At 41.5% G+C, this 71678-nt stretch overlaps 4 protein-coding genes and 1 pseudogene across 4 annotated transcripts; 1 reads left to right on the top strand and 4 right to left on the bottom strand.

Moving 5' to 3' along the window:
- The first annotated feature begins 36353 nt into the window (after positions 1-36353).
- On the top strand, positions 36354-37810 carry LOC130435808 (putative nuclease HARBI1). The gene is made up of 5 exons (XM_056766658.1): positions 36354-36467; positions 36540-36835; positions 36905-37020; positions 37117-37228; positions 37321-37810. The coding sequence occupies exons 1-5, from the start codon at positions 36364-36366 to the stop codon at positions 37689-37691; spliced, it is 999 nt and encodes a 332-aa protein (XP_056622636.1). The 5' UTR covers positions 36354-36363; the 3' UTR covers positions 37692-37810.
- Positions 37811-39775: 1965 nt separating this feature from the next.
- On the bottom strand, positions 39776-47801 carry LOC130436003 (uncharacterized; annotated as a pseudogene).
- Positions 47802-50627: 2826 nt separating this feature from the next.
- Positions 50628-52272, bottom strand: LOC130436002 (uncharacterized). Its single transcript, XM_056766896.1, has 3 exons — positions 52001-52272; positions 51474-51756; positions 50628-51239 (listed from the first exon to the last, which is right to left on the bottom strand). Exons 1-3 carry the CDS (start codon positions 52270-52272, stop codon positions 50628-50630), a joined length of 1167 nt encoding a protein of 388 aa, XP_056622874.1.
- A 3618-nt stretch (positions 52273-55890) lies between these two features.
- LOC130436001 (uncharacterized) lies at positions 55891-57535 on the bottom strand. Its single transcript, XM_056766895.1, has 3 exons — positions 57264-57535; positions 56737-57019; positions 55891-56502 (listed from the first exon to the last, which is right to left on the bottom strand). The coding sequence occupies exons 1-3, from the start codon at positions 57533-57535 to the stop codon at positions 55891-55893; spliced, it is 1167 nt and encodes a 388-aa protein (XP_056622873.1).
- Positions 57536-61153: 3618 nt separating this feature from the next.
- Positions 61154-62798, bottom strand: LOC130435999 (uncharacterized). Its single transcript, XM_056766894.1, has 3 exons — positions 62527-62798; positions 62000-62282; positions 61154-61765 (listed from the first exon to the last, which is right to left on the bottom strand). The coding sequence occupies exons 1-3, from the start codon at positions 62796-62798 to the stop codon at positions 61154-61156; spliced, it is 1167 nt and encodes a 388-aa protein (XP_056622872.1).
- Positions 62799-71678: the final 8880 nt, after the last annotated feature.

Below are 71678 nucleotides of genomic sequence, written 5' to 3'. Positions count from 1 at the left end.
GTAATGACTTATCAAACATCATCGCTATAACAAAATCCTAAAACATATACAATGTTTAACATGTTTAAAGTCACATAGATGAACTTACGGCGTTACCTCTATGACGGATTTAAGTGGATGCGATCGATCTAAATGAAAACAATGTGGCTGTCTCACTGTTTACTTACAAACCCGCAAACGCTAACCGGAACAAACCGGAAGTAACTTAACAGGAAGTGATCTCATCGCATAACGTAATAACAATTTTACAAATGAGGTAAATTCACAGAAAATTACTAATAATGTTCTCATTTCACCTGAATATATGTCAATACAAAAACAAAGGACATATGAAAAAGTCAATTTTCTTAAAAGGCCTATGTGAGGTCACTAGAAATTTCTTAGAGTGTTGAACCTTAACTTCAAAGTCATTCTTTGGGTAGAATTAGGACAACTTCTGCAATTGGCCTTAAAAAGGTTTTTAAATTGCCTTGATCACTTGTAGTTACCTCTACCTTTCTGACATGTCCATCTTTTCCAGGGACTGTGGCAGAGATTCTGGCCATAGGCCAGCAGTTGCGGGCTATTTGCTTGTCTCTAAGCAGAACAAGATGTCCAACTTGAAGGTTTCTTCGAGTTCCTGTCCATTTCTGTCTGTGTTGCAAGCAAGGTAAGTATTCCCGTCTCCAGCACGTCCAGAACTGATTTGCAAGAGCCTGAACTTGTCTCCATTGCTTTGTGTACAGGTCTTTGTCTGAGAATTCTCCAGGAGGAGGTGGAGCTCCTGTTTTCTGTGTAAGGAGCATTGCTGGTGAAAGTATGAAAGGTTGTTCTGGGTCTGCAGAGACCGGTAAGAGGGGTCGTGGATTCATAACAGCAGTAACTTCTGCCATTAGTGTGCAAAGAACTTCATGGGTTAAGCGAGTGTTCTTCTGCATAAACATAGAATCTAGGATTCTTCTGGCAATGCCAATCATGCGCTCCCGCGAGCCTCCCATGTGAGAACTGTGTGGTGGATTGAATTCCCAGCTGCATCCTTGTTCACTGAGATACCGCTTCACCATCTTGTCCATTCCTAGCTCCTTGAATGCTCAATGAAGTTGGTCCCACAATCAGAACGGAGTTGTTTCACAGGTCCTCTGAGTGCAAAAAATCTCCTGAGCGCATTTATGCAGCTTGAGGTGTCCATAGACTCAATGACCTCCACATGTACAGCTCTCGAACTCATAAAGCAGAACATGATGGCCCACCGCTTGCTCTCTGCCTGTCCTCCTCTGGTACGTCTGGTTGTGACAGACCAGGGTCCAAATACATCTAGCCCCACATACGTAAAAGGAGGGCAGGTTTGAAGGCGTTCAGATGGCAGGTCTGCCAAGCCTTGTTCCTCCATCTTTCCACGCAGCTTGCCACAGGTTATACATTTGTGGAGTACTGAATTGATAAGCGCCTTGCCTCCCAAGATCCAAAATCCTGCTGCCCTGATCGCTCCTTCCGTCAAGTGACGGCCTTGATGTTTCACTTGCTCATGGTAGTGCCAAGTGATCAGAAGAGAGTTGTGAATATCCTTTGGCAGAATTATTGGGTTCTTTTCTGCAGCAGTTACCTGATAGTGCTTCAGTCATCCTCCAACACAAATTCAATCATTCTCCCTGATTGGACTAAGTTTCAGCAAACAACTATTTCTGGATACTGCTTGATTAGCTTGGAGGGCTGACAGTTCTTTTGCAAACTTAGCCTTTTGTGTTGCTTTGATGATAATGTTCCTTGCTTGGTCCATTTCATCTGGAGTACGAAGTAAGTCACATCTGTGCCAACCCTTGCATTTACTGTTTTGGGTTGTGCGCTTGCAGGATTTTGCCATGTGAACTAGAAAAGCTACTCCTCTTACCAGGGAGGTGAAGGACCGTTGGAATCGTTCAGAGAAATGCTCTGTTTTCTCCAGGTAAGTAGCACACGTTTGTACGTGTGGCCGGATATCGGAGTCCTTTTCAGGTTCAATTAGCTCGTATGAATCACTTGTTTGCGTTTTCTTTGCAGGTTGTTGCCGTAGAAAGGAGGGACCGGTAAACCAAGAAGTCTGCGTCAGGTAGGATGCAGGTAAGGATCTCAACGCATGGTCTGCAGGGTTTTCTTCCGTGCGCACGAAGTGCCACTGCTCAGGCCTTGAGGACTGACAGATACGTAGGACTCTATTCTGAACATAAACATAGAATCGTTTTGACTCATTATAAATGTACCCAAGCACCACTTTGCTGTCTGTAAAGAACTTTACATCTTTCAACTGTAGATCCAGCTCGTCCTGGATAAGATCTGCCATCTCTACTGCTAAAACAGCAGCACACAGCTCAAGCCTTGGGAAGTAGAAAGTAGGTTCGGACAGGGGTGCAAGCTTTGCGTTGCCCATAAGAAATCCTACTTCAACTTGCCCATCTTTCTGGAGTGCTTTTAGGTATGCCACGGCACATATCTTTCGAAGAGGCATCTGAGAACACACACAATTGTGTGTGTACTGTTTCAATGAGTGATGTTGCTGTGTATGTACGCCGAACATGAAGCTCTTAAGTCTTGCAGAGAATCTCGCCAGGCTTCCCATTTGCTTAATTTTTCCTTGGAGGGGTGTCCCCCAATCTGACAGTTCAGATGTAAGTTCTCTGAGAAGGGCTCTTCCCTGGATTGTGACAGGTGCCAGTAGACCTAGAGGATCAAAAAAACAGTTGACAGTGGAGAGGAATCCACGGCGGGTGAATGATTTGTTAACGGTTGATGCTGAGTAGGTGAAAGTGTCAGTCATTATCTCCCACAGCAGACCTAAACTCTGTTGTGTAGGTTAAGTCTCTTCACTCAGTTTAGGTCCTTGATCACTGGAGCACAATCTTCAGGTGGGAAAGCTTCCATAACGGTCTGAGAATTCGAAGCAAACTTGTGTAAGCGAAGATTTGACTGAGCTAGTGAGGCCTGTGTTCGTTGGAGCAAGTCACTTGCTTCCGCTTCAGATGGAACCGATACCAAACCATCATCAACATAGAAATGTTTTTCCACAAAGTTGACAGTATCAGCGCCATGCTCATGTGCCCCCTCTCTGGCGGCTCTCCGTAGCCCGTAAATGGCAACTGCAGGAGATGGCCCATTTCCAAAGAGATGGACCTTCTTACGATACTCAATAATTTCTTTCTTCACATCATTGTCCTGGTACCGTAGAAAATGTAGGAAGTTGCGATGGCCTTCACGTACCAAGAAACAGTGAAACATCTGCTGGATGTCTGCTAGAATTGCATCCTTCTCTTTCCGAAAGCGTAGAAGAACGCCCAAGAGGGAGTTATTGAGGTCGGGGCCTGTGAGTAGCACATCATTGAGAGAGACACCGAAGTATCGAGCGCTGGAGTCAAAGACCACCCTGATCTGATTGGGTTTTTGTGGATGATAGACCCCAAATGTTGGAAGATACCAGCATTCTTCATCTTCCTTCCTTTATCGAAGATCTTTTTCATGAATTCCAGATACTTTTGTTGCATCTCAGGTTTCCTCTTCAGAGTACGTTGCAGGGATGTAAACCGACCAACCACTTGATCTTTGTTGTTTGGCAAGGGCTGGCGTGGTTCTCTAAATGGTAAGTTCTTCTATCATGCCAGAGCAAGTTCTGAGATTATACGAGAAAGGTTTGCTCTTTACATTGAACAGCTCAAAGACCTCTGGTCTGGCCAATGATCTATTGCTCTGAACATCCAGAATTACGTAGGCTTTGATGGCCATGTCTTTAGAACCCTTGGGGTACATTTTCACAAGGGAGATTTTCCACGGAAGTATCGAGGTATGACAGACCTGTGAGATAACCATCTTCTTTAGCACCTTGAATTTCCATAAGCAAATCCCCAAGTTCACGTAGTTTGATGTGATCTTTAGCTGAAATCCTAGGAAAACCATCCAATCGTTGAAATAGTGACTTTTCGATGATTTCTGGAGCAGCATAGCACTTACTTAGTCTCTCCCATGCTTTGTGTAAAGCGAGATTGGGGTTGCTGACATACACTTAGCGGATGCGTTTCACTTGTTCGCCAGACTCCTTTCCCAGCCATTTAGTCATGAGGTCCAATTCCTGGGTTGCTGTGAGGTGAACTTCACGTGCTGCACTGGTGAATGAAGAATACCATGAAGGCTTATCATCAAAGGTATAAAGTCCTGAATTGACAAGGTCCCTTCGTGCTAAATACTGTGCCAAAGGCTCTGGTTGAGGTGGCGTACTAACTGGAGGAATGTATCGAGGAACATGTCGCTCAGAATGCTCGTTTATGATGGGCTTTCTGACTTCAAACTTCATTGCAGACAGATCAGGTAGGTTTGTACTATCAGCTCTCTCAGACTATGACTTTTTGAAAGACTGTGATGGTGAAATGTTTTTCACAGAAGTACTCCATGTACTGAAGCTGTTATGTGAGTCAGCATGGAATGGAGGGCCGAAAGGTAAGGCTGATAAGGATGGAGAGGGAGAATGACTCTGAAGATTGATTTGCGAATGTACATATTCACTGGTACCTTCAATCTTAACTTTCTCAGATTCAGCTCTTACTCTTTCAACTGCAGCATGCATTGATATTTCAGCATCTTCCAGAACTTGTGCCTCTACAACGGCTGCTTCAGCTTCTCTTTTTAGCGTTAACACTTCTAACTCTGTGTCTATTCTTACTTTTTCCATTTGATTGTGAGCTTCTCTCTTATCCTTTTCTATTTTCAGTTTAGCCTCTTGGCTGGCATATGACGCTCTCACTTTGGCAGCTTCTGCTCTAGCCCGTGCATGGGCTGCGCTTGCAGATGACGTTGCTGACTTGCCGCTTTTAGCGCTGCACACAGACGACTTTCTGCTTGATGCCATCTTAACCACTTCAAATATCAAACGGCGCCTTTTCACTATAGTGTTCTCGTGCAGTGTGTTGCAACTCTGACTAAACACCAAGTTAAACCGTAGCCAATTAAGACAGAGCCGTAGTAAGATTTATCATTTACTGTCACTCTTTATCACTAGCATGTTGCATGATGCATGGTGAAAACTGAAATAAAACAATACAACAATACTCAATGACTACAAATTTCTTAATCATCCAAATATAAATGAATGTAACATTCTCAGCTGTAATAGCTATAACGGAAATTAGCATCACTGTTAGCTCGTATGTAATGACTTATCAAACATCATCGCTATAACAAAATCCTAACACATATACAATGTTTAACATGTTTAAAGTCACATAGATGAACTTACGGCGTTACCTCTATGACAGATTGAAGTGGATGCGATCGATCTAAATGAAAACAATGTGGCTGTCTCACTGTTTACTTGCGAACCTGCAAGCGCTAACCGGAACTCACCGGAAGTAGCTTAACAGGAAGTGATCTCATCGCATGACGTAATAACAATTTTACAAATGAGGTAAATTCACAGAAAATTACTTATAATGTTCTCATTTCACCTGAGTGTATGTAAATACAAAAACAAAGCACATATGAGAAAGTCAATTTTCTTAAAGGGCAACACAGTGTTTCAATATAGTAGCACTTGCTAAACTCCGAATAGCTTTATAATTACATTTACAACACAATCATGTGCCATATACCTACCAACAAAAAGCTTTGATTCTCTATAAATGTATGATATTTCTATCCTCACAGGACAAACTTGATGAGGATGTAAAAATACATGGAATTCTCACAAAATCAGAGCACAATCTGGAAAGGATGCAGCATCATCATGCCCAATAGTGATGTACTCTCTTCCATGATTCCACAATGCTGAAGATAGACTAAAATCAATTGACATGGAAGAAGCAGCCTTGTGTCAGGAAGAGTGCACCCCCAAGGGTCAGTTCAATTGTGAAGGTACAGTTTTTGATCTGTGTCGTCTGTTAATGGAAGAAAATGGATGGGATGCTCCAAGAGATCCATTCAGTGCAGCTATTCTCTACATATTGTCAGAAATACAGAAACATTTTGATTATCCAAAACCAAGACATTTAAACTCCCAGCATTATGGATACTTTGGGAGCAGATTTTTGAAGTATACACATTTCATCTTTTTAAATATTTTGATTTGATACAAAACGTGACCAATAAACAGCACTGCTTACAGAGCAACAGTAAACATCTTGACCTTTCTAAACTGAAGATCACCTTGCCTTTAAACAGCAACTAAAACAACTCTCTGCACCGAAACAAACAATAAAACCTTTCAGCCTTAAAAAACATACACTGTAAGAAAAAAATCCGTAAAATAACGGATAAAGTCCTGGCAGAAAATTACCAGGAATTTATCCGTTAATGATACGGACACTTCTGTTAATCCTAAAACGGATAATTCTGTAGATTTACAGTCTATTCTCAGTTTATTCACAGACACTTCTGTTAATCCTAAAACGGATAATTCTGTAGATTTACAGTCTATTCTCAGTTTATTCACAGACACTTCTGTTAATCCTAAAACGTATAATTCTGTAGATTTACAGTCTATTCTCAGTTTATTCACAGACACTTCTGTTAATCCTAAAACGGATAATTCTGTAGATTTACAGTATATCAGCAGTTTATTCACAGACACTTCTGTAAATCCTAAAACGGATAATTTACATCATATGCTCAGTAGCAATTTCTACCAAGAAATGTCTTCACCACTGAAAAATCTGTACCATTGCTATGGACAGTCTCTTTAAATCTGAAACATAAAATTCTGAATAGTCAGTAGCAGCCTACATTTTCTGGTAAATAAACATGTATTTTCTTCCACTCTCATGCTTAAATACAATGACAAATGGTATACATCACCAGACCAATGTAATGCAGTAAAATAACTAAACGTATAATACAGCAAGATGCTCAAGTACAATCACCACAACATATATCAATTGAACATATTTATTTTTTATGCCATGAAGGATATGCATTAAAGTGCATTCGATGGCTACATTTTAAAATGACAAGTTTTAGGAATTATTTTAATAATGTTCAAAGCACCATGTTTTTGGATCAGATAGTTTGCTTTAAAACAGCAACAAACAGAATAAAAAAAAACATAAATATATAAATATTTTTTTGTAGGAGAATGGAGAGGAAGATTATATAATATCATAACAGAATAAAAACAATACATTGTACGACAATTCATTGAACTATGTGCAAAGCACCATTAAAAAGTGCTCATTTTGTAGAAGATTGTTTAAACAGCAACAAACAGATTAAACAACGATACATTCATAAATAACAAGACAATAATGGTGTTGCATAAAAAGGTGGTCACAAACAAGTCAAACAGCTTTTAAACTTTTTTATAAATATTTCCAAATTCATGGCAAAAATCATCATCAGTAAAACAGTTCAAATTACCATCCATGGATTTTCGAAGTTGTTTATTTCAACCAGGAACTTCAGCAGTCTTGGAGGAATGTGCTGGTGTTTGGTCCCCTTCTTCTCGGCCTTTGACCCTCGCTCAGGATTGATTCCCAGGAAAACTCTTAAAGAAATAGATTTTTTTAGCTAGTAATGAAATGAATGAAACTGACAGAGTAACATGCAGACCAAGTTGAGATGGAAAATCCTTGTAAATCCAATTAGTGTATTGTTCCATTACAGGACAACTACTAGAAAAGATTAACATTTGTAAATAATTTAATTCATTAATAATCTGGTTAAAAATCTGATATAAGAAACTGATCAGACAGTCACCGGTCGTGACCAATAAATTGAACATGAAATGATCAAATTGCCATACTTAATACTTTCGAATTCAGCTATTGCATTAATAATTATAAGACTTAGTAGTGGGTGGTGGTGGTATACTGGAGTACGAGAAAAAGCTTGCACACTGATCCGACAAAAGGAATGTCCACACTTTGATGGATGTCACAATTCCATTTTTTAATGGTCCGTCAAAAATATATAAACAGGTTTTATACAGCCGTTATATATTTTAGTATATAGTTTTGATCGACCATTACAATGTATAAAGTAAAAGGACAACATTCAATATAATGCACTCAAGTACACCACCAACATTCACTATGTCCTCAATAATAAACAGTATAATCATTACCTTTCTGACAATGTAAACAAAAACTGAAAATGGAAAAGCTTTGTAAAAGAAGAATGTATATTACATTGCACAGATGTGTGCAACTAATGAAGTGTCTAGTGAATGTATTAACATTGTCCAACTTAATAATCAGCAACACAACATGCTCTATACATAACATTTTAAAACATAAACAAAGAGTTGCTTACCTTTGTATGAATTCCAGGGTGATTGCCATCTCCTTTGGGTATTTTATATTTAATACATAAAACAAAGAGAAAGCGTAGCTCAGGGCCACAATGAGGGAGTTGATATGGTCATTGACAACTTCCTGATCGACAGCAATCTTGAATCCTCGATCACCTTAAACATAGATTAACTAAGATATTAGAAGATAGAAAATATAAAAAAAAAGAAAAACAATGCACATCCACTTCAGAAAAACCACTGCAAACATAATTATTTATAACTGGCTATACCTTATGTTATTCTTTTTACGAGTGGTGTGGCCTTTGTTCAACAAAGTGCTGCATTTCAATTTGTTTTTTAATTTTGACTGCTAAAAACAAAAAGTGTCCCAAATATTTAAGCTAAGTACAAGTACTTAGTTAAGTAGTTTATTGGAGGTTTTTATATTTATCTGGGCCGGTATGTATAAAGCATCCTTAAAAAAAAAGTTTACTTTTAAGTGTGTCAAAATTCTAAGAATGACATAATTTTACTCTTATTCTTACACTTTAGAATAATAGTTATTTATAAACGTTCATAAGTGTTAAGACTAGGTCTCAGCTCCTAAATTATTTAGGAGAGCTATTATTTAAAATGGTCTCCTAACCTAGTTAAGAATAACAAGATGGCAGAACAGAAGGAGATACCATGGACTTTACAACAAAGAAAAAATGTGTTGGAATGATTCAGGGAGTACATGAAATAATATAATAATATAAAAAAAGTTTACTTTTTTTTTTAAAGATCTGCGCCTTTGTTATTTTCTTTATATACTACAATACGGTGTGCCTCAGCAGTTTAATTATTTATATTAATTGTTAAAATTCAACTTAAAGTGTACGTCACCGAGCCATAATGGATACATATTTGCATTTTTGAAACTGCAACTTTTTACTTTTGCATCTCTGTCGACATCTCTGGTTTAAAAAACGAAATTGCAAGTTACGTACAGCTCAATATATCAATCAGTATTATAAACTTACAGTTGTAAATCAGGGAAAGGTAGGCAGACAGGTTTCAACACTCATTTTCTGAATTAAGTAATGTTGTAATTTATTCATGCATAAATGGTGCCATGCTGGTCTGACTTCACCCTTGCCGGCTCCCTATTGGCTGATTCAGAGGTCAAGGGTAGCCATTTTGTGTTTAAATCATTGTAGTCCTTAACTGACTAGAGTAGGAGAAGGAGTAAAGAGTAGGAGAAGGAGTAAAGAGTAGGAGTACAGAGTAGGAGTAAAGAGTAGGAGAAAGAGTAAAGAGTAGGAGAAAGAGTAAAGAGTAGGAGTAAGAGTAAAGAGTAGGAGTAAAGAGTAGGAGAAAGAGTAAAGAGTAGGAGTAAAGAGTAGGAGAAAGAGTAAAGAGTAGGAGTAAGAGTAAAGAGTAGGAGTAAAGAGTAGGAGAAAGAGTAAAGAGTAGGAGTAAAGAGTAGGAGAAAGAGTAAAGAGTAGGAGTAAAGAGTAGGAGTAAAGAGTAGGGGAAAGAGTAAAGAGTAGGAGTAAAGAGTAAAGAGTAGGAGTAAAGAGTAGGAGAAAGAGTAAAGAGTAGGAGTAAAGAGTAGGAGAAAGAGTAAAGAGTAGGAGTAAAGAGTAAAGAGTAGGAGTAAAGAGTAGGAGAAAGAGTAAAGAGTAGGAGTAAAGAGTAGGAGAAAGAGTAAAGAGTAGGAGTAAGAGTAAAGAGTAGGAGTAAAGAGTAGGAGAAAGAGTAAAGAGTAGGAGTAAAGAGTAGGAGAAAGAGTAAAGAGTAGGAGTAAAGAGTAGGAGTAAAGAGTAGGAGAAAGAGTAAAGAGTAGGAGTAAAGAGTAGGAGAAAGAGTAAAGAGTAGGAGTAAAGAGTAGGAGAAAGAGTAAAGAGTAGGAGTAAAGAGTAGGAGAAAGAGTAAAGAGTAGGAGTAAAGAGTAGGAGTAAAGAGTAAGAGTAAAGAGTAGGAGTAAAGAGTAAAGAGTAGGAGTAAAGAGTAAAGAGTAAGAGTAAAGAGTAGGAGTAAAGAGTAAAGAGTAAAGAGTAGGAGTAAAGAGTAGGAGTAAAGAGTAGGAGTAAGAGTAAAGAGTAGGAGTAAGAGTAAAGAGTAGGAGTAAGAGTAAGAGTAAGTGAAATCCATAACATGCATGCCTAAATATTAAACAGACTACATACCCATGATAAGGATGCAAGGGTTGCTTGGGATGCTCAGTCCAGCAGCAGTTGACTCCTGTTGTTGGAAAATAAAATATCAAATAATCATGAATGTCATGAACTATGTTTCCAATGTATATTGTATACAGTACATTAAAACTTATATCATAAATTACTAGGTAGTAGTGACAACAATAAGCCTAAACCTCGAAAGCAAATTTTGTAGCTTTAAAGTACATCTAAAACTTCTTTTTAGCTCTTATACAAACTGATAATCCTTATATCAAGAGCTCTGTCAGAGCGAAAAGATACTTTAAGATCTAAAACAGAAAAATGTTAGTTTTTTGGCCAATTAAAAAAAGTTACCGTGTACCTTTAACATTAGAACCCTTTGTTTTCAGATCATGAATATTGAAACATCCTAACAACAATATCTCTTCGTGAAATATAAGGAGCAGGGAGGCACGTAAATAAAAACGCATCTAAGGAATTCCATTTGTCAGGCAACAAACCAAATAAGTGGGATATTACTGATTTCTTTATAAATTTGTTTTAAACAAGGTGAGAGAGATTGGTGAGAGAACCATAGCCCATACATAAAGGGGCTTTTTAATTTTTTTAGTGAAGGGAAATTAAAGTCACATTTTCTTTTTTTTGTGGGTGTGTGTCAAGTCTGTGAAAATACTGATGCATGTTGTGTTCATTATCTGGGGTTTAAATCCATACAAGCCATTACAAAAAATTGGTCTAATAAATATGTGCAAAACAAAAACAACAACAATGAAAATTATAAACTTACCTCACTTTGGTAGAAAAGGAGATTAGGCTTTTCCTTGAAGAATTTCGCAATGCCTGAGATAAGCTGTACTGGATCTTCACCTGGTGGCATCTTCATCCCATTTGAGTCGAGGAAGTCTTTGATGCTCTTTCCCTTTCTGGACATTTCTTCTGCCAGCTTCGTTTGCACTGGTAAGCCAAGGAGTGTACATGTGTGGTCAAACAGGTGAACAGCTTCAAAAAGGAAGGGCCATTCGTCCAGTACTGTTTTTACAGTGCTTCCTTTGTTGATAGTTGCACGCTGGATGGAATATGTTTCAGTCATCAATTTGCGAACACACGACTCCTGAAGATGACGGGTTTTGAAGGCACTTTTTAAGTCATTTTGTTTAGACTCTAGTTCTGCTAGATCCTGAAGAGCAGGCTGCCACTCCACACACCCATAGCGATCTGAGAGTGTGGACTTTTTCCTCACTGCGTCTTCACCCTCTGCTGGCCTCTTTGTTGAGCTGAAAGTAAATGGCCTTCTAATATTTTCAAGTCTGTTTTCTAGCTGTATGAAGAGAGCATCATATCCTGTTCCAATGACTTTAGTTCCATTGAGCTCTCTGTCTTGAAAAGAGCAGGGATATTGTTCTACAATTTTCTTGGCAATCTCCCGTAGCTTTGCTCTTCCTGGCCTTCCACGCTCTTTACTGAGTACATTGTCAATTACTATACGAACCAGCTCTCTTCTCTCTTTAGGCTTTGGTCTCTTCTTTTCATTTATGGCAAGCATGAGGTTTGGGGGCATTTTGTGCCATGGTACATCATATGACTCCCGGGATGGAGAATCTTCCATGGGATCAGCTGTCGGAGGTGGATTTTGGGGCAGATGGACATTGTGTTGCAGAGATGTCAAAGCAGAGGAAAGTACAGCTTGTGACTCTATGGATAACATACATCACCAAAAATTAATGATATGACCGATGTTACATGTATATATATATTTATTGTCATTTTACATTTGTTTCCAGTGAGAATTAACCGAGTGTTAATAGTGAATATGCTATTGTGAACATTACTGTTGCTGCACTAGAAACAATATTCACTTTCATATAAAATATAAATATACCCTTAACATCTTCTGAATTTGAATTACTTCCTTCCTTCCTTCGTCTTTCCTTCCTTCTATCCTTCATTCCTTCCTTTCCTTCGTTCTGTCTGTCTTTCCCTCCTTCAATCCGTCCTTCCATCCATCCATCCTTCCTTCCTTCTGTCTGTCTGTCTTTCCCTGCTTGCATTCTATTATCCGTCCTTCTCTCCGTCTATCTATCCTTCCTTCCTTCCTTCCTTCCCTCCTTCTGTCTTTCCCTCCTTCAATTCTATTGTACTTCCTTCCTTCCCTCCTCTAATCTATCTATCTATCTATCTATCTATCCTTCCTTCCTTCTGTCTTTCCTTCCTTCCCTCCTTCAATCCATCCTTCCATCTATGTATCCTTCCTTCCTTCTGTCTTTCCCTCCTTTCCTTCTATTATACTTCCTTCCTTCCCTCCTTCGATCCTTCCTTCCATCTATCCTTCCTTCTTTCTGTCTTTCCCTCCTTACTTTCTATTATCCTTCCTTCCCACCTTCTATCCTTCCATCCCTCCTTCCAAAAATGTTCACTTCCGAAAAACAAATATAATAATTATTCCAAGTCTGTAACAATGGTAACCTGTGGATTATAGGACCTACAAATGGTACAGTGCAGAAAGATTTGGTTTATAAATGTAAATACTTACCTGATTTGAAAGCTTGAATTAGTCTTCGCTGCTGAATAGGTGGCAGAATTCCATCGACATCCTCAGTCTTGACAAAGTTAAGGTCATCTACATTGTTTACTCCAATCTCCTCCAGTTTTGCCATGAGTGAGTCCATTACATGATTACTGAGCGATGGCATAGCTTTCTGAACTAATTCTTTCACAAGCTCCATAGTGGCATATGCTTAAGTGGGATGAGTAACCTTGCACCTCTGTGGTAAAATGAAAGTGGAGCATAATCATTAAGCTTGTCAAGACTTTCACAAACAAGCTTATCGGAACTATTTTTGTCGATTTCATAGACGCCAAGCTCAGGTATCCAGCTGGCAGTTTTCCCCCGTAGCAAAAGCAGGACAGTTGTTTCACTTTTGATAATAATGCTTGCTATTTCCCCCAACTGCAGTTGTCTTTTGGTGTATCTCTGTACAACAAGCATACCATTTGCATATGAAGTGCCTTTAACTTGCACTTTATCTGTAACAACTGAGTTACATGAGTTAAGTCCAAAGTCTGCAACTGCTGCCCTCATGCCACCATCATAGAGCTCTGGATAAAAGGTAGTCGAGTCTGACATCTGAACCTGAGGGCTGAAAAAACTGCCCTGACTCTGATAAGCCTGAAACAGCTGATGTCTATCAGCGAGTGACTTAGTGACATTCCTGAAGTTTTTACTTGACCTGATACATCTTTTGAAATAGCTATGCTTACTTTCAAAGCGCATGGTCCAAGTATGTATGAGGGGACCAAACTGTAGACTCAAGTCTGCATAGTGAAGAAGATAGTGGTGTTTTGGTCTCAGATTTGAATGCGGGAATAACTCTTGCCTCATTTCCACATACTCTTCAGTCAGAACTTTCATGTAAGCAATCTGAGACTCTGAGAGGCTAGGTGCACATACAAATTCAACTAACTCCCTCAGAAGAAGTACCAGCTGCCAGACAGCATTGTCAGCATCTGCAATTCTGTCATGCACCAAAATAGGAAAAAACCGCAATAGCCACCTGTTTTGGGCTGCATGGCCTCCAAGCTTTTTTCCTTTGTTTGGAATAGCATTTGGCTTGTTGCTGCTTTCACCTGGAAATAATTTGAGTCTGTCATTTAATGACTCGTAACTGAACCACTTCTCTTCTTTAATTAAGCACTGCAAACACATTGCCAGGTCATAGTCCACAACACCCTCAAACAAGTCATGTGCTAAACAGGGCGGCAGTCCAGGCTGACAAACGTGGAAATGTGCCAGTTTGTTGAAAACACTGTTGCCTTTAATGCCCTGATGCATGTTCACTTCAGGGTGACTCTCCAAAAACTCCACAGACTCATTATAATCAGCAGGATCTCTATGAGTAAAAACTGTGAGAGGGTTAGACAGAAACACATCTTTAGTGACTAGACAGTATCTACAGAAATACTGAGCAAAACTGAAATTTCCTGTAAACCCACCAATCATGTGGGAGCCCAGATTATCTCCCATTATGCATGCAACAGTACCTCTGTATATCTTATCCTCAAAAGATATGCCCTTTTTCTCAAGCTCACACAAGTCTGACACAAGCTGACTGAAAACTTTATCCACTCCAAAATATTTACTGTCTTTCTCTGTACAGAGCAGTACCAACTGGATCTGATCAACAGTTGATCTGATGTGAGGATAGAAATTTCCAAGAGTGAAGTACACAGCTAAAACTTTGTGTTTTTGCTTGGCAGATCCAAGAGGATTAGCCACCTCGAAAGCGTCTTGAAAAAGCATCACCTTTAAAGAATCTGGATCTGTGGCAAACATTGCATTAGATCTAATGGCATGCCCATCAGTGAAATCACGAAGCGTACTATCTTCAACATGTATAGGGTTAAAACTGTGCTGAGTTTCACTTCCCTTTTTCAGCATTGCTCTGAGGCTATCCAGTAATGGAATGTAATGATAGTGTCTCCTCTGCCCTTTATCATCGTAGCCAAGTGTGACTTCAATAGGCTGAACATAGTTAAAGTGCGTCTTGTAATACTGCAGCCTTCGATGGTGTGTAGTTAAAGGACCGCTTAGATGTAAAGCCTCATGCATAGGGCTCCGCTCATATAAACTCTTCCCCAGACATGTTAATGTTTCTGTTGGAACACCATACTGTTCAAGTTCTTGAGCTAGCACATCCATTGTATACTCCTGTTGAATATCCTGAAGAGATTTCATCTCATTTGCTATCTCTGTAATTGTGGAGGCTGGGACTAAATTCTTTGCCTGCAAACCCAAGTAAAACAGAGCTAGATTTTCTGTGTAGGCATCTTGCACTTTATCACTTGAAGTAGCCTTAATTTGGTCTACATCAACATCCTTACTTTGGTCTAGATCAACATCCTTACTTTGGTCTGCATCAACATCCTTACTTTGGTCTGCATCAACATCCTTACTTTCCATGCAACATGTGCCCTCTCACCTGGAAAATACTGTTCTGCAGCTTCGCACAGATGAACAGGTGCTATCTGGGTGACACTCCATCCTCTGTGATATCTGGATAGATGAGATGAAAAGGATGTCTTTACATTAAATGTCTTAGAACATCCATCAAAGGGACATGTTACAGTTAGACTCTCTTGTATGTGGTCACTCAAGTGAGACACAAGCCGTTTAACATCTGCATATTCTCCGCTGCACAAATTGAACAAACACTTCAACTGCACAGACACACTCTGGTTCCAAGTTTGTCTGATCCCTGTATCTGGGTGTGTTCGTGACATGTGAACAGCAAGACAGTTAAATGACGAGAACCTTCTTCCACAATCTTTATGGCCACAGGATAAAAGTACATTATTAAGATGTCTGTGTGATCTGCAGTGCTTCATGTATTCTGTCAATGAGACGCATTTAAATGCACAGACATTACAAGCCAACATGACGGCACTCGTTAACTACCGGGTTCCAGGCTGCTGAGAGATAACTGGACTCAGCCGGTTAGCAGGCTAACGTTGGCAAGCCAAAACAGACGGCTAAAATATCATTTCTCTATCATGACCGAATAGGTGGATCGACTGAGGCTATGGTAACTTTAGCACGTTGTCTCGCTAATTTGTGTTAGCTGGTTAGCTACTGTGCCAGACCCAACTCTTACAGGCTAATGGCTAAGTTAGCATTGTGATAAGTCATCCGTTAATGTTAACGGTAACGTCAAAGACAGGTTAACACAGACTGGATAACTCGTTATAATCAAAACTACACAGAACTATATATATGCTATATTATTATAGTAAAATAAAATAAAATTTGTACCACAGAGGAGCAATTGGTTTACACAACTTCGAAGATGAAACTTGAGGTAAACGTACGTTGATGCCTCCGCTGACCGCTTTTTCATTCAGACGTCACCACGTAACGGCGCTTCATGCTCCCACAATGCATTGCGTCTTTAAAAAATATGGCTAAAACGCCTGTAAAAAAATATTACGGAAAATTCCTTCACACTTACACGGTACATTGTGCCGTATATTTACGGACTTTTCTTACAGTGTACATCACAGTGTTAGATACTGGAAAATTAAGTTCCCAAGATCTGTAATGTTTTGCATTAATGTGTATCATCATTATATTGGCACGTTAACTGCTCAGAATGTGATCAAGCAAATTCGGTTCTCTTAATTCACAGCATTGTATAATTGTCTTCAAGCTAAGATTGGCAACATTTCTAAAACAAACAAAGGTAAATGTTTATCTTTAACTTATGCTGAAGTTCTGAGTTTAACAACGTTAAAATATGTCCATTATCCAATGTTGCTCTTCAAAACAGCATTAAAATCAGAACGGAAGTCTGGAATATTCTCATAAATCTCACATGTACGGCCAATAGGGCGCCCTGTGAAATCCGACATTACTGCAAACTTAATAGAGATGCGGTCTGACACAATCAAGTTGTTACAAAAGTATGAGCAGGAATTAGCGTCATTTCCCCGTTAAGGCTGGTGGGGGAGCTGTTGTAATTATCTGAGTGAATTGGCCTGTGTCCTTTGGGTTTACATGTGCATTGGATTTAATCCCTAAATGGTATTTAGGAAAGCATTTAATAATGCTGGGTGTTTACTTTATGTTTGACCCTCTGGCGAAGTGTGTATACTGGGGATTCGTGTGAGAGGAGAGAAATGGTGGTGAGAGCTTTTGTAGTCTTCACTTTGGTTCAGTACATTATATGAATTGGGTTTATTTGTTGTTTTAGTGAGATAAAGTTGAACTTGTTTGGTATATGATGTAAGTGTCCTTTTATTTCTTTTTGTTTGGTTTGTTTTGGAAAGAGTGTTTGGTAGGTATTTTCCAAGGCCCAGGAATTTTGACACAGTAACGGTGTAAGCTGATTTTGATGATTTGACGTTGAGGTTTGGTTGAATCCATGCGAAGGAAGTTTTGTTTGTTCTTTTTAAATGGAAGATATCATGTTCCAATGTTTACCATGTAGGGCTGAATTGGAGAATGGGTTGATATTACCCTTATTTGCTTATTGTATATATGCTTCAGTATTATTTATCTGATTTTGTTTTATTTACTATTTGTCCCATTACTATTTAATTACGTTTGTAAAATGGTATATGTGCCTGGAGCTGGAATTTATTATATCATGCATTTTTATTTTATTTTTTGTCTTAAGTAAAATATGTGCACTTTAAATGATCTTAACACTTTGTGAATTGACTCAAGTTTGAACAAGAAAGAATCGAAAAAACTGTTGATGCTTGTACTTTATTCATTTGATATTAATCAAAAACTTTGGAGGAAATTAAATATGTAGTGGTTGATAAACCCCTGGCGCCCGAACATAACTATTGATGCTGAAATACCGCCACAGTACAAGTGACATTCTGTGCAGAACCTCAAATAACTTTCCTAGTGTCTCATCATCCAATTCTTTTATGTACCTTTTCAGATGATTTGCCACTTTCCTTTACTTTGCTGTCATATTATCAGGGAACAGTAAGAGTCCTATGACCTTTTTAGTTGTTGGGAAGAGTTTAGCATACATCTCTAGCAGCTCCTCAAAAGTCAGGGAGATCTGTGATTGTGTGATGTCCTTCCAACAGTCTAACAAAAACATTGGCTTTTTGATAAGCTCTTTGTGGGAAATCTCCTTTAGAATTTCTGAGAAGTTATCAGCAGAGACTTTTCTGCGGCATTCGTAACTGTCAAGAACTTTCAACAGATCATCACGTTCAACCGAAGAGAAATCCTGTGACACGTGCTGAAGAATTTCTCGTTCTTGGGTGCTTACAAACTGAAGGAAGCAATCTGTTAGTTCACTGTACACTGTACCAAAAAGCATCTCCTCTATAAAAGGGGGCGCCAACTTTATTAGAATGTACTGGCAGTCTTTGTAACCTTAAAGGAAAATTCTGCCAACAGCTTTCCAAGTGTCAGCTTGGAAATCATGTCTAATGAAAGGAACTTTAATTGTAGTTCCAAGGGTACATCGATCGTAAAATTCCTCCCAAAAGTTTCCATGACGTATTATTATCTGTTTTGTTTTTCAGTGGTTTGTGGAGGGACATAAACTAATGTGTTCTTCAGGTCAGATTCATCTACTCGGTTAGGGCTAAAAGGGATATCAGGGTCAGAATTATTAAATGGGACATTCATTACTTCATCTGCCAAGATGAAAACTTCCTTACCTAATGGGATGTTCTTACCTGGTACTGGAATGATAAATCTTTGGAGTTGTTTGTGGCCACTGTAGAAGAGTCTGCAAAATCTACACTGTAATCACTATGTAGTGAGATAATGCTGGTACCATCATTTTCAGACTCAGTATTTGAAGTTGTGTCAACTTTCTCCTTTGGACTAAAAGCTATGTAGAACCGCAAATTTGCTAGTTTCACTGTCTCATATATTGTGCCAATTGAGACATCACTTCAACATTTTGTCTGAAGTCCCAAACTTCACATGAAAATTCACATTAGGCACTGTAAGGGTACCTTACTAGAATTTCCATCTGGGAAGAAAAGGTCTTTACCTTATTCAAAGATGTCATTGTATCCTGAATTAATGTCCATTGTGACCTTGCTAGTACCCCCTCCTTGTTTTGTTCTTACCAGTTTTGTTTCTTTGTTATCTGTTTGAATCAAGACGATTTCAGTCTTTTGCTTACTTGCTTTTGATCTGGATTTGGGTTTGGAAGTCCCAGGTGTCTCTTCAGATTGGGGTTCATTTGTGGATTGCTTTCTCAGTTTCATCTTTTCTCTTAGTCTTTCAAACAGACCCAACTTCCATTTGGAAGTAGGCTTTTGACAGTGGCAAAACTTGAAAAGAGATAGTCTATCGCCATATGAGGGAATATAGTTGATCCGAGTCGTTTATTAGCAAGATAACATCTCTGTCAATCTGTGGATTTAAAAAAGATTGTCTTTCAAAAGTAAAATCAAGGCCAGTTTAAAGGGGGGTTATAACAACTAATGATTTAGGCCGGCTGCTCGGGAGTCACGGAAACTAGACGGTAGGTCTGGCCGATCGGGCCATCCTGCCCAAAAAGTATTTGGGCAGAGTCCAGATGCAGGCTCCAGGATGGAGCCCTGGGGAGGCTGGCTCGGAGACCACTGGAGGACCGGACTGGACCGGCTCGGGGACCACTGGAGGACCGGACGGGACTGGCTCGGGGACCACTGGAGGGCCGGAAGGGACCGGCTCAGAGACCACTGGAGGGCCTGACGGGACCGGCTCGGAGACCACTGAAGGGCCTGACAGGACCGGCTCGGGGACCACTGGAGGGCCGGACGGGACCGGCTTGGGGTCCACTTGAGGGCTGGTCGGGACCGGCTGAAGGGGCTCTGGAAGCCCGGACGGGACCAGCTGGAGGGGCTCTGGAAGGCCGGACGGGACCGGCTCCGAGAGCACAGGGAGGCCGGACGGGACCGGCTCAATGGCAGCTGGGAGGCTGGACGGGACCGGCCCAGCGAGTAGGTTCCCTTTAACCCGTCGCCGGTTTCTATGGCGATGAGGGGTTTTATGGGCTTGTGTAGCAGATATGGAGTGAGTTGGAGCTGACCCTCCATTCTCCAACGGTTCTGGATGACGATCGCTCAACTCCTCCCCGGCATCCCGCACACAGAAATCAGAGCCTCCCACATGGAGGAACTGATTATTAAAGTCCTCCAGTGAAGACTCCTCTGAGAAGGGGAACACAAGGAGGGCGAGCAGATCATCATCCAGACCAGTCCGTAAGAGATGATTTAAAACAGGATCCCTTCAACTCACCCGATAAGTCAACTCCAGAAACTCAATGAACAAGGCAAAACACATGGGGAACACAGGCAGGGGACAGGCTGGAGTGTTACAGTACCCAAAAATATTAGAAGTGGAGTGTAAAGTACGCATGTTGTTCTTAGTCATGACGTGACACAGAGCACCCCTCACCTAATTTAACATTAAATTAGATGTTATTTGATTGAAATCATCTTTATACTACAAAATGATATTTTTGTTTTTGCCCCACTAAAGCCGCTTCGGCGGGAGAGAAGCAGTGTGCATGAAACGGTTAAGATGAAGCGCGTTTTTGCGCTAAATAAAGATATTAGAGGATATAGCGGCAAAATATCAGTAAGCTTAATGTTCATAAGAGATGGTGGTCTAGTGGGTTAAACCACTGAACTGGTAAATCAAAGGTTGCTGGTTCGATCCCAGCAGCCACCACCAGTGTGTCCTTGAGCAAGACACTTTACTCCATGTTGCTCCAGGGGGATTGTCCCTGTAATAAGTGCACTGTAAGTCGCTTTGGATAAAAGCGTCTGCCAAATGACTAAATGTAAATGTAATAAGAGCGTATATGATGTAATTCTCCGTTGTGGAGACAAGCAGCTAAATTTAAACAACCAGTCAAAAGTTTTTAATAGTTTATAAGGCTATGTCTCGCGGTCCGGATGGATCAAAGCAAAGGTCTGAATCCGGACCGCAGTCAGCCTATTGAGGATGACTGGTATATAGGCTACACAAAATGATTAATGGTCTATAAAGTTAAGGTTACATAAAAATCCTTAAAAATATCTGCACTATACTTTGGAGCTATCCTGATTTGTTAATGGTTTGTTTTTAGACCATATAGGAACTTTTGATATTGTACTTTGATAAGGCTATATTGCAGCTCATGTTATATACACAAGTCATCAATAATAAACAAGGTATACCTATATCTCTTAGGTCAAAACCTACTCCTTGCTCAGAAAGACCGCTCTTAGATGGTTGCAACGCGTGCAGTTGGTGTTAATGAATGTATAAAGTGTCAAGAATACATTTAAATCTCTAATTTTAACAAAAACTGTGTTGATTTTCAACATTATTTAGACAACTTTACTCTCAAAGTATGAGTTTAACTTTTTTCCCGAAAAACCACGGGTTTAATTGCACATTTTGACCAGCAAACGGCGAAAACTCCTCCACTCCCTCCCTCTTCCTCTTGTTCCTCTTTCCAATACCAAGTGACATCCTTCTTCAACAATTTGTGCAGAGGGGTGAGAAGTGTAAAGAGATTTGGAAGTAACCTGTTATAATAATAAAGCAGTCCCAGGTTTTTCCCCTTTTAGTTCTGTAACTGAAGTCAGTGTTGGTGCCTCTTTGCCTCCCTGCATTTTTTCATGAATCGGATGAATTCCTGTGGCATTCACTCGGTCCCAGGAATGTGACTTCCTTTTCCAGGAAATGGCATTTCCCCCTCTTTAACTGAAACCCGGCCTTCTCCAAACAATGCAGCACTTGTTCAAGTGTCCTCAAGTGTTCCTGGTCATCACTCCCGGTCAGCAAAATATCAGTCAGGTACACCACTGCTTTAGGAAGGACTTTTAAAACTCCTTCCATGGTCCTCTGGAAGATTGCCGGACTAGAGCTGACTCCAAAAGGTAATCTAGTGTAGGTAAACAGGCCTTTGTGAGTATTTATTGTCACATACTGTTTTGACTCTTCATCTAACACAATCTGTGGATATGCATGACTCATAACTAATTTACTATATTTATCTCCTCCAGCTAGGATCGCAAACATATCCACCATTTGTGGAATGGGATACTGCTCCACTGATGACTCTCTGTTTATGGTTACCTTAAAATCGCCACACAGTCTCACTGACCAAAAAAAACAGTTACTATTCAATTAGCACTTTTAAACATCCGTTCACTAAAAAAAAAATTCTTTTTGGTCAATGACCTCATCACCAGTAACAAACTGGACTTCATGTTTCTAAATGAAACTTGGTTAGATGACGGTTGTAGTGCTGCAGTCCTCAATGAATCTGCCCCCCCAAACTTTACTTTTATAAATGTTTGCAGAGCTGTAAGGAGAGGTGGAGGAATAGCTGCTATATTTAAAGATCTCTTTGACTGCAAGCAAGTTTTACTTGGTGACTACCTGTCCTTTGAATTCTTGAGTATTGCTTTAAAAGGTGCACCATGCATTCTGTTTACAATTATTTACAGACCTCCCAAATACTCCCCAGACTTTGTTGATGATTTTTCAGAACTGCTATCAGCTATTTCCTCAGAATTTGACTGCTTTGTTATTGCTGGAGATTTTAATATTCATGTAGACAAGACAAAACAACACTGCAAATGAACTTTTAAATGTTTTAAACACTTTTGATCTGATCCAGCATGTGCACGGTCCCACACACAATCGTGGACACACTCTGGATCTGCTTATTAGCAAAGGTCTAAACATTTCATCCACTATTATTAGAGATGTGGCACTGTATGATCATTTTTGTATTTTCTTTGATATATCAATCAGTCCTGCCTCTGAAGACAGACCTGTCTCTATAAAAAAGAGATTCATAAATGAGAACACCAGTGAGCTATTTATGAATGCTATGTCTTTGTCACCGAGTATATCTGCACACTGTATGAATGTTCTCCTCGATAGCTTTAATGCAAAAGTAAAAAATGCTATCGATGCCATTGCTCCAGTAAAGGTCAAGGCGATAACTGGCAGGCGTAAAGCACCCTGGAGAAACACACCAGAAGTACAAAGCATGAAAAGAACATGCAGAAAAGCTGAGCGTATGTGGCGAAAAACCAAACTTGAAGTTCACTATAACATCTATAAAGACAGTCTGCATGCCTTCAATGTTGACTTAGGCAAAGCTAGACAGAAATTTTTCTCCAACATTATAAACTGCAAAATAAATAACACTCTTTTTGCAACTGTAGAGAGACTAACAAATCCCCCTAGTCAAGTTCCGAGGGAAATGCTGTCTGATGACAAATGCAATGAGTTTGCAACTTTTTTCCTTGAAAAGATCAGCAATATCAGAATGGAAATCGCCAAAGCTCCATGCGGCACTCAGGTCAATCTGACTCCAGTACATCAGAAATTAGTTACTTTGTCTGAATTTCAGACAATTGATCTCAAAACCCTGGATGAAACAGTACAGCATCTTAAGGAGTCAACTTGCAGCCTTGACACACTTCCCACATCCTTTTTCAAAAGAGTGTTTAACTGTTTGGAAGCAGATCTCCTAAAAATAGTTAATACCTCACTGCTCTCAGGAACTTTCTCAGAGTCCCTAAAAATGCAGTTGTCAAACCTCTTCTAAAAAAGGGCAATCTAGACAAAATCTTACTGTCTAACTACAGACCAATATCAAACCTTCCTTTTATAGGAAAGATCATTGAAAAGGTTGTCTCCAATCAGCTGACCAAATTCTTGAACTCAAATGGCTACCTGGACAATTACCAGTCTGGTTTCCGTCAGCATCATAGCACAGAGACAGTGCTCATAAAGATAATTAATGATATTCGATTGAATTCTGATTCAGGCAAAATATCAGTTCTGGTTTTTCTAAATCTCAGTGCTGCTTTTGACACGGTAGATCACACCATACTCCTAAATAGGCTGGAAAGCTGGGTAGGGCTTTCTGGATTGGTACTTAAATGGTTTGGGTCAAGCCCGGATTGGCTAATCGGGAGCACCGGGAGAATTCCCGGTGGGCCGGTCTGTGTTTTGGCCGCGAGGGCCGGTGTTGTCATGGCACGGTTGAAATGTGGATGCTGCTGTCCCTAGGCTGCCTGCACTCACAGCAGCCCTAATCATTATATTTATTATTTTACCGCAGCCCAACTCTTTTTTATTTAATATTTTTTCGCAGCCCCACTCAGAGTGCTGCCTGCAGGTTAATGATGACGTGATTATCTTTTGACTCCCTGGCCCCGCCCCCGACAGCGGCTCTGCAAGTTGCTCAAAATAAAAAAATGTCCGAAAAAACATGGATTACAGAAAGCGCAAAGGCGCCGCTGAAAAGGCCAGGTTAAAAAAGAAAAAAGCTCTGGAAACTGACGCGGCCAAATGTTCAAAGATGACAACATTTTTCAAAACAAATGAAGACTACGAGACGGCCGGTAAGGTAACGTTAATGTAGTTAGGAATAGGAGCACGGCAAGATGCTAGCAAACAAAGTTGTCTGCAAACCAACGTTCATGTATCAAACTTTTTCTAGTAGCTCTTCAGCAGCAGCCGCCTCTAGTCCAGTTTGCTGATAACAGTGATACAGAGACAGAGACAGGCCCAGTAACATTATCAAGCTCCAGTCATGAGCCCAATACACCAGAATGGGCAGGTAGGATTGTCATTCAGAAGAACTAGTAATGAAGCGCCCTGAAAAATGCCATCAGATAATTAATGATATTTGTGGTGACAGAAATAAATGTTTTAAATTGTATTTAGTGTCAGAAACAGAGCCAGGACCCAGCTGTATCATGCAAGAGATTCTCACTGTGAAAGACACAGCAGGTAAGCTGTTGTTGTACCACAGTCACAGAGTGAGTGAATAAGCAAACATTATCACTGCAAAAAATGCTTTTCTTACTTATTATTTTTGTCTTATTTCCCGTTCAAATATCTAAATATTCTTTATTCAAGATACATTAACTAGACAAGTGAAATGGCATAAGAAATTATGTCTTGTTTTCTGAAAAAAACACCCAAAAATGTTTTTCCTTAAAACAATCTAAATCTTAATTCAAACAGAATAATACAATTATTTGTCTTCCCCATTTGCAGATAATGTAGGCTAGCTTGTTTTAAGCCAAAATTAACTCAATTTTGAGGTGTTTTTTTCTTCAGAAAACAAGAGATAATTTCTTATGCCATTTTACTTGTTTTGTAAATGTATCTTGATTTAAGATTTTTGTTGATATTTGGACTGGAAACGAGACAAAAATACTAAGTAAGAAAAGCATTTTTTTGGGCAGTGATCACATTAGTTACAATATAACAACTCTCTATGCCCAAGTGTTACTAGTGACCCATTATGTTTTTAATCAAACGATAGTTACAAAGCCCACAATTGAAAGGGAATAGAATAAAAGTCATATGAATTAAGCCTGAATATTTTGACATTTGGAAATTTTAATTTGCTTTGATTTGATTTAATTTAATTTGAACATGCTTTCCATGTCAAATACGTTAAAGATTATAGAATGCTTTTATTGTGATTAAATACAGGTGAACTCGAGTCTAGGGATACAGAAGGGAGTGTGAAAGGGAGACCAGAGCCTACTCAGGGACAGATAGCAGAGGCAACAACACAGCAGCAGAACCCAGAACCACAAGCTAGAAACAAGGCAGATAAAGATGATTCTGTAGATAGTTTTGATTACTTTGCTCGACCTCAGTCACAGGAAATACATACATTTTTTTCTTATCATCCTCAACAAACCCCAAATTTACCTATACCAAAGGTTTTCAATAGCATAGATGGAACAAACCGCAAGTGGCTAACTTACTGTGAAAAAAAACAATCTCTGTACTGTTCGGTTTGTTTGGCATTTGCAAAAAGCAGCATGAAACTGGGGCAAAAGGCAGAGGTGCTCTAGTTACTCTGCTGTCAAAAGAGACAATAAATAAAGTGGTGGATGCCATAAGCCAACTGATAAAGGTGACTATAGCAGAAGAAGTGAGACAAGCTGGCATGTTTTCCGTTCAAATTGACACAACCCAAGATATCAGCTCCAAAGATCAGTGTTCAATCATACTTCGATATGTAACAGATGTCATTCACGAAAGACTGATTGCTGTGGTCGACTGTGAAACATCTACTGGCCAGAATTTTGTAGAGCTTCTGAAAAAAGTGCTACTGAACCTTGACATTGACATTGGCACATGTGTGGGCAACTCAACAGATGGTGCAGCTAATATGCAGGGTCAGTTTAGGGGGTTTTCTAAACTCCTCTCTGAGCATTCCCCCAATCAGGTTCATATTTGGTGTTATACACATCTTTTGAATCTTGTACTGGCAGAGACAACAGGCAGTGTCGTGGGAAGTGCATCTCTGTTTTCACTGCTTAACGATTTAGCAGTTTTTTTAAGAGAGTCATACAAGCGAATGCAGAAGTGGGAGGAGAAGAGTCAGGACAAGCATCACAGACGACTGTGCCCAATAGGGGCAACTAGGTGGTGGGCTAAGGATCAGGCACTAAGTTAAGTGTTTGGGTGCTTCAGGAATCCTCAGGGAGGCTTGTTTATTGAAGTGCTTATGACTTTAGACACCATTATTGATGACAGTACACAAAAGCCAACTGTGAGGGCCAAGGCAAAGGGATTCATAGAAGGCTTTTTGAAGTATGAGACAGTGGTCACTGCTCAACTCTTCCATCGCATTTTTGAGATTACATCCCCCCTTTCAAAATACTTGCAGACAAAGGGAATGGATATCATCACAGCTCAACGTCTGGTTGAGGGGACAGAAGAGGGTCTCAGGAAGTGTGCTAGGGACTTTGAAGGAGTTAAGTCTGCAGCTGATGAGTTTCTGAAGTGGGCTAATGGAAAGTTGCAAGAGGAGGAAGAGTGTGACCTTGTAGTGCAGGCTGCCTTTTCTGAGAGAAGGATCAGAAAAAAGAAAAGGATGCCAGGAGAGCTTGCAGAAGATGAGCAGCTAGCATCAGCTCATACTGACTTTGAGGTAAAAGTACACAATGTCATTGTAGACACAGTAACAGGAAGTCTCCAAAGGAGGTTTTCTGCTAATGCAAAACTTTGCTCAGATTTTGCCTGTTTAGACCCTAGAAACTTTGCTCATGTGAGGGAAAATGGATTACCCAGCACAGCTCTGGAAGAAATAAGCAAATGTCTGCTTAAGTTTGACGACAGGGCTACAGTTGGCACATTATGTGGTGAACTGTACAGCCTTGCATTTCAGTGGGACAGATTAAAGATGTCCCCTCTGGAGGGTTACATTGTCAGGACAGCTAGTGAAATCCCACAAGGAGGTGATGAGCATCCTTCCGCTACAGCAGGATGTCGAACTAGAGAGCAAAACTTGTTCCTCCGGTAAACACTGTGTCATTTGTGTTTATCTCATTCTGTCTCAGTACAATCTTCTAACTGATGCCTACCATGTAATTGGACTCGCCTACAAGTTGCTAATAACACTGTCCATCACACAAGTAGCCTGTGAGAGAAGCTTCTCAACAGTGAAATTCATAAAAAACAGGCTCAGGAGCACTTTAACCCAAAAGAACCTTGAGGCATTCATGCTCATGTGCACAGAGAAAGAAATTCTTGTGTCTTTGGACAATGACACCGTAATAGATAAAGTTGCAGAGACCAGTGCTCTGCTCAGGCGTTTATTAATGTTTTAGGGTTGTCCATATTTCCTTGAAGCTACACCTATGCAGAGGAAAAAGAGATGAAACAATAATTAGAAAGTTATACTGTGAAAAAAAGTCAGATAACAGTGCAATACTTGTTTTATTATTTAACTAATGTTCTCATATTTGTGAAAAATATTTAAAGTTGTAAAGCAGCCGTTTCATTGAAAAAGAAATTATAGTGTCATCACACAGTGCAATACATTTTATTTTAATCTTTTTTTATTTATTTTGTTTTATGTTTTTGTTTGATTTTTTTCCTCATTTCAATGTTTGGATATTTATGAACACTCATTCTTAAAGAAAATAGATTCTGATACTGTCATGTTCTTTACTGTTCTAATAAATCTTCACTGTGAAGCAAAACTTAGGCTACTGTATTTTCACTGAATTGGAAATTATGATATTTTTGAAAAATACAATGATTAAAAGGCTGTAGAGAACAGTGCGCTATTGCAGATTTTTATTCTGAGGTTTTAATTATCATTATTTTAATATATTCAGTCGTAAACTAAAGTGGGCCGGTCTAAGGCATGAAACTCCAGGGCTGAAAATGACTCCCAATCCGGCCCTGGTTTGGGTCATACCTTCAAGGGAGAGGTTACTATGTGAATATAGGCAACCATAAATCTGACTGGACACCTATGACTTGCGGTGTTCCACAGGCCTCAGTTCTTGCTTCGCTCCTCTTCAATTTGTATATGCTCCCACTTGGCCAAATAATGAAAAAGTACCAAATTGGCTACCACAGCTATGCAGACGACACAGATCTTTCTAGCCCTCTCACCCAATGACTACAAGCCTATTGACTCTCTTTGCCAATGCATTGATGAAATTAACAGCTGGATGTGTCAAAACTTCCTTCAGTTAAATAAAAACAAAACTGAAGTCATTGTTTTTGGCAACAAGGATGAAACTAACAAGGTAAACGCAAACCTTGACTTAAGAGGTCTAAAGACACAAAGCAAGGTAAAAAATCTTGGGGTCATTTTGGAGTCTGACCTTAGTTTCAGCAGTCATGTCAAAGCAATAAGCAAATCAGCGTACTACCATCTCAGAAACCTAGCCAGAATCAGATGTTTTGTCTCAAGCAAAGATTTAGAGAAACTACTCCATGCTTTCATCACCAGCAGGGAGAAATTACTGTAATGGACTCTTTACAGGTCTTCCCAAAAAGACCATCAGACAGCTGCAGCTCATACAGAACGCTGCTGCCAGGATTCTAACCAGAACCAAAAAATCTGAGCATATCACTCCAATCCTCAGGTCCTTACACTGGTTACCAGTTACTTTTAGAATCAACTTCAAAGTATTATTAATTGTCTATAAATCGCTTAATGGTCTAGGACCTAAATACATCTCAGATATGCTCATTGAATATAAACCAAACAGACTTCTCAGATCATCAGGATCAAGTCAGTTAGAGATAACAAGGGTTCACTCAAAACAGGGCGAGTCAGCGTTTAGTCATTACGCCACCCGTAGCTGGAATCTGCTTCCAGAAGACATCAGACATTCACCAACAGTAGCTACTTTTAAATCCAGATTAAAAACACACTTGTTTAGCTGTGCATTCACAACCTGAGCACTGTGGTGCTTTATATCAACTGCACTTCTATTTCTAATTTATTTTTATTTGCTCTTATTAATTTTATATATACAGTCACATTTTTTATCAATTTTATTGGTGTATAACTGTTTCTTAAAATCTAAAGTTTTTGTGATCTTAAATCATTTGCATTTTAAAGATAAGACTTATTTCTTTCTGTCAATCATTTTATGTAAAGCACTTTGAATTGCACTTGTGTATGAAATGTGCTATATAAATAAACTTGCCTTGCCTTGCCTTGACCCATCCGGCTTTAACACTGGCACTACCAGAGCTGCCCAGTCTGAGAATTTCACAGGCTCTATTATGATTTCTTTTATTTGTCTATCCAGTTCAACTTCATAGCAAAAGGCAATATCCGTGGCTTGAAAAAAAACGAGGCTTTGTATCCCTGTATACATAAATCTTTGCCTTGGTTCCTCTTAGCATTCCAATGTTCCTCTTTGAACACAGTTTGATGTTTCTGTAGAATGTCCTGTAACATCTCAGAACAATCTTGTACTTTGTTGATATTTTCCCAGCCAATTTTTTACTCTGTGAGCCATGCTCTTCCCAGTAGATTTGGTCCTGATCCACCCACCACAATCGCTGTTAGTTCTTTAGTTTTTCCTTTGTGTTCCACTTTGACCTTGTTTGTACCCAGAATGTTCACAGGCTGTCCGGTGTATGTTTTTAGTGTGACAAGGCCTGTATTTAAAGCCAGTCTCTTCCTAATATCTAACTTGGCATTTCTGAGTGTGATAATACAGTTACACTACATCCAGTGTCAATTTTGAATTTCACCAGGCATTCATTCACCTGAAACATTTGTGTAAGAGGGGGAACATAGGGTCTGCTTGACTCTATACTTTACATGGTGAAAACCTCCTCTCCAGGCTCTTCTTCCTTTTGGTCTTGTAGGTAATTGACCTTTTTTTTTGTTTTCCTCTCCCCCACTTTGAAGTTGGCTTGCCCATATCCCGTTTACTGTCATGAGATTTCACTCTACACACTCTTTTCAAAGTCAGATTTTTCCACAATTTTAACAATTTTCCTATGCAAACTTACATTCCTTTGGTCCGTGGTTACTTCCCCTACAATGGTCGCATGCTCTGGTACCACCTGACATGCTCTTTGCCCGGGCTTCTACCTTGAAAACAGTTTCACTGTGCCCGTGTCCTTTCTATCTATTTAAATCCGCTATATCTTTTTAGCCGCTTTCATAGCCTGTGCTTTCTTTAACACCATCTTGAATGTCAATCCGTCCTCAGCCAGTAATCTCCTCTGGATGCTATCATCATTAATCCCACACACCAACCGATCTCTCAGCATAACATTGAGCGTGTCACCAAAATTACAGTCCTGTGCCAGCTTTCTGAGCTCAGCGACATAATCCACAACACTTTCATCTTGCCTCCTGTTCCATGAATTAAGCATCCATCTCTGGACAATTTTCTAGTTTTCGGAATAAAATGTGTAGGCAACAAACTCACCAGTTCATCATATTCTTTTGATCCTGGTCTTTCGGGACTCAGCAGATTCCTCCCCCGTGAATGTTTGTTCTCCGACAAAACTCAGTAATATGGCAGGTTTTTTTGTGGTGCCTCAACATCGTTTGCCTTGAAGAAATTATTTAAAACCTCACAATATTCCTCCCATGCCTGCAATTTACAATCAAATTGGGCCACAGATCCCACCATGCCAGCCATTTTACAATTAAGTCACTTCAAGTGATAGCCGTTAGCTGATTGCAATAATGATGCTTGCTGCTTTATAATCCTCCTTTGTTTCACTCAGGAATTTATATCCCGGTCCCGACTTTATCCTCGTCGTCATATGTTGTATCTTGTATTAAAGAAAAAAGGAGACGACAATTCCTTTTACTAAGGGGAACGTAGCAACACAGTACAAACACAGCACTTTCACATACACATCCCAACTCTCTCTTACAGTGCCTTTTTAACACCCATTGCCACCACTGACATCTGCTGGTTATTCCTAATTATAGCACCTCCCATCACCTATATAACACCCTCGATTTAAGAAAATTGTGCCCACGTTTTAATAAATTTGTTCCCTTACTTTACATAAATCGTGCTGACGTTGAAATACTCACGTGTTTCCTTTTGTTTCCCTGTCTGTGGACAGGTTCTTCATTACAGGCCAGCCTTAACTGCATGCTCATAAAAATAAACATTCTTATCAGTTTACGCAATATAATTTTGAGATTAAATTCTAATCTATTCAGAGTGCATATGTGAATACAGTATAGTGTATTCGTGGGTTTGTAATTTGTGTAACATAATTCTAAATCGCTTCCTACAGTACACCTAGATGTCGTTAATTGCCCCTTGTTTTCGGAGTCACTTAACATGGATGCTCGACTGAGAGACTGCTTATTGAAGCGTAACATTGCTGAAGAAATGATTCAAAAGATGGAAGATAAAAAAGGTACGTTGATTATATTTCCAATTGGTTGAGATTTACCTTTTTAGACAAAACGCTAAGTCTCAAGGCAGTTCGTAGCATAGACACAAATTTTTTAATCTATTAATGCGTGTTCCTGGACAGGAATATCCCCATTTTTTCGTTTCACTCAGCAAGACTTTCAATACACAGACTGCATGTGTATTTACATTGACAAATTTATAACCTGGTATCAAAAGATATCATGCATATTTTAGGATGTGACCAACCAACACCTTATTTCACCCGAACCCTAAAATCATAACTGTAAAGGCTAATTTAGCTAAAATCACGAATTTCAGGAGGTCCCAAAACAACGATAAATGGCAGCCCTAACCTCCCTCCCCAAACTTAACGTCACAGGGGAAAAGTAAAAACATACTGATGAGATCGTTGTAAATATGAATTCACACAAATGACTCACCTTGTAAAATAGGTATTGTTGGACTTTAAAAATTGTCCTGCATGTCCAAAAATTGGAGAAAGGCGATTTCTAATCAAACTGAGGTTTATTTATCAGATTAACAAAAATACAGCGCTGGGTTGCTGGACAACACTCTTATCAAACTGAGTTTTATTAATCAGATTAACAAAAATACAGCGCTGGGTTGCTGGACAACACTCCTCTGTCCTTCCCAGGAACAACAACCCCCACAGCACATGGTCACAGCATTTTTGTTATTTCACGCCGATTTCTCTTCTGCCGGGGGCCGGGATCCCCCCTGCCTCCACCAATCACCAACTTCTGCCTTATCTCGTTCCTGTAAAACACTTCTGAAACAACATTCCAAATACCTCCCCCAACCCCCTAAACAACTGCAGCCGAAGATGCCTTTTCTCCCCCACAAACTCACATTCCTTTGTTGCAAGCACTTCAATAGGCATATAGCTGTTTCACATCTATGACAGTATAAACTCTTATTTAAACGAACAACTCTTTGTTATAAAAGCATAATAATAAAACCATTTAATAAAATGATAATCAAAACACTGTAATAAATGTCATGATATAAAAACATATTCCCACAATTCCCTCTCTTGACCTCGAAAGAGGTCACACATAATTCTCATCATCATCCTCATCTTCCTCTTCATCACCATCCATCAATTGGCTAGCCAACAGGGGCATACTGTAAGGGGGTGGGGTGAGATCTTTCTTTTCTATTTCTGCAATTATCAGTCGGTTACACAATGATCTGATACATGGGATACAGCAACAACCACAAGTTACTAAGATTGCCAAGAACACTGCAATTGAGACTATTATTGACATGACCAGCGCTTTCCATTTGCCTAATGCTTTATCCAGCCAGTCACCTATGGGGTTATTTACACCTGAATGTTCTTTCATTTCTAAGGAAAGTGTTCTCAATCCTTCTAAAGCTTTTGTTACAGTGCCATTGGGGGCAGTGTTGTTGGGAATGAAAGTGCAACACAAATCACCAAACATGTGACATACTCCACCCCTCTCTGCTAACAGCATATCTAATGCCATTCTGTTCTGCACTGCCATAAGAGATGTTGGGGCTAATTGTTCTGACAGGCCTTCAACTGCGGCCCTAGTCATGTTAGTCAATCTCATCACATTGTAATGGACGTAATTTATTCTGTCAATATTTTTGTTTGGGGTTACTGGGAATAACCTTGCTAAAATAGGAATGTTCTCAAAGCCTGATGCTATCTGATTGGCCAATTTAAACTCATCTGGGACACCTCTAGGTACTCCAATAGCATCAATATAGGTTGGGCTATTTAATGACAAATCAATGGAAGTTGCTGACCTTTTGCTAATGACATGTCGCCGTCTGCGGCGGGTCAGTGAGCCCGTACCTGTTGTTTGTGGCCCTACTTTTACTTTTTCACCAATCAAAGTCAATGGCGCTCCTAATCTAACCATTGCACATAGGCCCTTTGTATTTTTTGGCACTCTAGTGAACAGCCGTCTATCACCACAATAGTAATATAGTCCTGCTCTTGCCCATGGCCCTATCAATGTTCCATTGTCAGGTATGATGACGTTACACCATTCCTCATTAATCTGTCCATAATTAATAGTTGGTGATTGTAATGTAAAGTTAAAACAGGTGTAATTATCTTTTCTGGGCGCAAATGGGCCTGTTTTTGATTCATTAGATATTGGGGGAAATATAGATGCTAGAGTAGTACAATTGGTGGAGCCCAGAGGCCTGTTGCACAAAAGTAGAATTAAGACATCCGGGATAAATGACTCAGCTGAGCTCAATGAAGCCAAAACATGTGCGTCCAGGCTTAATTGGTTGCACAAAGACCAAGCCAGGATGAGCAGACACGGATTCATTAAGCCAGGTGAAACCAATCCTGGATAGGTGCGCGCTCACGGCTCACTGAAATAGACCCCGCCACAGATCACAGATTAACTGATTTACCCTGGCAACTAGAGCCGCGTACTTTTCCCCGTCGGAAGCACAAATCCTCATGGAGGCATACGAGGAGGTAAAAGATATAATTAAGAAGAAAGGCAACACCGCCACAGTGATAAAGTAAAGAGAAAAAGCGTGGCAAAGTATTTCAGACCGCCTGAATGCGTAAGTAGTGCACAATTACACACTCACCGCTCTGCTGAAACATCACAATTACAATTCAAATATTTAATTCACATCTCCAAAAACGCAGTTGTACTGTAATTATGAAACGGATAAATTTTTAATTAAAATGCACTGCAGATATGAGTGAAATTGTGTAAAGTAACTCCATCACACTGTATAAAGCTATGATAAATTATTATTAAAGCCTTACATTATTATTTAACGTTACTACGCTCAGTACGGTTTAATCTTAGCCGTTGTACTCTGCTTCTTATGTTGTCCACAGTTTTTTTTTTGTGTTTCTCCTGCTTTTATTAATGTAAAGCTGCTTTGACAGAATGAAACAATTGTGAAAAGTGCTATATAAATAAAATTTAATTGAATAAATAGATGAGCTATAATAATAATCACTTTAATTTATATAGCGCCTTTCAAAGGACCCAAGGTCGGTTGCTCACTGCACTGCAAAAATGTCTTTCTTACTTATTATTTTTGTCTTGTTTTCAGTTAAAAAAAAAATATCTAAAAAAATCTTAAATATTTTCTTGAGCAAAATTACCTAGGAAAATAAGCTAAAAAATCTGCCAGTGAAACAAGAGAACTTTTCTAAAATTAAGTGTTTATGGAAAAAGTAAACTTATTTCAAGAGAATTTTTCTTATTATATTGACAGATTTTTTATTTTTTTGCTTGTTTTAAGCACACATTTACTTAAAGTTTATATTTTTTGTCTAAACTATACTTATTTTGCTAGGTCATTTAGCAAATCAAGAAAATACATCTTTATTTAAGATTTTTTTTTTGTTGATATTTTTACTGAAAACAAGACAAAAATACCAAGTCATTTTTTGCAGTGTGACTCCATTAAATGTTCTTGTGATAAAGTGTGTGTGTGTGTGTGTGCGTGCGATGTAGATTAAACTTGAACGGGCCAAAACGGACATGGCAGCATGTCAAAATCAAATACAAGAACATTCTGCACAATGGTATGGTCCCTGACTACAAAGCACAAGCATATATTGTACCCAGAAGGCGCCTGCTCACACATTGTCTGTACTGTTTTAGCAGTGAAAAAGAATACCCACAGACAAGGCACGGGTGGTGGGTCACCAAAGGCTGACCTTACCCCAGCAGAGGACATGGCCTTGGAGCTAAATAAAGGCAGGCCCGTCTTAGAGGGGATCCCTGGGGGGAAAGAGACGAGCATAGGTTCCTCCCAAGATGCCACCCGCTTCATTCAAGGTATGTCCTTCCATCTCTACATGGGATACAACCACATTCATATTGAATCAATTTGGACTGTCTGACTTTGGTTTACCTATTGCCTTGCAGTGTCTGGCAGCACTGTGTTCCTGTTAGAGCCACCAGCACAAGCACCAGACGATGCTGATCCAGTGAGTACTCCATCAAAGGCATACTGTAGGCCTGGCATGTCTTGTCTACTAGCTTCAGTATGAATCCGATTAAATGTGATAGGGTGAAAGCCCCAGTGCAGCAGCAACAGCACATGATGGAGACGATGATGAGGAGGAGACCATCTCTCTGGATTCCAGAAGGCATGAGGTATCATGTTAAGACTGTGAAAGTACTATTTAATCTACAATGGTGAGGAGTCCTCATCAAAATCAAAAAGTCTAATTTCTTTTACAGGACCCAGATGCTATACAGTGGGAAAACCAGCCTGGCAACATAGTGCGTATTAATAAAAGGACACCACATCCTGCCAAATTCCAGCTGCGCTAATTGTATTATGTTCACAGAGCTCACAAGCTATCAGAAAGTTGTATGGCAACCACCTCCGGCGCCAAATAGAACTGGCAGACATAGACATTCAGTACAACAAGAAACAGATGGAAAATCTTGCACTGGAGTCCGAAATAAAAAAGAGGACAATTAGGAAACTGGACCTTGAAATAAAAAAACTTGAGAGGGAGGTGAGATATGCCTTCAATGTACACTGTATGCTAACTGTAACACAAATGTATTAATCATTATTTTTCTTTCCTCCCCCAGCTCCAAGAAGATGACACAGCTCAAAATAAAAATTAGGTATTTTCTCGTAAAGTCAAGTGAGCCATGACATATGAGCTCTTATTGTGAGCACACAGGACGGTGGCATCTTTCTAAGGTTTTTTTTTTTTTCCCAGCAATCAGTACAACCAAGTCATCGTTATAAGGCACCGGCCGCTTTTGCCCAACCCCCCAGCACCAGGTGTGGCCACTAGCCTATATGAACGCCCAAAATTGTGTGTTCCTTTCTGCTCTGACAATGGCATGCCCATTCTTGCGAGATGTGGTGGATGAAGAAGCACTTGTGCTGAGGAGAGCCTTCAGGTGAGAAAGGGTCTTCAGGGACTGGTTGGACCCACTGGCCTTTCCTGATGACCATCTATATGAAAGATACAGGTTTTCTGCAGATGGCATCAGGTATCTATGCAGACTACTGGGTCCCGGGATTAAGCACCGCACTGCACGGAGCCATGCACTGAGTGTGGAGCAAATGGTTTGTGTGGCCTTGCGCTTTTTTGCTAGTGGAGCCTTCCTGTACTCAGTGGGGGATGCAGAACAGCTGAACAAGGCCACAATTTGCCGCACAATAAGGAGTGTGTGTCTGGCTATCAAAGCATTAGCAGATGTCTTCATCTCCTTCCCTGGCCACAGAAGACTCTGTGACATCAAAGAGGAGTTCTATAGGATTGCAGGTAAGAGGATCTACAAATTACAGGACAACTGTTAACACATAGTAGGATACTCATTACTTTGTGTGACAGGTTTCCCCAATGTCATTGGTGCAGTGGACTGCACACACATAAGGATAAAAGCCCCCTCAGGTGCCCATGAGGCCGATTTTGTGAATAGGAAATCCTTTCACAGCATTAATGTTCAGGTGAACATAAATTTTTGATATTGTCCATTGACGAACACTCTGCATTGCCAGTGATGTGCATTGATTGGTGTAATATTCCTCATCTTATGATTTCAGATGGTCTGCAAAGCTGACTGTGTGATCAGCAATGTTGTGGCAAAATGGCCTGGCTCAGTCCATGACTCCAGAATCTTTCGGGCCTCTGAAATCTATCAGTGCCTATCACAAGGTAAGACACACAACCCTTTTATAACCATCATGGCTGTGTCAAGAATATCACTGTGTTTATGAGGTAGTAATGATGAGATTTTGTGTTGACAGGTGAATTCTCTGGTGTGTTGCTGGGAGACAGGGGGTATGGCTGCCAGCCTTTTCTCCTGACACCTTTCACAGACCCCCAGGAAGCACAGCAGGCCTACAACCATGCCCATGCCAGGACCAGGGCCAGAGTTGAAATGACCTTTGGCCTCCTGAAGGCACGCTTTCACTGCCTTCACAAATTAAGGGTCAGCCCTGTTAGGGCATGTGATATTACTGTGGCTTGTGCTGTCCTCCACAATGTGGCCTGCCTGAGGAAGGAGAGGGCCCCCAGAGTGCCACCAGCCATGGACTGGGACGATCCGGCAATCTTCCCTGATGACGACAGTGGTCGGCTGCTGAGGGACCAACATGTGTTGAATTATTTTAGTTAGTATGTGTGCTTTCAATTTTGGTTAAATATGTCCTGCGGTGGCAGAGGAATTTGGGTTTTTTGGGGTTCGTTTTTTTACGAATTTGGCCTCTTATGATGTTTGTGCAGTATACTGTGTGTAATACAAGGCTGCAGGGAGGCTACTGCATCCATTCATTTGTCTGTTCAGTTGATGTGTATGGATTTGTCCTGCATTTATTTTAGTGTGCAGACATGCAGGGTTTGTTATATACAGACCTTTGAATGTGTATGTATCATTTTGTATAATATGCTTTGATTCTGTGCTTTCCATCTTGTAGAGTCACTGTGACTTCAGTTTCGAAAGGAGCTGATGGTTTACCTGCTTTGTTTTGTCCTTATTCAATAAAGGAACATAATGTTACACATTGTGTTTTTATATTCATATGGAATGTGTATTTGTTTATATGACAGAGTACTAGGGCCACACTGAGGAAAAAGGATAAAGTCATACATTTATGAGGCTGGTTATTTCTGCAGAAAAGCTACATATTCTTTTTACAGTTTTGATACTTATGACAATGTGATACTTAATATTCTGGCACATCAGCATGTCTTTCTTTATGAAACCATACTGAAGTACAATTTAACGAAATGCCCCACATCTGTCATTTTAACAACTGTCCTCCTTTAAAACAACTGGTTACAATATTATGACTTGTCTTTTTTTTTCCCTCTGTGGCCCTAATATTCTATCATTTTATATATAGCCTTAGAGTCTATGGGAAACTGTAAATTATCTAATGATAGCAACATCTAAAAATCATTATTTATCCAAAATGATTGAAATTAATGATCACAAGCGTTTAAATAATGACAGTGGGTCTAGTTATGTGATAACAATGTATAGTGAGCAGTGAAATAACTATTGGTTTCCATTTGTGGTGACTGCTGACTGACATTAGGGATGAGATTAAATAGATCCTGGAATTTAGCCTGGTCTGGAGCAGGCTAGCTCCACAGAATAAATCTCCATGGTAATTGCGATGTTCTTTAGTGCAACCGGATTACGGATCAATTGAGCCAGGATCACCAAGATATCCTGGCTTAATCCCTTATCCTAGTTTTGTGCAACAGGCCCCAGGGTTCTGGTCAGTGACAACATACAGTCATACCCCCATGTATCATTAGGATACAGTGGGGCCGGTTCAATGTGGAGTCTTGGTCTAGCACCTGCACAGGCAACACAATCATCTAATTTCTGTTCTTTGGCCGTATTTATTAACCATTCTAACCACAAGTTGGTCTCTCCGTACCCTGTTGCTCTCTCAATAATATCTTCCGGCTTCAGCTTGGTGTAATCTATTTCTACGATTTTTTGTCTCATTGTTGTTATAGGAAGCATGCTATTTCTTGTGTTATTTATCCCTATCTGGGGCGGTTCTACTATATTTATTTTGATTAGTCCTATTGGGTCTTTCCCTGATACATCCACCCCCAAGGCGATATACATAGATTTTTTCGGGGGGTACCATTTCCTGGGAAATAACTCAGTGACGTGCCTTATGTCTCCTAACGAGAGAGTTATGGGGTTTTGACTAGTGCTATAATCTCGCTGAAATGATACCTTACTTTTCCATCCTGTCCCTACATTTGATATGACCCATTTCTCGTGCGGTGTCCATGCCCTGTGTATTTTCTGACAGCATGCCAAGAGCCACAACCTTTTGCTGACTGCGCTGTGTTGGAATTACACACGAATTCTAACCCTTTGTCACTACATAAATACACATCATATCCCCTCCAGCTGGAATTCTTTCCATTACAATTAATGACACTGCACAGGTCAAATGTATATGACGTTGTTGATCCATTCACATAATCTAACTCAATTCCTTTTTCGAATCTCTTTATACAGGGATCAGGTTTAGTTGACCTTTTGGGTCTAGTGACATTTTTTCCTTCTTGCCACTGTTCTACTCCGAAATTAATACCTACAATTATGACAGCGATGATGCCCAAGATTACCATACAACTCCAATTTTCCCACAATTTCATTTTTTATCTTTGTTATAAACACAGTTTAAGATAGAAAATTATAAAAGTTAAAACATAAAACACATTAATTTAAAGGAAATTAAGACTATATGGTATATGGTTAAGATATATGGTTATGACTATGTCCACTCCTGTGAACACTTCACTCTGGACTCTTTGGAAATCTAGTTTGTCCAGACCACACCCCAGCCCGGGTACAGAAACACTTCTCACTCTATGTTCTACACACCAGTCTCTCATGTGTCTTAAACTACTGGTGAAATGTTCATATGTGGGGAGATCAGTGCATTTTACTTTTGTGATCAGGTGAAAAATAGTTCTACCGTCCTCCTCGTGAGTTACTGCACAGTCACCTTTTCTTTTGTTTTGCTGTCTCACTTTCTCCACCCCATACCTGTTTTTAAATGTCACTGCAATACCTGCTCCGTATGCACAGTCTTCACTTACACAGTGCGCTAGAGGTTCCTCTGGTGGACTTGAAAAAATGTCACCTTTCTTGTGTATGACCTGTAATGTTCCTTTTTCTGCGCTCCCCTGTACTTCACCTTCATCAACACCCTCCCTCTCTTGGACCTGAGATCTCAGGTCCACAGCCGTCTGTTCCAGAGACCTGTTTGGGGGTTCACAAGCAACACAAGAAGACAAATGATACCAGGTGTCTTTTTCTTGGAGGCGGACACAGTGGGATGTTCGTGAGGTGACACGCAATGGTTTAGACCACCTGGGCTCATTCCACTTCCTGCGAAAGGTCTTTAGTCGCACCCACTCAGTGGGTGGTGGAACAGGTTGTGGTTCAGTCTCCGGTGTGACCTGCTGGGAAAAGTGTTGGATCAGAGCAGTTAGTTTGTCAAAATAGACACAATGTGACAGAGGCTTAATGGTGTCCGTCTGCAGAGGTGTGGTTGGTCCTGGAAATGATCGATCTGTAAGCAATTCAAATGGTGTAAAGCCAGAAATCCTGTTAACAGAGGAACGTACAGACATTAATGCAAGAGGAAGGGCAGAGAACCACGACAATTTGGTCTGTGCACAGATTTTAGCCAATTTAAGTTTCAATGTAAGGTTCATACGTTCGACCTTCCCTTGGGATTGTGGATGGTGGACAGAACCGAAGGCATGTGTGAGACCCATAGACTGCTCAACCATTTTCAAATGTTCATTTTTGAAATGACTACCATTATCTGATCTAACTCGTCTGGCGAAACCATGGTGTGGGATGTAATAATTGATTAAACACTTAATCACTGCAGTACTGTCTTCCCTTCCCACAGGATAAGCTTCGGGCCAGCCCGTGAAATAGTCAACAATAACCAAGAGGTATTGTTTACCTTGGACCCTGGTGATCATGTCTGTGAAGTCTATCACAATTTCCTCCCCAGGGCCACAGATAGGTGAAAACGTACCTTTCAGTTGTTTCAGGGAGGGTTTAATATTATGTTGTTGGCAGGTGTCGCAAGACAGGACATAGTAGGACACCATTGAGGTCAGAAAAGGGTACCACCAATGTCTGAGTGCCGTCAACATTGGTTTGGTGCCAACATGGGCGAGGCCATGGGCCTGTTTGAAAACAGAAGTAGTCAGAGTGACAGGCAATGCTGGTCTTCAATCAGGGGCTTGCCAGAGGCCGTCAGGTGCCTTGAGAGCATCGTGTTCGATCCAGACTGATATCTCTTCTGGACCTGCTTTGCCATGTACAGTCGTGTTCAAAATTATTCAACCCCCACTGAAATTGATTGTTTTGGTCGGTTTGACATTGATTATGATCATTCAGTCATCCTGCTTACAATTAAATCAAAGAGGCACGTGTAGGTCAAACAAATATAACATAACATTTATAATGAAATAACCACAAATGTCTTTTCTGAGCTCACATCATTATCAGTTTTATTCAACCCCCAAGTGACATTCAATCTTAGTACTTAGTACAACATCCTTTTACAGTTATAACAGCTTTTAAACGTGAAGCATAGCTTGACACAAGTGTCTTGCAGCGATCTACGGGTATCTTCGCACATTCATCATGGGCAAAAGCCTCCAGTTCAGTCACATTCTTAGGCTTGCGCACTGTAACTGCTTTCTTTAAGTCCCACCAGAGGTTCTCAATCGGATTTAAGTCTGGTGACTGCGATGGCCACTTCAAAATGTTCCAGCCTTTAATCTGCAACCATGCTCTAGTGGACTTGGAGGTATGCTTGGGATCATTGTCCTGTTGAAAGGTCCAACGTCTTCCAAGCCTCAGGTTTGTGACGGACTGCATCACATTGTCATCCAATATCTCCTGGTACTGAAGAGAATTCATGGTACCTTGCACACGCTGAAGCTTCCCAGTACCTGCAGAAGCAAAACAGCCCCAAAGCATGATTGACCCCCCGCCATGCTTCACAGTAGGCAAGGTGTTCTTTTCTTCATAGGCCTTGTTCTTCCTCCTCCAAACATAGCGTTGATCCATGGGCCCAAACAGTTCTAATTTTGTTTCATCAGTCCACAGAACACTATCCCAAAACTTCTGTGGTTTGTCCACATGACTTTTGGCATACTGCAGTCGACTCTTCTTATTCTTTGGGGACAGCAAGGGGGTGCGCCTGGGAGTTCTGGCATGGAGGCCTTCATTACGCAGGGTGCGCCGTACTGTCTGAGCAGAAACTTCAGTACCCACATCTGACAAATCTTTTCTCAGTTCCTCAGCAGTCACACAGGGACTTTTCTCCACTCTACGCTTCAGGTAGCGCACAGCAGTTGAAGTCAGCATCTTCTTTCTGCCACGACCAGGTAGCGTTTCAACAGTGCCCTTTGCCTTGAATTTGCGAATGATGCTTCCTATGGTGTCTCTTGGTATGTTTAACATCTTTACAATCTTCTTATAGCCATTGCCCTTCCTGTGAAGAGTAATCACCTGTTCTCTTGTCTTCCTGGACCATTCTCTTGACCTCACCATGTTTGTAACCACACCAGTAAATGTCTAGAAGGAGCTGAGTATCACAGTCATTTTAAAGCTGCCTAATTGGTGCTTATTAGGCTTTATTGCTGCTCCCTGATATCCACAGGTGTTTTCAATACCTGATTGAAAACACTTCATTGAACCTCTGTTCTTCAGAGTGGTAGTCTTTAAGGGGTTGAATAATTATGTCAATGAAGAATTCACAAAAGAAACATTTACTACTGTATTACAAAACTAATTGATGTCATTTTAGTTGCATATGGTTCTTTAAGAAGTCCTTGTAGGATTTCATTCTGAATACAAATTACAAATGTACACTAAATTCCCTAAAACCATTTACAGCATTGGGGGTTGAATAATTTTGAACACAACTGTACACTGGCCAAATATATTCCGTTTAATTTTGGTAATAATTGTTCCCAATGATTGTTGGTCTGTGCCACCATCTGCAATTTGTTGTAACCTGTGGCTATTTTTGCTGCTGCGTCCGCAGCATCATTTCCTTTAGAAATTAATGAATTGTCTTTCGAGTGGCCTTGACATTTTATGATGGCCACTTCTACAGGTATCATCAGAGCCTCCAAGAGGTCTCTGGCTTCTTTGTCATGTGTGATTGGTCTGCCTGATATTGTGACAAAACCACACCTTTTCCAAACTGGAAGTTCAACATATACTGCCGTGACGACATATGCAAAATCGCTAAAGATGTTAACTCTATTGTTCCCTGCAACTTTTAATGCTTCTATCACAGCTATCATTTCAGCTCTCTGAGCTGATTGTTTACCCTGCAGTTTTTGTGATAACCTGGTAATGAAACCTGTTTCTGTTTGCTCCACTACAGAAAATGCAGCTGTAAGTGAACCGTCTTTTGATCTGAAACAACACCCATCTGTGAACAAGGTCATAACTGGTGGAGGACTCGTCAGTGTATAAGCAGAGAGATCCGCTCTGACACGGGAAGCTATTGCCGTGATCGGTGCACAGTCATGGGGCAAGCCATCAGTTACGAGATCCGCTATGTTAATACCCTCGTGTGTGTACGTGATGTTTGGTGCTGCAAGACATTTTGCTAATTTTCGCTGCCTCAGAGGTGAAAAAGTGAATGCTTCTGAATTAACAAATGACATAGTGGAGTGGGTGGTGAGAACCGTCAATTTGTGGCCCATGACAATGTGAGATGTTTTTTCAATGATCTTAGCCAAACCTGCAGCAAACCTAGCACACGTAGGCTGTCTCTGTTCAATGCTGTCCAGGAGGACGCCGGCATACATTAAAATCCTCCTCGTTCCTGACTGCTTTTGGAATAGCACCCCATGTGCACCGCTTCCTGTTTCAGAAACATCTAGGAAGAAACTTAGTGTAGTCAGCACAATTTAAATGAGCTGCATGTGCCAATTGTGTTTTCAATGTGATAAAAGCCTGCTCTGCTTCAGGGGTCCATTTTAATTCAGCCTTTAAATTTTTCATACCCTGGTCTTTCACGATCTGTCTAAGGGATGAGGTTAAGGAAATATACATAGGGATGTAATTTCTGCTGAAAACTGTGAGGCCAAGAAAGGAAAGCATGTCCTTTACATTGGTTGGCTTGGGATGTGTTAGAATGCTGTCACGTTGACGATGGGAGAGAGTAGACCCCTGTGGTGTGATCAGTCTTCCCATGAAGGTTACATATTGCCTACTGACTTGTAGCTTTTCCTTGCTGACTTTGAAATCTGAAATATATAACTGTTGCAAAATTACTTCTGTACCTTGCAGACAGTCTACATTTGTTTCTGCGGCTAATAACAAATCATCAACGTACATTATTAACAGGCAATTTGGGGGAAGGGCACAATTTTGCAATTGCTCCTTCAACACTTGGTTAAATATTCCTGGTGACAAAAGAAACCCTTGGGGAAGTCTGTTATAAGAGTACTGGCGCCCCCTGTAGGTGAATGCCAGACATGACTTACATTCCTCAGTAAGTGGTATACAGAAAAATGCATTTGCCAGGTCAATACATGTGAACCACTGGTGAGCTGGGGTCAAATTTGATAGGGTAATATATGGATTAGGAACTGCTAACGTGGGTGTCACTACCATACTGTTTATTCGTCTGAGGTCATGAACAAGTCTGTACTTGTTGGTGCCTGGTTTTTGTACTGGGAAAATAGGAGTATTCCATGGAGACTTATAAGGGGTGATTACCCCCCTCTCTAGGAGTCCCTGGACAGTTGATGCAATACCCTCATCTGCCTCAGGTTTGTTACGGTATTGGGGTACCCAAATTGGGTCAACTGATGACATTTCAAAGGTAATTGGTTTGATGTGGCAGAGACCAACATCCGTTGGTCCTTGCGACCATAAATCAAATGGTTGTAATGCAATCAAACGCTCAGCTCCTGGGCCATCAGTTTGCTCCCTGCCATGGCTTCTTGAAATTTTGTTATGTGTCAAAATGCCTATATCTTCAGTGGTGGCTCTTATCCAATAGGATTTAGTAGTTGGTGAAAATAGCACCATGTTGATGTCGGTGGGCTCCCAATCTGCAACAGCTCTCAATTTTTTGGTCATCACTCCCAATTCCCGTGCTTCATGGCCTGGGTGCAGTGCCATTGATATGTGTGGTGCAGCCGTGTCTGTCATTTCATACCATTGCAGCTGTTCTGCAGTTAGGGTGACAGGTGCCACAACACCTTCCTTCCCTATATATAGGCCGTCCCCTGTGAGACGCCATTTGTCACCTTCCACACTATTGAACAGCTCATGGTACATGACATTGTCATTTCTGTCGTAGAACAGTGTGCAATGCAAGGGGTCAACGGGCGGTAAGAAAATATCAATGTCTGTTATCCATGGCCTGTGGTTGTTATACAATGACGGTACACTTGTTGGGGATGGGGAAATATCTAATTCTATCCAGTAAACGTCTGCATGTTCTTTCAATGGGCCTCCTAATAGGACGTTCTGTGTGTAACCCATTTCAGCGGCCAGTGAACAATTAACTTGTGTGCCATCTGGAAAACTTACAATTACCCCCTGTGGTGAACATAAGATACTAGCACCCAGCTTAATAAGTAGATCCCTACCTAGCAAAGGCACAGGAGCATTTGAGGAATACAGAAATGAGTGTGGTAGGCTCTGATTTGCAACATGCACTGTTAATTTCTTTGTCCTTGGCCATTTCTCCAACCCCCCAGAGAACCCCATTACTCCCACTGTTCTATCACTCAGATCATCTTATGATATAGTGCCTGTTGTTACAGTGGAGTATGTTGCTCCAGTGTCAACTAGAGCTTGTAGTGGTTTGTTGTTAACCACTATTTCTATAAGGGGCTCAGCCATTCCCCTCATAGTGGTTCTCTGTGGGCCCCTTCAACATTCCTCTGCGTCCTCACCCGGGCCCCATGTTGGGTACATAGGCGCCTGTAGGTAGGGTGGTGACGAGAGTTGTTGCCCCGGGTTTTGGGGACGTGGTCCCCTGCCTCGACCACCAGGGCCACCTCTTCGGGGACCCCAACCCCCCGCAGGTGGTCCTGTAACTTGGGCTTTATCTGTCAAATTTGGACATTCTCTGTACCAATGATCAGTAGCACCACACGCAAAACATGCATTCCTCCCACGTCCTCTGTCGCCCTGGTTTCCCCGGCCTTCGCCTCCCCCATATCCTTTCCACTGTCCTCTAGGGGGTCTTTGCCACTGAGTTGGGGCCTGATAGACATTTTGTATGTTACCAAAATCGGGCGGAACAAATGGAGCTGGCTGTTGAGACATTTGTTTAGTTTTATTTTGGCTACTGGCCTTTGCTATGTCCAATTCTTCATCTTCCTTACATGACTTGTCCATTGCCTTATCTATGTGATGCACTAAATGTCTTTCCCATAATTCATTACTGGCCACGGGTATGTCTGGATTATTTTCCATAGCTTGCTTTACACCATTGGGGACCCCCGACATAACTGCAGATCGAAAGATATCACGGGTTATTGGGTTGTTTAAACTGTTTTCTTCAACCATTTGCTCCCATTCAGCAGCACACCTAAAAAAATAACCTGCCCCTGTCTCACCTGGTTTAATATGGAATTTAATGTTTTGATATGTGGTCGGGGGAGTGGGATACTGTTTGCGCAATACCTGACTGACTTCAGTACATATCTTGGTATAGGGGGTTTCGTTAGCCTCCTTTTCCATGTCAGCATCTTTCTCAAAAGCACACATCTGTGATACTGTAAAAATCTGTCCCAACAGACATCTCAAATCTCCCACAGCCAGCGTGGTGCCATGACATAAGGCCATCAATTTAGCCAGCCACCTTCCCCCACCTGAGGTGATTGGTGGCAATTTAGCTAACACCGCATTCATGTCACTGTGAGTCCATGGCTGGTACTTATGGTACCCATGACTCGCCATCACCAGTGGCATCTGGCGGTGATGTTTCACCGTGCTGGAACGCAACTGGTAATCTGGCCCGTCCTCTCTATCATCTTGCATATCCCTGACTTTCTGTCGTCTTTTACCATGCTGGCTGTCTTGGTCATTGTGAATTGGGCCAGTGGTCATTGTCCCTACATTTATTACATTTACTTCTTCCCCGTTCTCTACCTCTTCTTTTTCACTCTCTACCTCATCGTCATTCTCAATAATTATACTAACGTCTTCAGGGACCTGGAGCATGAGTGGTACGGGTGATCCCTGCTTATGTTTATTTTGTTCACGCACTACTTTTGCCAAATGGATTAACTGCTCTTTTAAGTCCTTTATATCAGCCATTGTTTCAGGCATGTCTACATTAACTTCTCCCTCATTGACTTTTACCAAGACTTGCTGTGAGCTCCCCTCATATGGTGGGGGCTGCAATAGTGCCTGCACATCCGGATATATTTTTGAAGGCGGGGCAGAGGCCGAGGGGGAATGGGTGGTGCTACTTTTGTTGCCTCTCCCCTCACTTCCTGTTTTCTCACTCATTTCTTTTCCTGTCTTGACTGCCTTCACTTCCTCTCCTTTGCTCTTACTTTTTTCAAAAGTGAGGGCGGTTGCCGTAAGGGCAATTCTCTTCCACAGTCTGAGATCCGTGCTATACTCCTTTTCCTGACTTATATATTTACCCTTTTGTGTCCACTTAACTTTGTTTCTAACACTTTGATGTTTCTGTAGCCTCACATGGGACCTCTTTTCCATGTCCCTGGTTTTTGGCGCCAGCGGTGTGAACACCTTATCTGGCTCATCCCATATATTTTCTATACATATCTGACTCCATTTACTCTCCCATATTTTCCTATCTTTCTTATGATTTTAAGGCTCTGCTTGAGTTATCAACATATCTACTACTCTTCCCCATTGTACCTCAACGGGTAGACATCCATATTCATCACATTCCTTCTGAAACTCCGCCATTATATTGTTTCTATATTACTACACTCACAATTTTGAGCTAATAATTATAATAAAGATATTTTATTAATAAACACACACGAAACAGATAAACAGAATTTACGGTCATTCAGACCGGGGGCCTCTAACCACTATTTTACAGTTACCTCAACCGAGGGTTACCTCAACCCAATGCAATTTACAGTTACCTCAACTGATGGACATTAACCCACTATTTTACGGTTACCTCAACCGAGGGTTACCTCAACCCAATGGAATTTACAGTCAACTGAGGGCCTCCAACCCAATATTTCACGGTTACCACAACCGGGGGTTACCTCAACCCACAATTAATCAAATAAAAAAAACCTCAGAAATCGTTATTTTACTTACACGAGACGATCATCAAATTCAACACATAAATTTAGTTTGCAGTTGCAGAATTCAAATAAACAGGTTTCTGCTTACCTTTTTTATTTTTTCAGGCGCCTGTTGTGTTGAAAATGAATCCGTCTCGTCCGGTCTTTGACCCAAAATGGTCAGAAATTTACCCAAAAATTGCCTTTTTCCTCCAAACACGTCGTCGGGGTCACCATTTGTTGGCCTTTAAAAAATGTCCTGCATGTCCAAAAATTGGAGAAAGGCGATTTCTAATCAAACTGAGGTTTATTAATCAGATTAACAAAAATACAGCGCTGGGTTGCTGGACAACACTCTTATCAAACTGAGTTTTATTAATCAGATTCACAAAAATACAGCGCTGGGTTGCTGGACAACACTCCTCTGTCCTTCCCAGGAACAACAACCCCACAGCACATGGTCACAGCATTTTTGTTATTTCACGCCGATTTCTCTTCTGCCGGGGGCCGGGATCCCCCCTGCCTCCACCAATCACCAACTTCTGCCTTATCTCGTTCCTGTAAAACACTTCTGAAACAACATTCCAAATACCTCCCCCAACCCCCTAAACAACTGCAGCCGAAGATGCCTTTTCTCCCCCACAAACTCACATTCCTTTGTTGCAAGCACTTCAATAGGCATATAGCTGTTTCACATCTATGACAGTATAAACTCTTATTTAAACTAACAACTCTTTGTTATAAAAGCATAATAATAAAACCATTTAATAAAATGATAATCAAAACACTGTAATAAATGTCATGATATAAAAACATATTCCCACAGTATGCATAAATATTGGTATTTATACATGTAGAATTTACCACATATTACACATACATTAAATTGAAAGTCGTGCTGACTCAAACAAAACCGTTGGAAATTTGTTTAATTATAGTTTGTGACAATTTCACAAATTCGCAAGAGACTGTGTTGAAATATCAACGTTCTCAGAACACATGTAAAACTTATTTACACCCTTTGTAAATATGAGCAAAGAATGCTGTTAAAATACATCTGCATTGTTTATCATTTTGTTCCTTCATTTAAAATAGCTGTGAAATTCCAACAATTCACTCAACAATTCTTGTCACTCAAAGTGACTTGAGTGTGCATTAGTTACAGACATTAGCTATTAAAGTTACAGTGCAGTAGATGAGTTGATGCGGTTATTAAAGGTACGGTGCAGTACATGAGTTAATGCAGTTATTGAAGTTATAGTGCAATACATGAGTAGATGCAGTTATACATTTACAGTGCAGTAGATGAGTTAGTGTAGTTATTGAAGTTACAGTGCAGTAGATGAGTTTGTGCAGTTATTGAAGTTACAGTGCAGTAGATGAGTTAGTGCAGTTATTGAAGTTACAGTGCAGTAGATGCGTTAATGCGGTTATTAAGGTTACAGTGCAGTAGATGAGTTAGTTTTTCTCGATTGGTTTGGCTCATTTCTTGAAATCGAGATGACATTCTCAAAACCATAAGGTCATTTGGCCAAACAGTCTTACAATTCTGCTCAACATTATAGCTCACTAGCAATATCAAATATCTTTCCCCAAACTCTTCTTCCATGCTTCAAAAGCAGATTCCTTTCCCATATAAAAGGTCAGTACAGTCAAAATAGCACAGATCCTTCTCAATTGCCTTGGCACATGTGCATTCATTTAGTGCTTTTGTCAAAATAACCTGGATTGTTTAGCACAACACCATGGATCCCCTGCAAAAGCTCATATCTCTCCCAAAACAGTTTATCCATGTGTCAAAACTAAATATCCTTCTCATATAAATAGTCAATGCCCCCAAAATGCATTATACCTTTGGCATTGTTTAAGCACTGCAAGTCAAAATGCTTAGACGTTTTGTCACTGAGGCACAGGTCTAGCAACAGAATACCACTATGAATAAAACTAAAAGATTTTACAGAAAATCAGCCTCCAATAAACGACCCATACTCAAAGAAACTGTAAACATTTTTATTCGTACAAAGAAATGTTAACATTAGAGAACATACTGTGAAAAGAAAACATATACAGGATTCTGTAAATGTGAACAGTTATAAACACAAACAAAAAACAAAACAAACTATAGCCTACCATACTGTAAATAAAGTTTCAGAACTATAGTACAGTAATATTTTCAGTGGTCGCCATTGTCACCCTCTCTTTCCTGGCCACCATCCTCATCCTCCTGGCCATCGACGCGCTGCTCTCTGTTAGGCCATAAATTCTCATCCACATCTCAACGGATATTTTCTCTTGCGATGCAGCGAGGGAAGAAACGGCGTGAATGTCTCAACCATCCCCTACATTGATCCCCTGTGATGTCCTCACATGCAGCATCCATTGCATGCAGCAGGGCCCTCTGGTCTTGAGCCTGATGCTCAAACACCCTCCACCTCCAAGCTGAAAAAAACTCCTCAATTGGATTTAGGAAAGGAGAGTAAGGTGGAAGAAACTCCATTAGCATCCGGGGATGGGTGGTGAACCAGGTTCTGATGCGTGGGCCACGGTGGAAGTTAACATTATCCCACACAATGACATAATGTGGTAGCTGATGTCCTTCTTCACCTCTCTCATTTTCCGGGATCAGATCAGTATAAAGGTGGTTCAAAAAATTGAGGAGCTTTTGTGTATTGTAGGGCCCTAAACTGGGAATGTGTGTGGCCACACCTCTTTCTGATATAGCGGCACACATTGTTATATTTGCTCCTCGCTGGCCTGGGACATCCACAGTGGCTCGGTGGCCAATGATGTTACGGCCACGCCTTCGACCTTTGGCCAGGTTGAAGCCAGCTTCATCAACGAACACTAGGATGTGAGAGGTTTCGTTGCCTTCTAATGCCATTATTCTCTACAATAGAATAAAAATAAATCTAATCAGTCAAGTAGAGACAGATACTGCAGGGAGGATCTAAAGTACTGTAAAAAGAGGGAGTGAAAAACTGAAGACAATTTCTAGGCAAAATGCCCTAGTCACACAAAGCTGGATTCTGAAGGTAAAAAGGATAAAGCAAAACAAAAAAAAGTGGTAACCATGTCTTACTGTAATAGTGTTACAATGATAGACAACCAGTAGTTGACTTACATGCACATACTGGTACCGCAGCTCTTTCACTCTGTCAGAGTTTCTCTCAAATGGTACCCTGTAAATCTGTTTCATGGTCATCTGATGTTTCTTCAATACACGGTCTATTGTGGAGATGCTGATAGAGTTTATATTTTGGAACATTACATTGTCTAGAAGGATTGCATTACGAATCTGTCTCAGTGTGATGGCATTATTTGCAATGACCATGTTGCATATTTCTCGTTCTTGTTGTTCATTTAGAAGTTTTCTTCTGCCACCCACTTGAGGCTGTCGTCCAATCCTAGACATACAAGTCAAAGGTCAACACTGTAAATTTGTAACAAAATGAGTTACCAATGTAATTGTACTGCTGTTTTATGGTACTAAAAGTGTGATGCACTGCACAGTGACTGGAATACTATTCACAGTACATTTTTTTTTCTTTGTCATTTTTATAGTATCATATAACATCACATGAAGATATTACAGTACTCTAGGCCTACACACACACCAACACTGAATAGTTCAATAGAATAGTTCTGTACCTGTTTTCCCTGCGAAAGGTTTGGATGATGGAGGAGACTGTAGACCGAGGCACATTAGGCTGCACTCGGCGACCTGCCTCTGCCATTGTGAGGCGATGGTTTATAACGTGGTCAGTAAGGGTGGCCCGGATTTCATCTGGGACATCATGGTGCCTCCGTGCTCCTCGGCCTCTTCCCCCTATTCCTCCACGCATTCTCACTCCTCCTCTTCCTCTTCTTTCTCCTCTTCCTCGAGCAGGAAGTTGCTGTTGTACTTGGCGAGGTGCTTCCATGTTCACACTGCAAATGAAACTGGCCCCGGGCCAAGCTCTGTCTATATACTTTTGGCAGCAGTCATAATCATAGAAAACACCTGTCAGGTAACTAAACAAACTGTTTGATTGGTCATCTGAGATGTGGGAAACTGCTCCTTCGTTAGTTCTAATTTCACCTGATTCAAGTACTGTCATAAATTTATCAAATGTTCCAAGAAATTCTTTCATGGTATTATATCTTTGACTAATTTTGACAGTTGAACAGACAATTGTGCATATGATGACTTACACAATGAAACCATGCTGATATGTTTTGGAGAGAGTAACCATTTCACTGAAAAATCAACTAATCAGTTTAGATCAGCAAGATCTATTTATTTGTAAAATGTGCTAAATGTGGGCTCATTGTGCTAACTGTAGCTACTTGTACATAATCATTTGAAAAAAAAGCACAGAGTCACTTGAGACATGTACTAAAGCATTTGCAATTTGATAAAACCAATGAAAAATGACATTCGGTTGTGAACAATTGCAAGGTGGTCTGGAGATTTGTCCAGGTTATTTTGAGAATGTCATCTCGGTTTCAAGAAATTAGCCAAACCAATCGAGAAAAACTGTAATGCAGTTATTGAAGTTACAGTGCAGTAGATGCGTTAATGCGGTTATTAAGGTTACAGTGCAGTAGAGGAGTTAATGCAGTTATTGAAGTTATAGTGCAATAGATGAGTAGATGCAGTTAGTTATGCAATAGATGCAGTAATGCAATAGATGAGTTACAGTGCAGTAGATGAGGTAATGCAGTTATGAGAGTAGTCCATTAGTGCAAATGAGCATTCAGTGTAATATTCCTGGTGTGCAAGTGAGCAGTATAGAGTGCAAATGATGCTATGTGTGTGTAAACAGTCCGATAGAGCAGATAACATGAAGTACTGGTGTGTACAGTTCAGTCATGTGCCGGAGATTTCTGTAAGTGTTTAGCTGACACTCTAGGATTCTTCTTCACCTCATTGAGCATTCTGCGCTGTGCTCTTGCAGTCATCTTTACAGGACGACCACGCCTAGGGAGTGTAGCAACAGTGCTGAACTTTCTCCATTTGTAGACAATCTGTCTGTCTTACCGTGGACACATGGACATCAAGGCTTTTACAGTTGTGTTCAAAATTATTCAACCCCCACTGAAATTGATTGTTTTTGTCGGTTTGACATTGATTATGATCATTCAGTCATCCTGCTTACAATTAAATCAAAGAGGCACGTGTAGGTTAGACAAATATAACATAACATTTATAATGAAATAACCACAAATGTCTTTTCTGAGCTCACATCATTATCAGTTTTATTCAACCCCCAAGTGACATTCAATCTTAGTACTTAGTACAACATCCTTTTACAGTTATAACAGCTTTTAAACGTGAAGCATAGCTTGACACAAGTGTCTTGCAGCGATTTACGGGTATCTTCGCCCATTCATCATGGGCAAAAGCCTCCAGTTCAGTCACATTCTTAGGCTTGCGCACTCAACTGGTTTCTTTAAGTCCCACCAGAGGTTCTCAATCGGATTTAAGTCTGGTGACTGCGATGGCCACTTCAAAATGTTCCAGCCTTTAATCTGCAACCATGCTCTAGTGGACTTGGAGGTATGCTTGGGATCATTGTCCTGTTGAAAGGTCCAACGTCTTCCAAGCCTCAGGTTTGTGACGGACTGCATCACATTGTCATCCAATATCTCCTGGTACTGAAGAGAATTCATGGTACCTTGCACACGCTGAAGCTTCCCAGTACCTGCAGAAGCAAAACAGCCCCAAAGCATGATTGACCCCCCGCCATGCTTCACAATAGGCAAGGTGTTCTTTTCTTCATAGGCATTGTTCTTCCTCCTCCAAACATAGCGTTGATCCATGGGCCCAAACAGTTCTAATTTTGTTTCATCAGTCCACAGAACACTATCCCAAAACTTCTGTGGTTTGTTCACATGACTTTTGGCATACTGCAGTCGACTCTTCTTATTCTTTGGGGACAGCAAGGGGGTGCGCCTGGGAGTTCTGGCATGGAGGCCTTCATTACGCAGGGTGCGCCGTATTGTCTGAGCAGAAACTTCAGTACCCACATCTGACAAATCTTTTCTCAGTTCCTCAGCAGTCACACAGGGACTTTTCTCCACTCTACGCTTCAGGTAGCGCACAGCAGTCGAAGTCAGCATCTTCTTTCTTTCATGTAGAATTTACCACATATTACACATACATTAAATTGAAAGTCGTGCTGACTCAAACAAAACCGTTGGAAATTTGTTTAATTATAGTTTGTGACAATTTCACAAATTCGCAAGAGACTGTGTTGAAATATCAACGTTCTCAGAACACATGTAAAACTTATTTACACCCTTTGTAAATATGAGCAAAGAATGCTGTTAAAATACATCTGCATTGTTTATCATTTTGTTCCTTCATTTAAAATAGCTGTGAAATTCCAACAATTCACTCAACAATTCTTGTCACTCAAAGTGACTTGAGTGTGCATTAGTTACAGACATTAGCTATTAAAGTTACAGTGCAGTAGATGAGTTGATGCGGTTATTAAAGGTACGGTGCAGTACATGAGTTAATGCAGTTATTGAAGTTATAGTGCAATACATGAGTAGATGCAGTAATACATTTACAGTGCAGTAGATGAGTTAGTGTAGTTATTGAAGTTACAGTGCAGTAGATGAGTTTGTGCAGTTATTGAAGTTACAGTGCAGTAGAGGAGTTAGTGCAGTTATTGAAGTTACAGTGCAGTAGATGCGTTAATGCGGTTATTAAGGTTACAGTGCAGTAGATGAGTTAGTTTTTCTCGATTGGTTTGGCTCATTTCTTGAAATCGAGATGACATTCTCAAAACCATAAGGTCATTTGGCCAAACAGTCTTACAATTCTGCTCAACATTATAGCTCACTAGCAATATCAAATATCTTTCCCCAAACTCTTCTTCCATGCTTCAAAAGCAGATTCCTTTCCCATATAAAAGGTCAGTACAGTCAAAATAGCACAGATCCTTCTCAATTGCCTTGGCACATGTGCATTCATTTAGTGCTTTTGTCAAAATAACCTGGATTGTTTAGCACAACACCATGGATCCCCTGCAAAAGCTCATATCTCTCCCAAAACAGTTTATCCATGTGTCAAAACTAAATATCCTTCTCATATAAATAGTCAATGCCCCCAAAATGCATTATACCTTTGGCATTGTTTAAGCACTGCAAGTCAAAATGCTTAGACGTTTTGTCACTGAGGCACAGGTCTAGCAACAGAATACCACTATGAATAAAACTAAAAGATTTTACAGAAAATCAGCCTCCAATAAACGACCCATACTCAAAGAAACTGTAAACATTTTTATTCGTACAAAGAAATGTTAACATTAGAGAACATACTGTGAAAAGAAAACATATACAGGATTCTGTAAATGTGAACAGTTATAAACACAAACAAAAAACAAAACAAACTATAGCCTACCATACTGTAAATAAAGTTTCAGAACTATAGTACAGTAATATTTTCAGTGGTCGCCATTGTCACCCTCTCTTTCCTGGCCACCATCCTCATCCTCCTGGCCATCGACGCGCTGCTCTCTGTTAGGCCATAAATTCTCATCCACATCTCAACGGATATTTTCTCTTGCGATGCAGCGAGGGAAGAAACGGCGTGAATGTCTCAACCATCCCCTACATTGATCCCCTGTGATGTCCTCACATGCAGCATCCATTGCATGCAGCAGGGCCCTCTGGTCTTGAGCCTGATGCTCAAACACCCTCCACCTCCAAGCTGAAAAAAACTCCTCAATTGGATTTAGGAAAGGAGAGTAAGGTGGAAGAAACTCCATTAGCATCCGGGGATGGGTGGTGAACCAGGTTCTGATGCGTGGGCCACGGTGGAAGTTAACATTATCCCACACAATGACATAATGTGGTAGCTGATGTCCTTCTTCACCTCTCTCATTTTCCGGGATCAGATCAGTATAAAGGTGGTTCAAAAAATTGAGGAGCTTTTGTGTATTGTAGGGCCCTAAACTGGGAATGTGTGTGGCCACACCTCTTTCTGATATAGCGGCACACATTGTTATATTTGCTCCTCGCTGGCCTGGGACATCCACAGTGGCTCGGTGGCCAATGATGTTACGGCCACGCCTTCGACCTTTGGCCAGGTTGAAGCCAGCTTCATCAACGAACACTAGGATGTGAGAGGTTTCGTTGCCTTCTAATGCCATTATTCTCTACAATAGAATAAAAATAAATCTAATCAGTCAAGTAGAGACAGATACTGCAGGGAGGATCTAAAGTACTGTAAAAAGAGGGAGTGAAAAACTGAAGACAATTTCTAGGCAAAATGCCCTAGTCACACAAAGCTGGATTCTGAAGGTAAAAAGGATAAAGCAAAACAAAAAAAAGTGGTAACCATGTCTTACTGTAATAGTGTTACAATGATAGACAACCAGTAGTTGACTTACATGCACATACTGGTACCGCAGCTCTTTCACTCTGTCAGAGTTTCTCTCAAATGGTACCCTGTAAATCTGTTTCATGGTCATCTGATGTTTCTTCAATACACGGTCTATTGTGGAGATGCTGATAGAGTTTATATTTTGGAACATTACATTGTCTAGAAGGATTGCATTACGAATCTGTCTCAGTGTGATGGCATTATTTGCAATGACCATGTTGCATATTTCTCGTTCTTGTTGTTCATTTAGAAGTTTTCTTCTGCCACCCACTTGAGGCTGTCGTCCAATCCTAGACATACAAGTCAAAGGTCAACACTGTAAATTTGTAACAAAATGAGTTACCAATGTAATTGTACTGCTGTTTTATGGTACTAAAAGTGTGATGCACTGCACAGTGACTGGAATACTATTCACAGTACATTTTTTTTTCTTTGTCATTTTTATAGTATCATATAACATCACATGAAGATATTACAGTACTCTAGGCCTACACACACACCAACACTGAATAGTTCAATAGAATAGTTCTGTACCTGTTTTCCCTGCGAAAGGTTTGGATGATGGAGGAGACTGTAGACCGAGGCACATTAGGCTGCACTCGGCGACCTGCCTCTGCCATTGTGAGGCGATGGTTTATAACGTGGTCAGTAAGGGTGGCCCGGATTTCATCTGGGACATCATGGTGCCTCCGTGCTCCTCGGCCTCTTCCCCCTATTCCTCCACGCATTCTCACTCCTCCTCTTCCTCTTCTTTCTCCTCTTCCTCGAGCAGGAAGTTGCTGTTGTACTTGGCGAGGTGCTTCCATGTTCACACTGCAAATGAAACTGGCCCCGGGCCAAGCTCTGTCTATATACTTTTGGCAGCAGTCATAATCATAGAAAACACCTGTCAGGTAACTAAACAAACTGTTTGATTGGTCATCTGAGATGTGGGAAACTGCTCCTTCGTTAGTTCTAATTTCACCTGATTCAAGTACTGTCATAAATTTATCAAATGTTCCAAGAAATTCTTTCATGGTATTATATCTTTGACTAATTTTGACAGTTGAACAGACAATTGTGCATATGATGACTTACACAATGAAACCATGCTGATATGTTTTGGAGAGAGTAACCATTTCACTGAAAAATCAACTAATCAGTTTAGATCAGCAAGATCTATTTATTTGTAAAATGTGCTAAATGTGGGCTCATTGTGCTAACTGTAGCTACTTGTACATAATCATTTGAAAAAAAAGCACAGAGTCACTTGAGACATGTACTAAAGCATTTGCAATTTGATAAAACCAATGAAAAATGACATTCGGTTGTGAACAATTGCAAGGTGGTCTGGAGATTTGTCCAGGTTATTTTGAGAATGTCATCTCGGTTTCAAGAAATTAGCCAAACCAATCGAGAAAAACTGTAATGCAGTTATTGAAGTTACAGTGCAGTAGATGCGTTAATGCGGTTATTAAGGTTACAGTGCAGTAGAGGAGTTAATGCAGTTATTGAAGTTATAGTGCAATAGATGAGTAGATGCAGTTAGTTATGCAATAGATGCAGTAATGCAATAGATGAGTTACAGTGCAGTAGATGAGGTAATGCAGTTATGAGAGTAGTCCATTAGTGCAAATGAGCATTCAGTGTAATATTCCTGGTGTGCAAGTGAGCAGTATAGAGTGCAAATGATGCTATGTGTGTGTAAACAGTCCGATAGAGCAGATAACATGAAGTACTGGTGTGTACAGTTCAGTCATGTGCCGGAGATTTCTGTAAGTGTTTAGCTGACACTCTAGGATTCTTCTTCACCTCATTGAGCATTCTGCGCTGTGCTCTTGCAGTCATCTTTACAGGACGACCACGCCTAGGGAGTGTAGCAACAGTGCTGAACTTTCTCCATTTGTAGACAATCTGTCTGTCTTACCGTGGACACATGGACATCAAGGCTTTTACAGTTGTGTTCAAAATTATTCAACCCCCACTGAAATTGATTGTTTTTGTCGGTTTGACATTGATTATGATCATTCAGTCATCCTGCTTACAATTAAATCAAAGAGGCACGTGTAGGTTAGACAAATATAACATAACATTTATAATGAAATAACCACAAATGTCTTTTCTGAGCTCACATCATTATCAGTTTTATTCAACCCCCAAGTGACATTCAATCTTAGTACTTAGTACAACATCCTTTTACAGTTATAACAGCTTTTAAACGTGAAGCATAGCTTGACACAAGTGTCTTGCAGCGATTTACGGGTATCTTCGCCCATTCATCATGGGCAAAAGCCTCCAGTTCAGTCACATTCTTAGGCTTGCGCACTCAACTGGTTTCTTTAAGTCCCACCAGAGGTTCTCAATCGGATTTAAGTCTGGTGACTGCGATGGCCACTTCAAAATGTTCCAGCCTTTAATCTGCAACCATGCTCTAGTGGACTTGGAGGTATGCTTGGGATCATTGTCCTGTTGAAAGGTCCAACGTCTTCCAAGCCTCAGGTTTGTGACGGACTGCATCACATTGTCATCCAATATCTCCTGGTACTGAAGAGAATTCATGGTACCTTGCACACGCTGAAGCTTCCCAGTACCTGCAGAAGCAAAACAGCCCCAAAGCATGATTGACCCCCCGCCATGCTTCACAATAGGCAAGGTGTTCTTTTCTTCATAGGCATTGTTCTTCCTCCTCCAAACATAGCGTTGATCCATGGGCCCAAACAGTTCTAATTTTGTTTCATCAGTCCACAGAACACTATCCCAAAACTTCTGTGGTTTGTTCACATGACTTTTGGCATACTGCAGTCGACTCTTCTTATTCTTTGGGGACAGCAAGGGGGTGCGCCTGGGAGTTCTGGCATGGAGGCCTTCATTACGCAGGGTGCGCCGTATTGTCTGAGCAGAAACTTCAGTACCCACATCTGACAAATCTTTTCTCAGTTCCTCAGCAGTCACACAGGGACTTTTCTCCACTCTACGCTTCAGGTAGCGCACAGCAGTCGAAGTCAGCATCTTCTTTCTTTCATGTAGAATTTACCACATATTACACATACATTAAATTGAAAGTCGTGCTGACTCAAACAAAACCGTTGGAAATTTGTTTAATTATAGTTTGTGACAATTTCACAAATTCGCAAGAGACTGTGTTGAAATATCAACGTTCTCAGAACACATGTAAAACTTATTTACACCCTTTGTAAATATGAGCAAAGAATGCTGTTAAAATACATCTGCATTGTTTATCATTTTGTTCCTTCATTTAAAATAGCTGTGAAATTCCAACAATTCACTCAACAATTCTTGTCACTCAAAGTGACTTGAGTGTGCATTAGTTACAGACATTAGCTATTAAAGTTACAGTGCAGTAGATGAGTTGATGCGGTTATTAAAGGTACGGTGCAGTACATGAGTTAATGCAGTTATTGAAGTTATAGTGCAATACATGAGTAGATGCAGTAATACATTTACAGTGCAGTAGATGAGTTAGTGTAGTTATTGAAGTTACAGTGCAGTAGATGAGTTTGTGCAGTTATTGAAGTTACAGTGCAGTAGAGGAGTTAGTGCAGTTATTGAAGTTACAGTGCAGTAGATGCGTTAATGCGGTTATTAAGGTTACAGTGCAGTAGATGAGTTAGTTTTTCTCGATTGGTTTGGCTCATTTCTTGAAATCGAGATGACATTCTCAAAACCATAAGGTCATTTGGCCAAACAGTCTTACAATTCTGCTCAACATTATAGCTCACTAGCAATATCAAATATCTTTCCCCAAACTCTTCTTCCATGCTTCAAAAGCAGATTCCTTTCCCATATAAAAGGTCAGTACAGTCAAAATAGCACAGATCCTTCTCAATTGCCTTGGCACATGTGCATTCATTTAGTGCTTTTGTCAAAATAACCTGGATTGTTTAGCACAACACCATGGATCCCCTGCAAAAGCTCATATCTCTCCCAAAACAGTTTATCCATGTGTCAAAACTAAATATCCTTCTCATATAAATAGTCAATGCCCCCAAAATGCATTATACCTTTGGCATTGTTTAAGCACTGCAAGTCAAAATGCTTAGACGTTTTGTCACTGAGGCACAGGTCTAGCAACAGAATACCACTATGAATAAAACTAAAAGATTTTACAGAAAATCAGCCTCCAATAAACGACCCATACTCAAAGAAACTGTAAACATTTTTATTCGTACAAAGAAATGTTAACATTAGAGAACATACTGTGAAAAGAAAACATATACAGGATTCTGTAAATGTGAACAGTTATAAACACAAACAAAAAACAAAACAAACTATAGCCTACCATACTGTAAATAAAGTTTCAGAACTATAGTACAGTAATATTTTCAGTGGTCGCCATTGTCACCCTCTCTTTCCTGGCCACCATCCTCATCCTCCTGGCCATCGACGCGCTGCTCTCTGTTAGGCCATAAATTCTCATCCACATCTCAACGGATATTTTCTCTTGCGATGCAGCGAGGGAAGAAACGGCGTGAATGTCTCAACCATCCCCTACATTGATCCCCTGTGATGTCCTCACATGCAGCATCCATTGCATGCAGCAGGGCCCTCTGGTCTTGAGCCTGATGCTCAAACACCCTCCACCTCCAAGCTGAAAAAAACTCCTCAATTGGATTTAGGAAAGGAGAGTAAGGTGGAAGAAACTCCATTAGCATCCGGGGATGGGTGGTGAACCAGGTTCTGATGCGTGGGCCACGGTGGAAGTTAACATTATCCCACACAATGACATAATGTGGTAGCTGATGTCCTTCTTCACCTCTCTCATTTTCCGGGATCAGATCAGTATAAAGGTGGTTCAAAAAATTGAGGAGCTTTTGTGTATTGTAGGGCCCTAAACTGGGAATGTGTGTGGCCACACCTCTTTCTGATATAGCGGCACACATTGTTATATTTGCTCCTCGCTGGCCTGGGACATCCACAGTGGCTCGGTGGCCAATGATGTTACGGCCACGCCTTCGACCTTTGGCCAGGTTGAAGCCAGCTTCATCAACGAACACTAGGATGTGAGAGGTTTCGTTGCCTTCTAATGCCATTATTCTCTACAATAGAATAAAAATAAATCTAATCAGTCAAGTAGAGACAGATACTGCAGGGAGGATCTAAAGTACTGTAAAAAGAGGGAGTGAAAAACTGAAGACAATTTCTAGGCAAAATGCCCTAGTCACACAAAGCTGGATTCTGAAGGTAAAAAGGATAAAGCAAAACAAAAAAAAGTGGTAACCATGTCTTACTGTAATAGTGTTACAATGATAGACAACCAGTAGTTGACTTACATGCACATACTGGTACCGCAGCTCTTTCACTCTGTCAGAGTTTCTCTCAAATGGTACCCTGTAAATCTGTTTCATGGTCATCTGATGTTTCTTCAATACACGGTCTATTGTGGAGATGCTGATAGAGTTTATATTTTGGAACATTACATTGTCTAGAAGGATTGCATTACGAATCTGTCTCAGTGTGATGGCATTATTTGCAATGACCATGTTGCATATTTCTCGTTCTTGTTGTTCATTTAGAAGTTTTCTTCTGCCACCCACTTGAGGCTGTCGTCCAATCCTAGACATACAAGTCAAAGGTCAACACTGTAAATTTGTAACAAAATGAGTTACCAATGTAATTGTACTGCTGTTTTATGGTACTAAAAGTGTGATGCACTGCACAGTGACTGGAATACTATTCACAGTACATTTTTTTTTCTTTGTCATTTTTATAGTATCATATAACATCACATGAAGATATTACAGTACTCTAGGCCTACACACACACCAACACTGAATAGTTCAATAGAATAGTTCTGTACCTGTTTTCCCTGCGAAAGGTTTGGATGATGGAGGAGACTGTAGACCGAGGCACATTAGGCTGCACTCGGCGACCTGCCTCTGCCATTGTGAGGCGATGGTTTATAACGTGGTCAGTAAGGGTGGCCCGGATTTCATCTGGGACATCATGGTGCCTCCGTGCTCCTCGGCCCCTTCCCCCTATTCCTCCACGCATTCTCACTCCTCCTCTTCCTCTTCTTTCTCCTCTTCCTCGAGCAGGAAGTTGCTGTTGTACTTGGCGAGGTGCTTCCATGTTCACACTGCAAATGAAACTGGCCCCGGGCCAAGCTCTGTCTATATACTTTTGGCAGCAGTCATAATCATAGAAAACACCTGTCAGGTAACTAAACAAACTGTTTGATTGGTCATCTGAGATGTGGGAAACTGCTCCTTCGTTAGTTCTAATTTCACCTGATTCAAGTACTGTCATAAATTTATCAAATGTTCCAAGAAATTCTTTCATGGTATTATATCTTTGACTAATTTTGACAGTTGAACAGACAATTGTGCATATGATGACTTACACAATGAAACCATGCTGATATGTTTTGGAGAGAGTAACCATTTCACTGAAAAATCAACTAATCAGTTTAGATCAGCAAGATCTATTTATTTGTAAAATGTGCTAAATGTGGGCTCATTGTGCTAACTGTAGCTACTTGTACATAATCATTTGAAAAAAAAGCACAGAGTCACTTGAGACATGTACTAAAGCATTTGCAATTTGATAAAACCAATGAAAAATGACATTCGGTTGTGAACAATTGCAAGGTGGTCTGGAGATTTGTCCAGGTTATTTTGAGAATGTCATCTCGGTTTCAAGAAATTAGCCAAACCAATCGAGAAAAACTGTAATGCAGTTATTGAAGTTACAGTGCAGTAGATGCGTTAATGCGGTTATTAAGGTTACAGTGCAGTAGAGGAGTTAATGCAGTTATTGAAGTTATAGTGCAATAGATGAGTAGATGCAGTTATGATATGAGAGTAGTCCATTAGTGCAAATGAGCATTCAGTGTAATATTCCTGGTGTGCAAGTGAGCAGTATAGAGTGCAAATGATGCTATGTGTGTGTAAACAGTCCGATAGAGCAGATAACATGAAGTACTGGTGTGTACAGTTCAGTCATGTGCCGGAGATTTCTGTAAGTGTTTAGCTGACACTCTAGGATTCTTCTTCACCTCATTGAGCATTCTGCGCTGTGCTCTTGCAGTCATCTTTACAGGACGACCACGCCTAGGGAGTGTAGCAACAGTGCTGAACTTTCTCCATTTGTAGACAATCTGTCTGTCTTACCGTGGACACATGGACATCAAGGCTTTTACAGTTGTGTTCAAAATTATTCAACCCCCACTGAAATTGATTGTTTTTGTCGGTTTGACATTGATTATGATCATTCAGTCATCCTGCTTACAATTAAATCAAAGAGGCACGTGTAGGTTAGACAAATATAACATAACATTTATAATGAAATAACCACAAATGTCTTTTCTGAGCTCACATCATTATCAGTTTTATTCAACCCCCAAGTGACATTCAATCTTAGTACTTAGTACAACATCCTTTTACAGTTATAACAGCTTTTAAACGTGAAGCATAGCTTGACACAAGTGTCTTGCAGCGATTTACGGGTATCTTCGCCCATTCATCATGGGCAAAAGCCTCCAGTTCAGTCACATTCTTAGGCTTGCGCACTCAACTGGTTTCTTTAAGTCCCACCAGAGGTTCTCAATCGGATTTAAGTCTGGTGACTGCGATGGCCACTTCAAAATGTTCCAGCCTTTAATCTGCAACCATGCTCTAGTGGACTTGGAGGTATGCTTGGGATCATTGTCCTGTTGAAAGGTCCAACGTCTTCCAAGCCTCAGGTTTGTGACGGACTGCATCACATTGTCATCCAATATCTCCTGGTACTGAAGAGAATTCATGGTACCTTGCACACGCTGAAGCTTCCCAGTACCTGCAGAAGCAAAACAGCCCCAAAGCATGATTGACCCCCCGCCATGCTTCACAATAGGCAAGGTGTTCTTTTCTTCATAGGCATTGTTCTTCCTCCTCCAAACATAGCGTTGATCCATGGGCCCAAACAGTTCTAATTTTGTTTCATCAGTCCACAGAACACTATCCCAAAACTTCTGTGGTTTGTTCACATGACTTTTGGCATACTGCAGTCGACTCTTCTTATTCTTTGGGCACAGCAAGGGGGTGCGCCTGGGAGTTCTGGCATGGAGGCCTTCATTACGCAGGGTGCGCCGTATTGTCTGAGCAGAAACTTCAGTACCCACATCTGACAAATCTTTTCTCAGTTCCTCAGCAGTCACACAGGGACTTTTCTCCACTCTACGCTTCAGGTAGCGCACAGCAGTCGAAGTCAGCATCTTCTTTCTGCCACGACCAGGTAGAGTTTCAACAGTGCCCTTTGCCTTGAACTTGCGAATGATGCTTCCTATGGTGTCTCTTGGTATGTTTAACATCTTTGCAATCTTCTTATAGCCATTGCCCTTCCTGTGAAGAGTAATCACCTGTTCTCTTGTCTTCCTGGACCATTCTCTTGACCTCACCATGTTTGTAACCACACCAGTAAATGTCTAGAAGGAGCTGAGTATCACAGTCATTTTAAAGCTGCCTAATTGGTGCTTATTAGGCTTTATTGCTGCTCCCTGATATCCACAGGTGTTTTCAATACCTGATTGAAAACACTTCATTGAACCTCTGTTCTTCAGAGTGGTAGTCTTTAAGGGGTTGAATAATTATGTCAATGAAGAATTCACAAAAGAAACATTTACTACTGTATTACAAAACTAATTGATGTCATTTTAGTTGCATATGGTTCTTTAAGAAGTCCTTGTAGGATTTCATTCTGAATACAATTACAAATGTACACTAAATTCCCTAAAACCATTTACAGCATTGGGGGTTGAATAATTTTGAACACAACTGTAGATATACTTTTGTAGCACTTTCCAGCTTTATGTAAGTCAACAATTCTTGATCGTAGGTCTTCTGAGAGCTCTTTTGTGCGAGGCATGGTTCACATCAGACAACGCTTCTTCAGAACAGCAAACTCAAAACTGGTGTGTGTTTTTTATTGGACAGGCCAACTTTAATCAACACTTCCAATCACATTGATTGGACCCCAGGTTGGCTGACTCCTGGCTCCAATTAGCTCTTGGAGAAGTCATTAGCCTAGGGTTTCACATACTTTTCCACCCTGCACTATGAATGTTTACATGTTGTGTTCAATATAAACATGAAAACGTATAATGTTTCTGCGGTATTAGCTTAAGCAGACTGTTTTTCTCTATTGGTTTGACTTAGATGAAGATCAGAACACATTTTATGACCAATTTATGAAGAAATCCAAGTAAGCCCAAAGGGTTCACATACTTTTTCTTTCAACTGTAGAATGAATTTAGAGAACTGAACTTCTCGATTATGCTTTCAGAATGCAGTGACAAAAATACAAACATCTACATATAATTTCATGGAGAACCTCCAATTCAACACTAACTAGTCAATATTTGACAGAATAGGGATTGCTCATAGTAATAGTAATTATATAATCCCAAACCAATCCTTTTGAAGTGTTTTTATGCATTCAGAATGGACTGATAAAATGCAACATACTTAAATTCATTTCTTCGCTCAATTCAAGTAATTTAACAATTTCAAAAAAACTCTAAAAGCTCTTCAACAGAACAGTATGCTGATGCAACAGAGCCTTTGAAAAACAATGCTTTTCAAGCTTATTTTTTTGTATGGTGAAAACGGTGAAAGACTGCACACATAACATATAATTTCAGAGAGAATGCCTCTAAATGTTTCTGTCTTGCCTCATGAACTCTACCTGCTGCTCTGAGGTGGATAGTTGTCTGGACTGTCCGGTGGTGTAACTACTTTCTCAAGCCTGCTCTTTCTCTCTCTGTTATTCTGTTTTGCCCTCTTCCAGTAGGCCCTCTTTCTTCTTTTCTCTCTCTCACTCATATCTGCCACTGTCTTCACATTTCCTTGTGACCTGAGCCTGTGCCATGCCTCTCTCTGCTTCTCCAAATATGCTGCCCTTCTTTCAAGACCTGCATCACGACGAGCCCTATATCTCTGCTGTGTCTCAGCTGCGGAGACCTATTTAAATGTATCATTTTTAAAAGTAAAATAATATATATATAAAATGTATATATATATATATATATACACATGTTCAGGATATAAATAGAATAGGAACAATAAATGCTCATGATATGCCATAGAGCACTGATGTAACTTAGTTGAAAGATCGTTGAGCACTGGTGCAACTTAGTTGACTGTAACTTAGTTGACCATAACTTAGTTGACAATTTCCATATTTCTTCCCCATAACAGAAATGGTGGACCTAGCCTAGCTAACCACATGTAATTTTTTTGAGCAGGTTAATGTAAGAATTCAACACAAAATTTCATTATAGTAAATAAAACTTTTTAGCCATGACAATGTACATAACATAGTTGATGGTTAATAATAGGGCCGTGGACAATATGCTTTTCTACATCAAATATTGAAAAAACTGAGAGGAGACTCACCATGGTGTGTTTGAAATTACCGCCACAGAGGAAAATGACATCACATGGTGCGGGTCACAGGGTCTTGGGACAAACAATTTTTGAGTTGCTGGGTGAGGTTTTGTTTGTAACATAGTTGACCAACATTTTGTTGACACAAATAAATGAATATACTTTAAGGATTTAAATAAATAACTTATATTTGACATTGAGATATTTTCCTTTAATATTAAGGCTCTTAAGGCCATACCCCTGCAGGAAGACGTCCGAAATCACCAAGACATGCCTCGACCTGCCCAAGTGGCACCTCAGTCTGGAAAAAGGTCATGGAAGACCAGGGGGTAAGGGTGCATTGGCAGAGGGGCGTCATCACCATGCGCCTTCTGCTGGTGTGCCACGCTTTCCTCAGAACTCAACTCTGTAGCCATTGTTGGAGCGCTTTTATGTGCATCAACACGAGGGGTATTACCCCGCCGAGGATGCCATGTGTCCAAGTAGCCTCTGAAAACTGTTTCAGGGGGACCGCTGACTGCCTGAATTGTTCCAAGCAGTTCAACACCGACTGGGCTCTTACTGCGACCTGGTGACAGAGTTGAGTTCCATGCTGAGAAAGAGGATGCTCTGCACTGGGGAGAGCTTGCTCCTTTCTCGGTTGACCTGTAGTGCTAATCGTTCTAGGTGCCGGAGCACCAGGTCCCTTTGCGTAGACACCATATCTCGCGAGTATGCCAGTCGTCGAGGTAGTTCAGTACCCGCACACCTTTTTCCCCAAGGGGAGAAAGGGTGGGTTCCGCGATCTTCGTAAAGACCCGTGGGGACAGGGAGAAACTGAAATGGAGGACTTTTTACTGATATGCCTGCCCCTTCAACGCAAACAATAGGAACGGCAGGTGTTGAGGGAGGATCCAGACATGAACGTAAGCGACCTTCAGGTCGATTGCCACAAACCGACCCCGGAGGTAAGGTTGGCTCTGCCTACTTACCTGCCTGGCAAAACAGCTGCACGCACTGTCAGTTTGAGAGTGGTTGCGGCTGTTTTGTGTGTACGACCAAACGCCTCGCCAAGGCGTGAGGTCGGGTTGCCGAACACAGTCCAGTGGAGTGTGAGAGCGGCTGTAAGGAATGCCCAGGGAGAAGGAAACTCTCTTGATTAAGTGAGTGCCAGGTCCTGAGAAGGGCCTGGCTTTGAGACGAGGCAGGACCTGTCTCGTACCAACCACTCAGAGGCGTGACTGAGATGGTTGGACCCCATGTTGTTCTCCCTGGGGTCTTCTTGAGAGAAGGTTGCTGACGGGGTGGAGGTTTCCCCCTCGACCTCTTGCTCCGGGGTGCAGCCCGTGCTGGGGGCACAGGTACCGGAGCCGATGTCGAAGGGGTCCTGGTCTGCTGGGAAGCAGACGTCGCGCGAGATCTCAGAGGCCTCTGGGCGGCCGAGACGCGGTGCGTAAGATGTCGCTAATTGCCTCTGTCTGCTTCTTTACCGTCGAGATTGCTGAGCGAAATCCTCGACCTCATCACCAAACAGCCCACCCTACGAGATGGGTGCATCGAGAAAGCGGACTTTATCTGTGTCACTCATTTGCACAAGGTTTAGCCAGAGGTGTCTACTCGGACCACTAGCGTGGACATTAGGGCTGGGTTTTGGGACCAAATTGGCGATTCGATTCTCATATTTATGGTTTCGATTCGATTTCGATTCGATTCGATTCAATATCGATTAGTTCCCTTTCTGTCGGTCTCTCGACGTTGTGTCGAGAACGACAGATGGAGCGAACCCCTTTCTGTCGGTCTCTCGACGTTGTGTCGAGAACGACAGATGGGGTTCGCTCCTGAGAACCTATCAACTCTGACTACTATAGAAAAGGCCAATGAAATTTGGCAAATGAAATTTGCATGCCGGGCTCCGCCCCCGGATATCCGGTATAAAAGGAAGCCGGCGTGCAGCATTCATTTACCTTTTGTTCTTCAGAGCCATCGACTCCTGAGTACAAAAACTGAAGTATCTTCTTCTACAACTACACTGCCGGATCTAAGACCTGTCCCAGCGGATCGTCCCTCCTGCAGCGATCTTCCCCTGGGTGTCTCGGCGGCTCCAGTGGTGTCAGAGTTAAAATTTCTACAAAAGTCCTTTTCAGGACTAACAACTCTACAGCGTGGCATGTCCCGCTGTTCTCTTGGGTGCGGTACCCTCATCGAGGAGGGGGATGGACACGAGCGCTGTATTAGGTGTCTGGGCGTCCAGCACGCCGAGGCAGCGTTCAGTGACGCATCTTGCCCGCACTGCGGGCAGATCGTCATGCAAAAGTTGCGGTCACGGTTGGCTGTCTTCCTACAGGAACCAGCCAACATTTCGTCTGCTACCCGGGCCGTGACATCTGTCGCTAAAACCTAGATCTCCGGACCGGTTAGCGGCGTTAGTGATTTGGGGACATCTGCGGACGCAAACCCGCCATCCAAGCGCTCACGGGCCGCTCGCACCCCAGCACGCTCTTTTGGCCATTCCCCACCCAGCGGTGGCACACCGTCTGGATCCTCCTCTGCGCATTCGGCAACGGATCGCAGAGCGGATGAGATGTCGATCGCAGCATCGGAGGGAGAGATGCCGACATCCGACAATGAAGATTCCGAACTCCCCCCCCCGGGGGGTAGAGCTCAGGAGGAAGCAGAAGTCGAGATGTCGGTCATGCTAACCCGGGCTGCCGCCAGCATTGGGCTGCAATGTACGCCATTGCCTCTACCCCAACGCTCGCGGTTGGATACTTGGTTCCTGGGGTCGGAACGTGGTGTCAAGCCACGCCCACCCCCGGTTCCATTTTTCCCGGAGGTGCATGAGGAGCTGTGTCAGACCTGGAGCGCCCATCTCACGGCTCGTTCCTCGCAGACCAGCTCCGCCTCCCTCACCTCCCTCGATGATGGGGCAGCCAGGGCCTACGTCGAAGTCCCCCAGGTGGAGCGTGCCATTGCTGTGCACCTATGCCCGCAAACGGCTGCCACCTGGAGGACCCGACCTCGTCTCCCGTCCAAAGCCTGTAAGACTTCTGCTTCCCTGGTGGCGAAGGCTTACAGTGCTGCGGGCCAGGCTGCCTCCTCTCTCCACGCCATGGCCATCCTGCAGGTCCATCAGGCCAAGGCGTTGAGAGAACTCCACGAGGGTAGGGCCGACCCGGGTGTCATGCAGGAACTCCGCGCCGCCACTGACCTCGCTCTAAGGGCGACTAAGGTGACGGCGCGGGCCCTGGGTCGGACGATGTCCACTCTGGTGGTCCAGGAGAGACACCTCTGGCTTAACCTTGCGAGTATGAGTGACGCCGACAAAGTACGCTTTCTCGACGCACCCATCTCGCAGGGTGGGCTGTTCGGGGACACCGTCGAGAGCTTCGCACAGCAGTTCTCGGCGGTCAAGGAGCAGACTGAGGCGATAAGCCACATTCTACCGCGCCGTGAATCGACGGCCCCCCGGCCTTCGACTTCCCGCGCACCTCCTGCTCCCCGACAGCCCAGGGCCTCTTCGAACCCGACACCGGTTAAGGCGCACCCCCAGGCTGCACCCCGGAAGAGGACTCCGAAGGCTAGGCCCCCTCCTCGCCAGCAGCCTTCCAGGAAGCGCCCCTGACGAGAAGACGCCGGGGAAAGCAACATCTGGCCCGACCGTCACAGTTCCACCTCTGACAGGTCGGTATGGGACGAATCCTGCCTCGTTTCCAAAGCCGGGCCCTTATCAGGGCCTGGCGCCCACTTGCTCACAAAGAGAGTTGTTTCCCCCGCGCGTTCATCCCAGCCGTTCGCACACTCCCCCGGACTGTGCTCGGCGATCCGACCTCACACCCTGGCGAGGTGTGAGGCCGCACACATCCGACAGCTGTCACCACTCTCGACCCGACAGTGCGTGCCGTTGTCCCGCCAGGCAGGAAAACAGGTGGAGCCAACCATCCCTCCGGGGAAGCCCCGGCGACACACGGTTGACTCCACCCGCCAACGAACCACCCTCCGTGGGAATGGTGAAACAGGCCGTCCCCTTGGTCCCCCTGTCACAGTCCCTGGGAGCTTGGCTAAGGTTGCCCACAGTGTCTCGGTGGCTAATGCGGACGGTCCGTCTCGGCTACTCGATCCAGTTCGCCAGGGCCCCTCCCAAGTTCCGGGGCATCATCTCCCCCTCTCTCAGAGGCAGAGACGCCTCCGTGCTTCGGGCAGATGTATCCACCCTCCTGGCGAAACAGGCGATCGAGTCCGTCCCACTAGCCGAGATGTTCAGCGGGTTTTAAAGCCCGGTTTTCATCGTTCCCAAGAAAGACGGAGGGTTGCGCCCCATTCTGGACCTACGTATCCTGAACAGGCACCTTCACAAGCTGCCCTTCAAGATGCTAACCCAGAAGCGCATCCTGACATCTATCAGGTGTCAGGATTGGTTCGTGGCAATCGACCTGAAGGACGCTTACTTTCATGTCTCGATTCTTCCTCGACACCGACCGTTCCTACGGTTCGCTTTCGAGGGTCAAGCATATCAGTACAAAGTCCTCCCCTTCGGTCTGTCCCTGTCTCCACGAGTCTTCACGAAGATCGTGGAGGCCGCCCTCGCTCCTCTCCGGGAGATAGGTGTGCG

This window comes from Triplophysa dalaica, chromosome 14 (genome assembly GCF_015846415.1).
Source record: "Triplophysa dalaica isolate WHDGS20190420 chromosome 14, ASM1584641v1, whole genome shotgun sequence".
Classification (NCBI taxonomy): domain Eukaryota; kingdom Metazoa; phylum Chordata; class Actinopteri; order Cypriniformes; family Nemacheilidae; genus Triplophysa; species Triplophysa dalaica.
This window is presented reverse-complemented; position numbering and strand designations above follow the sequence as displayed.

What these genes read in the sequence shown, in the direction of transcription:
- LOC130435808 (XM_056766658.1), top strand. Translation starts at nt 36,364, where the DNA reads ATGAACGCCCAAAATTGTGTGTTCCTTTCTGCTCTGACAATGGCATGC. An exon ending in TTCACAGCATTAATGTTCAG is followed by an intron (nt 37,021 to 37,116) that starts GTGAACATAAAT and finishes TTATGATTTCAG; the next exon opens with ATGGTCTGCAAAGCTGACTG. An exon ending in CTATCAGTGCCTATCACAAG is followed by an intron (nt 37,229 to 37,320) that starts GTAAGACACACA and finishes TTGTGTTGACAG; the next exon opens with GTGAATTCTCTGGTGTGTTG.
- LOC130436002 (XM_056766896.1), bottom strand. Translation starts at nt 52,272, where the DNA reads ATGGAAGCACCTCGCCAAGTACAACAGCAACTTCCTGCTCGAGGAAGA. An exon ending in ACCTTTCGCAGGGAAAACAG is followed by an intron (nt 51,757 to 52,000) that starts GTACAGAACTAT and finishes TTGTATGTCTAG; the next exon opens with GATTGGACGACAGCCTCAAG. An exon ending in TGCGGTACCAGTATGTGCAT is followed by an intron (nt 51,240 to 51,473) that starts GTAAGTCAACTA and finishes ATTCTATTGTAG; the next exon opens with AGAATAATGGCATTAGAAGG.
- LOC130436001 (XM_056766895.1), bottom strand. Translation starts at nt 57,535, where the DNA reads ATGGAAGCACCTCGCCAAGTACAACAGCAACTTCCTGCTCGAGGAAGA. An exon ending in ACCTTTCGCAGGGAAAACAG is followed by an intron (nt 57,020 to 57,263) that starts GTACAGAACTAT and finishes TTGTATGTCTAG; the next exon opens with GATTGGACGACAGCCTCAAG. An exon ending in TGCGGTACCAGTATGTGCAT is followed by an intron (nt 56,503 to 56,736) that starts GTAAGTCAACTA and finishes ATTCTATTGTAG; the next exon opens with AGAATAATGGCATTAGAAGG.
- LOC130435999 (XM_056766894.1), bottom strand. Translation starts at nt 62,798, where the DNA reads ATGGAAGCACCTCGCCAAGTACAACAGCAACTTCCTGCTCGAGGAAGA. An exon ending in ACCTTTCGCAGGGAAAACAG is followed by an intron (nt 62,283 to 62,526) that starts GTACAGAACTAT and finishes TTGTATGTCTAG; the next exon opens with GATTGGACGACAGCCTCAAG. An exon ending in TGCGGTACCAGTATGTGCAT is followed by an intron (nt 61,766 to 61,999) that starts GTAAGTCAACTA and finishes ATTCTATTGTAG; the next exon opens with AGAATAATGGCATTAGAAGG.